Raw genomic sequence first — 72,089 nt, 5'->3', positions numbered from 1 at the left:
GTTTGCAAATAAAAGCTTGCTAAACATGCAAAAAATATATGCCCTTCTACGGTATACATGAAAAGACTCAGAGACAGGGCGATTGAAACATAAATTTGCAAGTTTTTCTGAGTCTACCTCATTGCCACACACAATTCTATTTAAATTTGGATCTGTTAGATTAAGATGGCGTTTAAAGTCTTGGTAATAATACTCACTAGGGTAGGCATGGCAATAAGATTTCTAGCAGGAAATCCAAAGATAGCACCGAATTCCTCCGGCAGGGGACAAATTTCATCGTAATCAAATTTAAAACAATGTGTTTCTGGACTCCAATAGTCTAATGATGCCCTAAGAAAATCATGTTCAATCGCTACATGTCTCAGGGCTAGTAAACCCCTGACATGAAAAAATTCCAATTCTCTTTTGTCAGCATTGGTCAAAGAATAAGACCAGTCGCGTAATGTATTATCAAAATTCTAAGACATTATTATTGAAATATGAAATTCTAATTATTTTGTGTTTCATAATTATGCATATCACGAATATACTAGTCCTATTTTATAGCAAAAACACTTGGAACTACTCAGAATTTATCTTTCTATACGCATAAACCTCACCGTTGAAGAATACGCACCCCGTGACACGGGAATTCCCACCGTGTCACGGGAATTTTTGCCGCGACACGGCAGATTTTGCCGTGACACGGTGTACAGTGTTGTAAACACCCATTTGTGTCCCCCCAAAACCAAACCCAGTGGTGAGTACCTTTCATGTCGAATCATAATCGAATGAAGTGAAAATGTGGAAAGTTTAGTGTTGTGGATAGTTTTAATTTCTTTTCTCTTCTCTCTATTTTTTAATAACAATTTTATGAAAATAGCCAATCCAGTTTGGTTGGTCCATGATATGGGTCCAATAGTAGTGTAGTTGGATAGGGCTTGAAAGGAGCTTTCCAACAATATATTATAAGCCCAATTCCGATGGATATTGAGGAAGTTATGGCCAAATTACTAAACTGGGCCTAGTTTGAGTCTTATATGCGGCCCAATGATCTAGAGGAGGGCCTAATATAGATTTAGAATGGTTTTAATCTTCTAGATTCTTTTAGAAGGTTCTTTTCATTCCTAATTCAATTAGCATTGATAAATTGACTTTTGTTGACTTTTTAGAGTTTTAATCAGAATAAAAGAACGTTTTTGAGGAAAATACGATTTTATCCTCCTGTACGACAATTTCTATCTGATTTTAGAAACCGCGTCAATATTTTAGTCAGCACCCAACGCCAGCATTAGCGCCTGACGCTAAGCTTGGCGCTTGGCGCTAATGTCAGCGTCTGGTGCTAACCTGGATTTACACGTCAGAACTCTGTTTTTATTTTTTATCTTTTTGGCTGATTTTCTCTATAAATAGCCTTCTAAAAACTTCGTTTTCATTCACCAACTCTCATCAAGATCTCTTGATTACTCTCTCTCTCTCTCTCTTTTCTAAACTAGCCTTTTCTCAAATACAAAATTCCGCATTCGCAAGACTTAGACACACCTAGCCATATTCGAAGTTGCCTTTGCCCTGGACGTGAAAGGTTTAATTTCTGAGGGTTTGGTCCCAAATCTCTCTTTCAATTATTTAATTTAATTGTTTGTTTATTATTTTTCTTGAAGTTACTAACGTGTGTATTTTGTTATTAGAAAGAGGTACGAGGCATCCAAGTAAGTACTTTAATGGTTTTTATTGATGTTATGATGTAGAAATCATGCTTAGATTGTTATTATGATTCCTAGTATCATGTCTAGGGTAACTTTAATACCAAGTATGATTAAAAGTATGATGCTTCCTATGTTCTTCCTAATATTTATGATTGTTATCATGTTAGGGTTAAAGCTTTGATTTTTTATTGTTTAGTGACATGCTAAGGTTTTTGTTATTAATCTTGTTAGTATCATGCCTAGGATCTTGCTATTATTATGCTTTAACAAGATTATTATTTTTATAATTTATGATTATTATGTTGCTTGATTATATTTATTTTTATTGCTTAATCACGCTTTGTATGCATGTTTAAAGGGAATTTGTACTTGTAATCGCGCTTAATAAGATAATTAATAATCTTGTTTAGGGTTATTTTGATTATAATTCAAGCGCTCACCAATAATAGTTTATTTGTGCATTAATATTCAACCAACATAGATAAACAGGGTTAGGGTTAAACCTATTGATTGCATGTTAGTTAGAAAGCGCACAATAAAGTAGAGGCCTATTATTAGGGCAGGTTCAATCTCTTTTAGGTTAGATTTGTACCTTCCTCCCCGAACTACCAGTGATGGTTCAAGACCTATTGGAGTTGATGATCTCTTGGATCATTAAGGGGTGTAACCTTCACCTCGTGAACGGTTTACAAGTTCCTACAAAAAACTTGTTGGCGACTCTTTTGCTCTATCTTTTTTCCCTTTGGACGCCACCGTACTTTACTGTATGATCACAGTGCGATTCAAGCTAGGGATTAACTCTTGAAATATTCCCTACAGTTTTTGGCGACTCCACTGGGGAGGATTTCTATTTTAATTCTTGAAGTTTATTTTGGCAATGATTTAGAATGAGTGGATGAGACTCGAAACGTTCTAAGTATTTCATGTGCGTAATTTTGATTAACATTATTGTCATATGCATAAAAAAGATCTCATTGGAAAGACTATCTGTAATGAGTTAAATTATAGGATTTTTACACGTAGGAAATTTGAGAAATATCTTTCACAACTAGGACCGAAATAATACTGCGAGAAACTGAAAAATTTTATCGAGTACAAAAAGGTGATGAGGCATGTAGGAATTAGCGTCAGTGAACAAAAGTTGGCGCTAGTATTTTAGCTTTAGCACCAGACGACAGCTTTGTCGCCAGGCGCTAAAGCCAAAAGTTGGCGCCAACCTCTGTTAGCTGGCGCCAAATTCTTCCAATATCGAGCCAGAAATATGCGTTCAAATTTTGACCAGTTTTTAGCATTGTTCGCTCGATCCTACTTCCTGATTGAGTTTTTCTCACTTTTTTGAAACCCATATGTGTTCTACATATGGACATAACCCCTTGGGAATTCATGCTCCATCTACCTGATTGAACGCGCTGAGCAACAAAGGGTACATCCGAGAATGTTGAATTCACCAAACCATGGAAGCGAGTTTTTTCTAAAACTCGCGGTGTCCCATCAACTCGCGCCAACCTTTCACGGTTAGGCTTCCGCGCGATGCATCCGGCCAATTAACCATGGACCCTCTTTGACTAACCCATATCCCGAACTTTAGAGAACTAGAGCCATGGTTAGGTTGCAAACTCATTGCATCATATTGTGCCTACTTGACTAATTGCGCATTATTTGTTGTGCATATGGTATATGTTTTTACTAACTGTTTGTTTGACTTTTGCTTAGATTAAATAAATTAATGACTAAAAGAACTTTGCCTAATTAATTAATTAATTTGAGTAAATAAAGTCTAATATTTTAACCAGAATTGACCTAGTACGACTTTAGGCATACCCCTGTTGATTAATAATACCGAAAACAGTCTCAGATCGAAGCTCCAGCAATGGCGCAAAAGTTTGAACTGTAGCACCACTCTGTGGAGTGTGGCGCCTGGCGAAAATGGTGTCGTCTGGCGCTACACTGCAAAGAGAGGCGCCAGTCCTGTCATTTTGACGACAGTTCGGATTATTGATCGAGTCATCACTTTGTGTCTAATTAACCAGTTTGCTAAGTATTTCGGTTAAATTTTACTTTTAATAATACCTTGTTAAGTAATTAAATAAGTCTAGGCACCAAGTCGCATGGTCTTACACAAAAGTCCAAGTATGTCACTTACACTCAACACACACACCAACACACATACTTTGACCATGTCTAAGAGAGTCTTGTATGCGCGTTTTTTCCGTCATTTTTTATAGGGGGGTAAGTCGGATATTAATCCTCCAATTTAAATACCATACTTGGTTCTTAAAAAATTATATACATTATTTTTGCCAAAATATGCACCTATTTTTTTTTCCTCTTTAAATCCGTAAAGTCAAGGTCGATTTGAGTCAAGTAATTAAAACAAAAATGGTTTAAATTACAGCGCGTGGTCAAGAAAGGAAGGGCGGTTAATCAAAGACAATCTTTTCGTACAAGACCAACTTTTCGACAAACCCATTGCTCGTAAGAGGAAAGCTAGGACAGTAATGGCAACGCAAGAAGAAGTCAATGAGCTCAGGAACCAACTGGTTACCGTGACTGAGGCACTAAAGACCCTAACCCTTAAGATCGATGATCCCGTGAAACAACAACAGATGGACCTCATGCAAGAGAGTCTAAGCAAGCTATCTAGCGATTACAAGTTTCAAGGGATTAGTTCACAAGGGGTCTCGGTGGACAAAGATCTTCTTCCGCAGAAGTTCAATGCCAACGACATCCAAAAATTCAAAGCAACCAATAACCCTTATTTTCATTTAAGAGCCTTTGAAAAAATAATTAGTATTAAGAGTATCGACAAGAAGGTGTTCCCCTCTCTGTTCTCATTATCTCTCGAGACCGTTTTCCAGCAATGGTTTTTTTCTCTCGAGAAAGAAAAAACCTCCACCTGGGAGTCCATAGCAAACGCTTTCGCTGATAGATACAAATGCAACATTCAAGTTGAGACTGACCATAGGGAACTTGAAATCACTGGTAGAAAAAGGCTCCTTTGCGTCGCTCATTTATAGTGTATTTGCATCGCTTCTATGAGCGACGCAACTGCTCGCGACGCAAATGATTTAAAAGTCATTTGCGTCGCTCCTAGGCGCGACGCAAATAAGGGTCATTTGCGTGGCTCCTTTATAAAAGAGTGACGCAAATAAGAGTCATTTGCGTCGCTCCTTTATAAAGGAGTGACGCAAATGACTCTTATTTGCGTCGCTCTTTTATTAAGGAGAGACGCAAATGACTCTTCTGATAATTTTCTTGTTTGTTATTTGCGTCACTTGTTTATATAGGAGTGACGCAAATGACTGACTACACAATACAAAATTGCTTTATTTGCGTCATTTGTTTGTTTAATGAGTGACGCAAATGAGGTGAAATTTTTTTTTAATTATAATAATCGCCTTGTATATGTTTGTAGTACCTGTTTTCCTTGCTAGTGGTATAAAGTAATATGCTAACGCTAATATAATTGAAACCAAAATGCAATATTATTGAATAATGCAAATGTAAATTTCGGCGGAGTCTCCTTTGTATTTTGGCCTACCCATAAAATTGGGAATGACAGCATTATATTAACAACCTGTCCAATAATTTACATCTCAATATCATAGACATTATACTCATCATCCCAACACCAATTAACAAAAATCATTCATGTCATACTAAAATTTAGGGTAAGAAATTAAGGTAACTTGTCCCAAATGCCATGTCAATTTACTTCCCCTAGATTGTCCACTTAATGCCTTGAAACTTCAAAAAGCACTACACATTTGAAACAAATAACATATATATTATCCTTACACACATAAAATCATGACATTAATAACAAACTAGACTTACTTTGTCATTGCAAACTTAATTGCTAAATTTCGCTTCTGCCTCAAAGAATCAAAGATGAGGACTTCACGCTTAGCCATGCATAAGACCAAAAGAACCCAATGATTCCTACATAATAAATTAGACACACATTTGTAAAAGAGAAAAATAATATCAACAATTTGCAAAGTTCAAATAAATACAAGTTCAAAGTTTATAATTTTCATGGTATGGGCATAAGATGAACTGCTTAGATTTTTGTTTTTCCATCACATGTGTCACGTATAGTAGGATACGATCTGCATCACTATGCAAATAGGTTTCCGAAATCATTTCCGGACACATGAATCCAATGGAAGCCACATCCATCGTATCGAGTAAGTCACTCAAGGCCCTACATATATATCATGTAATAACATTATAAATGGTAATAAATAAGTATATATGGGAAGAGTGAAAATTGAATATCTTACATCATAAAAACTTGCAAAATTGAAATATTCAGCCAAGCTCCCGTGAGAAGTTGATTGACATCTTCACATCTGATAAAGATGTCCTTACTATCTTCATAACTAAAGGTCCAAGCATCAACCTTTACCTTAATAGTTTCACCTTTGGGTAATGCAGATAACAAACTATTCAAAGACCCACACTTCTGAGACAAGTTTTCCAAAGCATAATCAATAAGAAAAACTTTTTTTGGATTGGTGTTGGACTCTTTTGTTTTGTGACCACTTTCAACTACTTTCAGTTTGTCTTGCAAACTATATGAATTCCTAATCAATAGTAAAGCAAATCTATTCAACAATTTGCTATATTTTGTATAGCAAACTATATGTAAATTGTTACAAAAATAATTTACCTTGTCATGCATGAGTGAAACCAAGTCTTTCGGCCATTGGGTAAATGTACCGTGAGCATGCTTAAGTTTCTTGATGACTAAAGAAGGAACTGGAACAGAGAATTCTTTGAACTCGTCAAAAAAATCATCAACACTTACCCTCACGTGATCTGGAAGAAGGTTATTATGATGATCAAGGATTAACTCCGGATGATATGTACCTTCAGCGACAATGACTTTCTCAGAGTCATTTTTCAACAATGATAGCCGACATGGAACCGGTTCCTTACAAAGATAGAAAAAAATCATTATTAAAAAAAAAAACTAAGTTACAAAGTTAAAAGTATGTCGCAGTCATAATCATTACAAAAAAAAGATAAAAAATATAAAATAACAAAGTTTTGGATACTTGTATGTTTGAAAATGTATCATCACCCACTGATTGGCAACTACTAGGATTTTTTTGAGTTGTCCGGCCTATGTTATTCATTTCCATCAATTTAGTTGGAATTTGAATACCAATCTGTTTAGCAAATAACATAAACTTCTCTGTTTTTTGAAAACTTATTTTAAGAAAATAGTCAATCCAGTTTGGTTGGTCCATGATAAGGATCCAATAATGGTGTAGTTGGATGGGGTTTGAAAAGATATTTCCAACGATATATTATAAGCCCAATTCCGATGAATATCGAGGAAGTTATAGCCAAAATACTAAACTGGGCCCGATTTGGTTTTTATATGCGGCCCAATGATCTAGAGGAGGGCCTATTATTAATTATCATTCCTAAAGATATTAGGATTGATTAGAGTCTTTTAGAATACTCTAGGAGGTTCTTTTAAATCCTAATGGAGTTATGATTGTTAATTATGTTTTAAAGAGTTTGAAATTGAATAAAACTACTCCTTTTAAGAATCCTTGTTTTGTACGAAGTGGAATATATTCAGATTCAATTTTACCTCATAATATTTATCTAAATTTTATATGGTTGGATAGATCTTGAAATTATCTTTCCAATGATATATTATAAAATTAAATCCGAGCTATAACGAAAAAGATATGAGTGAGACATGAAACTCTATCCAAAACTGACACCCTTCTACTATTTCGGCCATATCTTTTTATCTAGAAAAGATTTTAATGTGATTCAAATTAGGTTGAAATTAGACTTCAAGAGCTTTCTAACTAAATATTATATGCCTTATTTGGACTTCCGAATCAAAAGATATGATAAAAACAAAAACGCGTGAAACTGATTATTAGCGTCTGACGCTAAGCATTAGAGCTTGGCGCTAAGGCTTGGCGCCTGGCGCTAACCTGGCGCTAAATGCCACCGTCGACGCTAATCAAGTTTTATGTGCGTCAGAACTCTGCTTTGGACTTTTTATCTTTTTGGCTTAGTTTTTTTTTTTAGAGAATTAAATCAACATAGTTTTTTTTTAGGGAAAGATAGCAAATATTATTCAACTTAATCTCTCCTCAAAGGGGAAATTCCCTGTTTCTCAACATGAGAAATAGAGTTTGTTTCTCATAAGGGCAATAACGGAAATTTACTCAGTATAAGTGATGTGCTAGAGTTTCCCATGTATTACTTGGATTGCCAGCTGTACTACTGGGCTACATATCACTTATGATGGCGTTAAACTACAACGTTTATACATTCTTAATTTTTTTTTTTAAAAAAAAATTAGAGGAATTGGGTTTTGAAGGTTGAAGGTTGAACATTCAACTTGATTTCTGGGCGAAACTCAGGTCGGAAGGTCCAACTGAATTTCTCAAGGTAAAAACATGCAACTCGAAGAAGTTAATTAAACTGAATTTATAGCGGGGGTTTGTGATTTGAACTTGAACAAACGGAGGTCTGCAATTCACCCCAAGAACACTACAGCAGTTCGTTCAAACAGAGGTAAGTGAGTTCTTTGGGAGCCATTAATCATTGTCATAGGTCGTATTGGTATGAATTCCTAGTAATATAACCAATTTTCAAAAATTAACAAAAATCAATCAACACATTTTCAGAGAACAAAACTGCAAACAATTTTCAAAAATTATAAATTGCATTTTAAACTGAATGAATGAGCCATTCCCTCAAAAAAATAAACTAAATGAATGAGCCATTTTCAGCAACCTCAAACCCATTTTTATAGAGGCATTCTAATAATCCCATTACAAACAAAAGTATTCAGGCTTCTATCGCAATTATGACTTCAATTTCATGAAATGTTTTCACATTACAGAAAAACAAATCAAAAATAAAAAACCCTAGAACAGAACTTACGAATTGGATGGAAAAAAAAAGACAACTTCACTAAATACAAGCAATCTTACCTTAGGTGAAATAAACTTCACAAATTCAACAATGTCGAGCCTAAATGCAGTAATATGAGCGGGGCGAACACTGGTTGAACTGCTACACTAATCAAACTTCAATTATTGTTGTTGTAATTTGCTAGAACTTCCTCGGTTTTTTTGGGGGCGAAATTAATCGATTTTCCAGTCGAAAATTTCATCATTGCTCGAATATTAGGCCAGGATTTTTGATTTAATTTTTTGGGGTTTCTAGGGTTCAAATTCCTATGGTTTTGAGTAGATTTTTTGCTTGAAATGGGGGAATTTTGGTCGGAAATGCTCAATTTTTCTGGGGTTTCTGGGTTCGGATTTCTTAGGGTTTTTTGTCCAAATTTTTGCTCGAAATTGCTCAATTTGCTGCCGATTATAGGTCTTCAACTTGACTGCGATTTTTGATGTTGAATTTGCTGAGAAATTGGTGTTTATTTGGCCGAATTTGTTGGATTTAAGGGTCAAATTTGTGGGTGTTTTGGCTGTAGAAATTCACTGGAGTAGCAACTTGTTTTTTTCTCTTTGTTTAGTCGTGAAAGGTAGGCGTGCAAAAGCTGAGGTCAAAATTCTGAAATAACCTAAATGCAAAAGCTAGATTTGCGTCATTTTATTATTAAAATGCGACGCAAATAACATAAAACATAATGTTGTACATTTTTCATATGCGTCGCTCATTTATTAAAAGAGTGACGCAATTTATTCACTCACTCATTTGCGTCACTTGTCAATAAATGAGTGACGCAAATAAGATTATTATATACGTCGCTTCAATAAATAAGAGCGACACAAATATTAAAAATCTGCAATACAATTGACTTTTGCGTCGCTTCTTGATAAATATGCGACGCAAATAACTTTTCAGGATGCTAAAATTAAACATTTTCTTCGTTCTTTCTAATAAGTGACGCAAATATGGCGATGCAAATGTACGTTTTTCTACTAGTGATAAATCCTCAAGCAGAAGGAGAACGAAGGCTTCACTTTCTTCTTTAACAAATGGAGACAAACCTCAGCTAAGATGATTGAGGTGCCAAGTAAAAAAGAGTCTATAAGGTTATTTATCAAAAACCTTCAAGAAAAATACTCTAAGCATCTCAAGTATCAGAATAATCTTTATACCTTCAAGGCCGTCTATGACATTGGAATCAATATTGAAGACGACCTGGCTAAGTTGAAAGCTGCCAACAATAACTCTAACAGTGGCTGGAAAGGCAAGAAGAACGACAATCCTTCTTCTTCCAAAACCACCCACTCAAACAATGTTAGCACTTTTAACCTAGGTGAAGTCCTTGCTATGAATAATCAAGGACAAAAGAAACCATTTAGGAGGAAATTTACTCCTATTGGCATGAGTTATGACACCGCATTTGACCGACTAGATGCAAAAGGTCTTATAACTCCTATTGGACCGTTTGGGGACCCACCAGTCGAAAAGAGGTCGGCTAACTGGAACCCCAATGCACATTGCAAGTATCACCAAGGTACGGGCCATCTCACCGAGAACTATTAGAAGGTTAAAGAAGCTATCCAAGACTTAATCGACAACAACAAGCTGCCATTTCCCCCTGCCAGTAAGAAGCCAAGTATTGATAAAGCGCCCCTCGCTCTTTCCTTGGCTATTTCTGATGAGGAAAACGAGGTTGACCCCTCGTCTCTCATCAAACCTGTTAAAGAAATCCATGCCATCGAAGAAGAGAAGGAGATCTTTTTTGACGCCATGGATAACCTTCCAGAACTAGCAAGTAAAGAGGACATACAATCGCTCACACTGTCTATGATGGAAGGATCGCACTTGCTACGTGAAATTGTCAAGGCTATAACGGAACTTCAGAAGAAATATAACGAGGTTCCACTTCCGAAAAATGAACCTAAGAGAGAGTTCACACCCATGGGAACGACTTACGAGGCGAAACATTTTCCTTTACAAGTCACCGAAAAACCCAAGAAGAGTAATAGACTCTACACTCCAATTGGGATCCCATATATACAAATATTCGAAATGCTCTCCGAGAGTGGGGAGATCAAACCTCTCGAACCAAGACCATTTGAATCATTGAAAAGGACAGATAGATATTACTGTCAATATCATCAATCAGGAGGTCACACTATCGAAAACTATTTTAAATTCAAGGATTTAATCCAGAAAATGATTGATGAAAAGAAGCTAGTCCAAGTTCCACAAGAAGAGGATGCAAGTATTTATGGAGTTTGGGACAGTGATGAAGAAGACGTCTACTTAAAAGACATAATAGGACCTCCACCTTCGGTGTCATATGCCATGGATGACTTTTAGGTTGAAGAAGATTCAAAAATAGACGTCCTCACAAGATCTGGGAGAATGCAACCTCCCGTTTCGACACAACCCATGCCAACAACACAGCAAGTTCCCATACCTATCGTTGAAGATAATGACATCGTCAAACAATTCAAGAAGACAAAAGTTGAAATGAACGTATGGAAACTTTTGGCGACATCTCGAGAACATAGGTTGGTTGTAATGAATGCCTTGGAAAAAATAGGGATAGATTCTGACACCACTCATGAGGGGTTTGCTAACTTCCTCACGAGTGACCTACCTAGTCCTATCAATTTGATCACCTTTTCTGACAAGGATTTACCCCCAAAAGGTGACAAACACAATAAGGCATTAAATCTCACAGTAGTTTGCAAGAGAATGAACGTCCCTATGACTCTTGTAGACAATGGATAAGTCGTTAACATCTGTCCACTTAGAACTGAAAGGATGCTAGGCATAAGGGATGAAGACTTAACCCCGTCAACACAAGGAATAAGAGCCTACGACAACACTCGTCGTCAAGCTCTCGGTAAAATTACCATGAATATAACGGCGGGAGCGATAGAACATGCTACTACTTTCCAAGTAGTAGATATCAAAGCTTCATTCAATTTATTGTTGGGAAGCCCTTGGCTTCATGACCTAAAGGTCATCCCCTCATCTCTCCACCAACAAGTAAGAGCCATAGTTGGGGGAATTCCTATCACCATCGATGCTTCACCTATGAGAATCAAGTCTATAGAAAATCCAATAATTAACGTGGAGCACGATGAGGATGATAAAGACTTATGGGGCTTTAACGAAGAGGTCTCTTTGATCCAGGAGGATGTAAGGACCCCTCTCTGCCATGACCCCCATTCTAACATGATCGTGAATGCTATTCTAAAGAAACAAGGACATTTTCCTGGGATGACCTTAGGAAAGAAAAAGGGAATAGAAAAACCGCTGGAGTCACCTGGCCTCTCTAAATTAGATACTTTCGGACTTGGTTTCGAACCGACTTAGAAAGATTTAAGCGAGCCCAAGAAAAATCAAAGGCACGTAGGAACGCTCGCATTAAAAAGAAAGCAATCCCAATGGATCAGTACCCTCTTACCCTTAATGGTCAATTCATAAAAGAAGGAGAGGACTATCCATGCCACGAATTTCCTGAACCATTTGTCGTAAACGGCATAAGGCAACCGGGATTTGAAAATATCTTGGACTGCTATTTCACAGATGAAATCCCAACTCCTGTCCATAAGGAGAAAACACCCCCATGCTTTGACTTTAACGTCATGGGACTATTATTTGGGCGAGAAAAGGATGAGCCCACATACAAAGAGGATAACTCCTCGCTCATTCAAACAGTCCTACAAAGTGAAAACTTTGATCCCTCGAAGCTAATCACTCTAGCGGAAGGATCACTACAAGGGTAGCGCAAGACCGTCAAATTGACTACTCCAAGTAGAAGAATGATATCTATCACGACAAGGCAAGGACCGATGTTCGAAGAGTCGTCAGAGTCTCTCCCTATAGCGTCATCTAGGTATTTAGTAGTAGCACCTTCCCCTTCTATCTCTTCTTCTAGAATAGTTAGTGATCAAGTCCCTGAGGACATATCACTCTTTGATTTAATGATCTAAAAGTATAATAATATAATTTCTTCTCCTTACTTCTTGTGTTCTTCTTTGACTCAAGATGACGAGCATTGCTTAACTAACAATGAAAAAGATAAAGAACTTATTAAAGCAATGGAAACACTTGAAAAGAAAACACCGATAATTGAAGAAACTGAGACGGTTGATATCTCAAATGATTCAACCAATAAAAGAGAAGTTAAAATCGGACTAACACTTAATGAACAAGAAAGAACCGATTTAATTAACTTACTTAAAGAATTCATCGATGTATTTGCTTGGTCATACGAAGATATGTCAGGCATTAATAGAGAAATACCTCAACACACTATACCACTAATTCCGTGAATGAAACCTGTAAAGCAAAAGTTACGTCGAATGAAACCCGACGTAGCTCTTAAAATAAAAGAAGAAGTCCAAAAACAAATAATTACAGGTTTCATCAAGGTATTTAAATACCCTGAATGGGTCGCCAACGTCGTCCCAGTTCCAAAAAAAGACGGAAGGGTAAGAATGTGTGTCGACTACCAAGATCTGATTAAGGCAAGTCCAAAGAATGACTTCCCTTTACCACACATCGATATTCTGGTGGATAACACAGCAAATCACGCACTTCTCTCGTTCATGGATGGATACGCAGGTTATAATCAGATTCTCATGGCAGTAGAAGACATGGAGAAAACAACCTTCATAACACTATGGGGCACTTACTGCTACACGGTAATGCCATTCGGGTTGAAAAACGCGGGTGCTACTTACCAACATGCAGCGACTGCCTTACTCCATGACATGATGCATAAAGAAGTCGAAGTTTATGTGGACGACATGATTGTAAAATCAAAAGACCGCCCAGGCCATCAAGTAGCCTTAAGAAATTTTTTCGAAAGGCTAAGAAAATACAATATGAGGTTAAACCCATCTAAGTGTGCTTTTGGAGTCACCTCAGGCAAGCTTTTGGGTTATGTCATAAGCTCTAGAGGGATAGAGATAGACCCAACCAAAATCAAAGCAATCATGTCAATGCCACCGCCCAAAACCGAGAAGCAGATTCGAGGATTTATTGGCCGGTAGCAATACATAAGTAGGTTCATATCAAAATTGACGACGATATGTGAACCAATCTTTAAAAAGCTTAAGAAAAATGTACTAGTAATATGGGATGAAGAGTGTCAAAAAGCCTTTGAAAAGATCAAAGCCTATCTCGCAAATCCTCCCGTATTAGCACCAGCACTTCCCGGAATACCTCTTAGGTTGTACTTAACAGTTAGCAAAGAGACAATGGGAGCTATGCTAGCACAAGAAGTAGAAGGAAAAGAAAACGCAATCTACTATTTAAGCAAGAAAATGCTCGAATATGAAGCACGTTATACGCCACTTGAGAAATTGTGCCTCGCCTTGGTGTTAGTGCATACCGTATTTTTAATCTCCCGATTAGATCCACTCAAGTATCTATTCAAGAAATCTACGCTCAATGGACGCATATCGAGATGGATAGTCAATTTATCCCAGTTTGATGTAAGGTTTATGCCGCAAAAAGCTATCAAGGGATCTGTGGTGTCAGACTTTCTAGCTGACTTTCTAATAGAAGACTCGACGCCAATACAAGACAATGAGTTTCCAGATGAAGACTTAATGGTCACTGAAGATGATACTTAGACCTTATACTTCGACGGAGCCTCAAACCAAAATGGATGTGGCGTTGGAGTACTACTAGTATCACCTAAAGAAGAGCATGTTCCAATCTCCATAAAGCTTGATTTCGACGTCACCAACAACGCTGCTGAATACGAAGCATGCGTAGTAGGCCTTGAAACATCCTTGGCATTGGGAGTAAAAAAGTTACGGATATTCGGAGTCTCTTCATTAATAATCAATCAAATATCCCAAAAGGTGGAAAGTAAGGAGCGAAAGTCTGGCCCCTTACCAAACCTATCTGGAAACCCTTAATAATCAGTTAGAGAAGGTAGAATACACATATCTACCTAGAGAAGAAAATCAATTTGCTGATGCCTTGGCAAGACTAGCCTCGATGGTTAGTTTTTCGGGGTTTTTTATGTGTCCTGCGGGAGAGTTACAACACCTAGACTGACCTCTAGCTGCCTGTACCTGCAAAACAACGGAAACTCCCAGGGGTGGGAGTTCCGCCTCCAACGATCAAGTTAGAACGTGTTTGAGGAGTTTAAGTGCGGAATGTAAAGGGGATCAGGCTCCTCTTTGGAGAGGAGTGATCATCTGGCTGCCTGAGACAGCCTCAATATCTGAGTGTTTCACTCTCTGATTTGAGGGTAGGAGGAGTATTCATCATGAATCTAATGTGAATGAATCTCTCTCTAAAGATATTTTTTTTTCCTCTCTTGCAACTGATGCAAATGGTTTGTATTTATAGAGTTTTTTTTGGAGAGGAGCTTGATGGGCTTAGGGACACGTGTCGCCTTAGCATTGGCCCAATTTAGGGGTATTTTTACCCCTAAACATTAGCCCCTCGAAAGGAGTAGCCTCTCTACTTCAGAGAGGTTATACCTTTCGAATATGAGGTTCCTTGAGCCCTTTTAGCCCCATTATGCTGATAGCCCCAGACCAGGTGTCTGTCGACCATCGAGTGGGCAGGCGGTCAGTACCATCCGGCCGTTGGCCTCAATTTGCTTGAGCAATGTACCACCCGAATGGGAGATGCTCTCTTCGACGATTTCAACCAAATGAAAGTCGCCGGATGCCTGCTGTTTTTACAGCAGACGGTTTAAAATAGTTGGGCAAATTATGCGCTTGCCCCTGTAGGGCTTTTCCTTGAAAGCCGGCTACTTTTGGGGCTTCAAGATTTTAGACACCGTCTGTATTACCTTTGGGTAATAGGCGTATGTATCTTGAATTCCATGGATCATTCAACTGGCGTTGGGTTATGATCGCTAGAACAATGTGCCACCCGGAAGGGAGATGTTCTCTTCGACGATTGAAGCCAAATTCAAGTCGTCGGATGTCTGCCTTTTTGGACAGACGGTTAATTTTAATAAGTTCATCCGGCCATTGGCCTTCGCCTGATCATCCGGCCATTGGCCTCATTTTGATCATCCGGCCATTGGCCTTCGCTTGATCATTCCGGCCATTGGCCTCATTTTGATCATCCGGCCATTGGCCTTCACTTGATCATTCCGGCCATTGGCCTCATTTTGATCATCCGGCCATTGGCCTTCGCTTGATCATTCCGGCCATTGGCCTCATTTTGATCATCCGGCCATTGGCCTTCGCTTGATCATTCCGGCCATTGGCCTCATTTTGATCATCCGGCCATTGGCCTTCGCTTGATCATTCCGGCCATTGGCCTCATTTTGATCATCCGGCCATTGGCCTTCGCTTGATCATTCCGGCCATTGGCCTCAATCTAAGTATTACTTAGATGGGTGCCCGGATGCATATTACGCATGGGACTTATATATAAATTTATGATCGGATGGGTATCCGGCTGTGCTTTGCACAATTGAAAACGTCGGTCCAAATGTATGTTTCATACAGGGGACTTAGACACAATAGATATAAAACACCGTCTGCTTTTTAATAGCAACCGGCTGCCCGGCTGTGCATTGCACAGATGGGACTTTGCTGTTATTTCCAATATAATTTATGTAAAACAAATTGCCCGGCCGGGACATTGCAAATTATAATGGAAATAGAGCATTTAGCTTCTACCTCATAAGGCAACTTTGAAAATCAAATAATAAGGATGGTACCTTCTGATGGAGGATTTTCGTTAATATGTTGGACGATATTGAGATGCCTCTCGCTGATTTATGATACCGAGCCCCTGAGAGCGTTAGACGGCCATGGGATGCCGAGCAACTGAGCTCAAGAAACTTTTTTGATCTCAGATGATACAGACAGGTCTCAAGTCCATCTGCTTGCTAGGTAACCAGGCGGCACCCTGAAGCCTTGCTTGATGATACCCCAGACGGCTGATTCAGTCGGCGAGGCCATAATCCAATTTTGCTCGGCTCCAGCTCATATACATACAGTCGGCTTTTATGGGATGCCTTCTGCTAACCGGGCGACACCAGGCGGAAGTCATCAAGGTGCTTGCTAGATACCCAGGCGGCACCCTGAAACTTTGCTTGATGACACCCCAGACGGAAGTCACCTCAGCTGCTTGCTAGATACCCAGGCGGCACCCTGAAGCTTTGCTTGATGACACCCCAGGCGGCTGACTCAGCCGGTACTTTTTTTTTTTTTTTTTTTTTTTTTTTTTTTTAAATGATTTTGATAAATCATTATTATAATCAAACCATTATATCAATCAATAACAATGATTTGATAAATCATTATTTTCATTATAATCATTATCAAATCCTCATTTTAATTATAATAATGATTTCATAAATCATTATTTTAATTAAATCCTCATTTCAATTATAATAATGATTTAATTAATCATTATTTTAATCAAATCATTATTTTAACAACAATTATGATTCTCAAGATTATGTTACCTCATGCATATACAACCGGCTTTCATGGCTTTTCTCATGCATGCACAACCGGCTTTCGATATAATCCTAAACACCTGCTGCCCCCCTTGATAGCCATCATATGAAGGCTCGCTTCTCATGGCTGTTTTACATTCCTACAACCGGTTCTTGAGGCTGCCCTCACTAAATGCCGGTTGTCCTGGTGGCTGGGATATGGCCGCCTGCTGCCTGGCTAGATGCTAGGTGGCTGCGGCTGTGTTGTTAGACACCCCATAATCACGCACTTCACAGCCGGCTTAATGCTGGCTCTTTAATCGTTGCCAACCGAGCCACACACGCTTGCTGCGTATACAGGCGGTCTCTTCTACAAGTAGCACAACCGGCTACCTCATGCGTGGTAGTGCCGCTTGCCTAGGTGAAGCTGGCCAGGCGCTTGCCTTGCTCGGAGTGTCATATTGCCTATACTCACGGCCCCATGCGTCTACTATGCTGGCTGTGATGTTGCTAGCTGGGCATCACATTAATACCCACTCATTCTCCATAAGCACAGCAAAGCGCAATGCAGCTGCTATGAGTACAACCAGCCAACAACCGGTTTCGAAAGCATTACACGAGTACCCCTCATCCGGCTACAACTGGAACTTACAAGACTGCTTGGTAATGGCGCACCACAGCCGGTTTCAACATATATATGACCAACTTAGCAAAGATGAACACACACCCGGAGATGACTAGAATCCCTTGGCGTAGCCCCATGCGGCCTTTGTTGTTTCATGCGCTTGTTGAGACTTTAATCACGAGGCTTTGCTCAGGCACATATAGCCGTTTATTCATGGCTTTTTCTCGTGTAGGTACAACCGGTTGGGGGTGTAATCCTCGAACACCGGATGTCCCCCTAGAGAACCATTACAGCAAAGACCTCTTGCTCGAATCTTCTACTCAAACCACCACGCAGCCGGCTTAGCAAAGACACACACAGCCGGCTTCAATGGCCGTCTCCTCCATGCGTCATATTGCCGCTTGAGGTATAGCTAAAAGTGGCCATAATGCCGGATGCATGGTGATGGCTGGACACGTCAGAGGTGATGCATGATGATGGCCGCATGTACAACCGGGTGCTTGCAACAATCATAGCGCTTGATCATTGATGCCTACCCATGCCGCTTGGCTATCCACAAAGTGAGTTAGCTTGTTCAACCATATGGTCATCCGGCCATTTGTCGCTTGTCATTCAAACTCGCGTATGATAACGTCGATTATATGTAGCTTATCCCATGCATACACAGCCGGTGAGATTGGTGTGAGCCATGCGCCACTCACTCGGTTATCTCAAGGCTCTCCTCGCATATATACAGCCGGTCATCGCCTCCTGGCCGGATGCATGGTGGTCGGGCTAGAACCGGCTGTGGCTATTGATAGCAACATCATTAGAACCGTGGTGCTCATGTATGATAATTCCAGCCACGTTGCTTATCCCGCATGCACTCAGCCGGATAAACTCAATCATGAGGGGTGCTGCCTGCTTTGGAAGCTCACAAAGCCTGCGTAGCAAAGACACACACGCAGCCGGCTTGCTCGAATATAAACCGGATGCAAGGTGGTCGGGATGGTGCCGCTTGTATCATCTTTGTGTTACATTTACTCCTTACGGCTGCCATCCCCTTTCATCAAATAATAATGCAAATGGCCATGCAAAAGCCATGCATTTAGGCGGCACTTTTACTTTCTTTCTTTCTTTTTTTTTTTAAATATTATAATAACGATGTTTAATCATTGGTAATGACTTTTAATAACAATAATGATTATTAAATCATAAATAATGATTTTTAATCACATGATAAAAAGTGGCTTGCAAGCTTCACCGTCTGACTCTTGGCATTCGGGTCTAGGACGCCTGGTTAGTCGCTTTGAGGCAGGAGTCTTGCCGGGTGATTTAACCATACGGCTGGCACCTATCCAAGAAGACTAGCACACAAGCATCCTTATTATGCCGCCTGATTATATAAGTAGTACTGCTCTGTGGCGGGAACAAGGCCGGATGTACTACTTGAGTACAAGGCCGGCTGTACTACTTGAGTACAAGGCCGGTTGTACTACTTTGAGTACAAGGCCGGCTGTACTATTTGAAGTACAAGGCCGGTTGTACTACTTTGAGTACAAGGCCGGATGTACCACTTAGAGTACAAGGCCGGCTGTACTACTTGAGTACAAGGCCGGTTGTACTACTTTGAGTACAAGGCCGGCTGTACTATTTGAAGTACAAGGTCGGTTGTACTACTTTGAGTACAAGGCCGGATGTACCACTTAGAGTACAAGGCCGGCTGTACTACTTGAGTACAAGGCCGGTTGTACTACTTTGAGTACAAGGCCGGCTGTACTATTTGAAGTACAAGGCCGGTTGTACTTCTTTGAGTACAAGGCCGGATGTACCACTTGAGTACAAGGCCGATTGTACTACTTTGAGTACAAGGCCGGCTGTACTATTTAAAGTACAAGGCCGGTTGTACTTCTTTGAGTACAAGGCCGGATGTACCACTTAGAGTACAAGGCCGGATGTACCACTTGAGTACAAGGCCGGTTGTACTACTTTGAGTACAAGGCCGGCTGTACTATTTGAAGTACAAGGCCGGTTGTACTTCTTTGAGTACAAGGCCGGATGTACCACTTAGAGTACAAGGCCGGCTGTACTACTTGATTCTTATTATTTGCTCAAGAGTAGCTACCATCAAGCGTGTTAAGGGGCGGCTGCCCTTCAACGGAAGATGCCGGATGCCCTCCTTAGGGAGGAGCCGGGTGTATTGTCTGCTTGTAAAGGAGCTTGTGGATGACTGCATATTAAGCAGCCCCTGCTCACAAACATGGAAAGGCCCTTTGGACTTTAGCATTGAGGCCGTCTGCGTATAGCAGGGCTCGAAAGTATTCGAACTTCCTTAAGTGAGCTTAGCCACCTCTTGTATTCCAACAGGCTTGAGAATGCCGGCTGACTGAGAGACTGCTTGGTGGTATGATGCCGCTTGTATAATTATGGGGCAAGATTGACCTCATGACGGCTGTAGCCCCGGACCTTAAGCCTCATGGCACCTGTTGTACTTGTCAGCAGGCTCAATGTCGCCTGTCACTTGGCCGACTAGTGCTTTCGCACCAGAAGGTTACTTCCTTGGAGATCACGAGAGTTGTTCAACAAGTTTTCGCCAACAAAGCTACCGACACTCTATGCCACCTGTCCTTCGAGGAGGGCCGGCTGCATACATAGCGCTTCAAGAGGCAGGGCTGCGGAGGCACATACAATGCCGGATGGATAATCTGAGCCACTACGTGCAGTCATGCCGCATGGCTGACTCTCTCGGTTTGTTTCCGAATACTTCATTGAAGTATTGCGGGAACTGTCTGGATTAATCGACATAATGGCCGACCCAGACATTTAGTGACCTCTTCTCCAGGATGAAAATCTGGTAGTTAGAGTAGTTTGCCGGATGGCCTTCCTTTGCCCTGATTCAGGGAAACGAAGTCTTGGTCCGTGTGGACCTCGGTCTCAGCCATAGGCTGTTTGCCTTCAGTAGGCGGTACAGAGCTAGAAGTCATCTAGGAAGTACTCTCCCCACAGACGGCGCCAAATGTTTCGGGGTTTTTTATGTGTCCTGCGGGAGAGTTACAACACCTAGACTGACCTCCAGCTGCCTGTACCTGCAAAACAACGGAAACTCCCAGGGGTGGGAGTTCCGCCTCCAACGATCAAGTTAGAACGTGTTTGAGGAGTTTAAGTGCGGAATGTAAAGGGGATCAGGCTCCTCTTTGGAGAGGAGTGATCATCTGGCTGCCTGAGACAGCCTCAATATCTGAGTGTTTCACTCTCTGATTTGAGGGTAGGAGGAGTATTCATCATGAATCTAATGTGAATGAATCTCTCTCTAAAGATATTTTTTTTCCTCTCTTGCAACTGATGCAAATGGTTTGTATTTATAGAGTTTTTTTTGGAGAGGAGCTTGATGGGCTTAGGGACACGTGTCGCCTTAGCATTGGCCCATCTGTCAGGGGTATTTTTACCCCTAAACAGTTAGGATTCCCACGGAAATCGAGCAAATGCCTCTAACTATAGAAAAAAGGCACAAACCATCATATATTCAAGCTATAGAAGATGATGAAGCAGTCCAAGACGAAGAAGAAGAAGAAGAACCGTGGTACACAGATCTACTCAACTACGTCACCAAAACAGAATACCCTCCCCATGTTGACAAAAGAGCAAAACGAGAATTAAGACTCTTGGCTTCCCAATATGTACTCATAGACAACGAGCTACATAAAAGGGTACCTAAGGGTCGAGCTCTCTTGTGTGTAGGAAAAAAGGATGCCCAAAAAGCAATGAGGATAGTCCACGAAGGAATTTGTGGAACTCACATAAATGGCAAAATGTTAGTCCAAACGATAATGCGAGAAGGATACTATTGGATTATAATGAATAGGGATTGCCATCAATACGTAAAAAGATGCCCTAAGTGCCAAATCTATGCCAATTTACAACATGTTCCTCCATCCTTGCTCTACACCTACACGTCGCCATGACCGTTCTCTACATAGGGAATTGACATCATCGGCAAAATCACTCCCCCAGGAACAGGAGGCCACGAATATATCCTAGTGGCAATTGATTACTTCACAAAGTGGGTCGAAACGAAATCATGCGCTAAACTCACTACAAAACATGTAGCACTCTTTATCGAGAGAAATATTATTTGTCGATACGGAGTCCCACATGAAATGATAAGTGACAATGGAACTCACTTTCAATCCGAATGTGAAGAATTTCTACAAAAATATGGCATTCAACATCATCATTCTTCCCCTTATAGGCCTCAAGCAAATGGAGCAGTCGAGGCAGCTAATAAAAATCTAAAGACTATCATCGAGAAAATGACGGAAAATTATAAGGATTGGCCTGACAAACTTCACTTCGCATTGTGGGTTATCGCACGTCAATTTGCACATCAACAGGAAATACGCCATTTTCCTTGGTTTATGGAATGGATGTCGTACAACCTGTCGAACTAGAGATTCCATCTCTACGCATCGCGTTAGAAAGTAAACTCGATGAAGTTGAATGGACTAGAGCAAGATATAAAGAGATAATTTTACTCGATGAAAAAGGACTAGAAGCTCTACATCACACTCAGTGTTACCAAACTCGTATGGCTAGGAATTTTAATAAGAAGGTCAAGACAAGAAACATCAACGTAGGAGACTTGGTGTTAAAAGCATTAAGGAAAAATGTTTTAGATCCAAGGGGAAAATTTAGACCTAATTGGTCTGGACCCTACATTGTCAAAACAATCCTGTCAGGAGGTGCAACAAAATTTATCTGATATGGATGGCAATGAGTTCTCAAACATGACAAATCTTAACCAACTTAAGAAATACCACCCATAATTACTTGAGTAGGATACTCAAGAGAGCTACATTTGGCCTGATTCCTTAAGAAAGGATACGTAGGCAACCCTTTACGGGTGCAGCCACTTTATTTTTTCTTAAATCTCGCATCCCAGAATTAATAAAAAATTCGACAGAAGATCGACGAAACATCGGCATCACGGAAAAATTTCTAACGCCAGCCGATGAACATTGGCGCCAGACGACGGCATCCGTCGCCTGATGCCAGACTGCCGCAGCCGGCGCCAGTCGCAAAATTGTGGCGCCAATTCACAGTTAAAGTCTGGGAACATTTCAGTGTTTTTCGGAAAATTTTCAACTTCCGTACTCGAAAAAATTTCTGGAAAATTAATTTTTGTTTTTAATTGCTTTAATAAAATAAATTTAAAGTAAATAATTTAATTAAAAAGCTGGAATTTCATTGATAAAATAAATTACATTATTGAAGGAATTTAAATAAGGCTTAAATAAATTAACTTTAAATTCAAAAAAAAACTAATTCTAATAATTGGAAATTATGCAATGTTCTTAATCTTCTTTCTCTTTCTTAGCTGTTTTCCAATTTTTGTCTGCTTCTTCTTCCTCATCCATAACCTTAGCTAGTAGGCATACTTTAGAGGACCTACATTCAATCTTGGAGTAAATAGTTTCCCCCTCAGCTAGGACTCCATGCTTCTTTTCTACCCAAGCTTTCTTTTCTATGGTGCCAGCTTTCCTTTTTCCCTTATCTTTCGCAGTACTCTTCTTCCTAGGCATTATAGGTGTTTTGAACTCAATTCTTTCACCTATGAGTTCCTTAACAGGAATCACCTTGTCACCTAGACGGCTCTTCACATCAGTTTTACTCTGATTTTTCTTCACGTCCTTTGAAGGTTTCTTCATAAGCCACTTTTTCACATCATTAGGCAAATAAGGGGGAACCTTTTGGGTAATTACCTCCCATAAAGGTCTAGCACTCCAATAAGAATCAAATTTGTCTACTTCCTGGGAGACACGGAACTCGTAGGGACGACGAAGATCACCGGAAGGAATAGTCTGAAGTAGGTCGTATTGTCTTTTTACCCTGCAGGGATAATAAAAAGTCATACGGGACAAGCTTGGAAGACGGCAGAAAGGTTTCTTGTTGACACCAACCATCTTTTCTATTTTCCACCAAGGGATGACCCACTTGATGGCAAAATTACAAGACTCGAAGTCCTTCTTTCTTTCATGGCGCCCCATTTTAAAGAAGCGTTTCTTCCTTCTCACGAAGCAATTTGGAGTATACTTCTCATTGTTGTCCGGAGGCTAATTAATTCTAGTCTTTCCATTAGCCATATCTGTAAAAATTGCAATGCAAATATATTATTATTACTATACAAAAATATATTTTTGATTTCTGTAATTAAAAATATTTTTTTTCTACCTGTAATAAAATTGGAGAGCCCAGAAAAAGGTGCTTTTGAATTTCTCTTTAATTCATCAAGACTAAGCATGGTCTATCCAACTATTAAAGGAATTGGATTTCTCCCTGATTCAATTTTTTCTAAAACAGGAGATATAACGTGTTCATACATGTTTAAACTTGATTAATAACGGACCCAAATAGTCAAATGCAATGATTGGATCCAATGAAACCTACATTGTTGAAAAACGGAGTCAAATAGGTTAACCAAACATAAAATTCCAATGCAAGTACCTTAAAAAAGGATAGCCCTTTCAAAGAGCTTTCCAACGGTATATTATAAGCCCAATTTCGAGCCAAAACGAAAAAGTTATGATCAAAACACTAAACAAAGCCCAAAACCGACACCCTTGTACTCCAACTATCATAACTTTTGATCCATAACATATTGGTATTGGAAATTAGACATTCAGAGATTTCCAATGGTATTGGAAATTAGACATTAAGAGATTTCCAATGATATCTCACACGCCTTCATCCGACTCCTTAATCAAATGTTATGGAAGTTTTAAAACCGCGTTTTCGTATAAGGCAAACCGCAAACCAGCGAAACTTAATCAGTTGACTCAATGAGATGCGCGCGGCACCCGGCGCCACTCAGAGAGTTGCGCGCGCCACCTGTCGGCGTGGCCCTAAAACCTAAACCTAGATCCTTACACCTATAAACAGGGGTCTTCGTTCAGCCTTACGGGGACCGGGAAAATCAAAATTAAAACCCGAGTATTCTCAAAACCCTAATCTCTCAACTTCTCTTACTATCATAATATTGTTCTTCTCTCTTCTCAAATACTTTCCAACCCTATTTTAATCAATTGAAGTCCTTGGAGGTAAGAAGAAGAAAGAAATTCCATAAACAAATGAAACGGGTATTTAACATAAAAGAAGAACGGTTAGTTTCCTGAGCACTTAGATAAATCACTTTTCTTTTATTGTTTAAATAACTTTAATTGATTTATTAGTGTTGTTTGATCACTTTAAACAAACTTTTAAGAAATTAATTCAAATAGTATTCTTTCATTAATCAAGACTAGAATTTAAATAATTAATTGTTGTTTTATCACTTAAGACAAGGTGAATATTGTTCATTTATTGTTCTTTCACGAATATTGATTAAATAAGAATAACGACTTTTGCAATGTAATTACTACGTGATTAATGCTTGTAAATAAAATCAACTAACTTAGTCTTTAGGTATCAAGTTGCATATATTGTTTGGTAATGAAATTGTGAAAAAGGAAGGTCTAGTATAGGCCGTATTAGGGCTAGAATAGCGTTTCCTCCCTAGAAGCAACGTTATTTTAGTACCCTCGCTCCCGAACTCATTTCTGGTTTATGAAGACCGATTTAGGCATGGGTAAACTTATGATTCGTGCTAATTATTTCATCAACTTCACATGGAATAAAGGCATGAATGAGGTTTATGAGTTTTCCTAAAACTCATTGGCGACTCCTACTTGTTTCTTACAAAAAAGCGTGATGAGAGTATCAATTCTAATTCAAGGTCTCCCAAACAGTCAGGAAGTCAAATCCTAATACACCCAATAAGTGTAAAGTCCTAGGCTTTTAAGCGGCCAAGGGCATTTAAGGAGAGTACCCCTTACGATGGGATCACCCTCCTTACAGGTAGTCAGAGTCCGGCTGCAATGATTCCCAAGCCATCCGCAAGATGGATTCATTGTCCTCCATCATTTGTTTAACTAGGGCCTTTTTCTATTCCTCATCCAAGGACTTGTACTTAGGCTTGCGCTAGGTTTCTTGGTTTTGCAGCCCGCTTCTGAGTTTATTAACCCACCCATGCAGGCGGTCAGCTTTCTTGTCCGCTTCCTTGAGGGGCTCCAGTTTGTCCTTGAGGGTCTGAACCTCCTTCGAAAGTTCGATAATCCGCCCCCTCGCTGCATCCAAGTCATTCCTAACCTGAAGATTGGCCGACGCTTGGGAATACATCATATCAAGTGTTATTAGTTCATTTTGGGTAATCTCAAACTGAGTTGTATCTATGAAGGAGGCAACCCGAGCTTTAGCAGCCTTTACCTCTATGGACTTGTCGTTGAGTGGCATTCTAAGCCCACTCACGTGCACCATAGCCTGTTTTTGGCCAACATTGAGAATGATTATTATCAAGCGGCCATAAGAATCATTCAAGGTTAAAATTACAAGCATCTTACCTCACAAAGAAACCCAAAGATGGAGTCAAGGTCAAGGGTGCCGACTCCTTTCAAGGACTCCTTTTCCTCATAATTAAGCACCCTGAGCATTTGCTTGGCCATCTGAAGGAAAGTCAGCCTTTGTAGAATTTCTGCCAAATTAAACAATATAAGTTAAACAATTTTTCTAAATGATACAATGCCCTTTTGCGACAGTTACCTAATCCAATCACATAAGGAAATAGCCCAAGAAATTGTACCTTCCTCCTCCTCCCCCTGGGAGGTTTTGCTTCCACTTGCTGCTGAGCCGACTGTAGCATTGAATGACTTGCCACTCTTTGATACCCTCTTGGGGGCATCCGGTTTCAGGGTCATATCGACGGGTGTGGAGCCGACATGAACCTTATTAGGCTTATGGGCGATGTGCTTCCTGGGATTCCCAGAAGTGCCAACATCACCACTCGACTTCTTTTGAAGCTTCGAGTCCGGCTGTTTTGTGGGTGAAAGTTGGTCGAGCCACCCTGCATGGAATACAAAGTTAGTATACTTGTGATCTCAAGAAATATCAATCCAAGTAGTGGGAAAGCATCTCTCCTTTGGAGTTCCGCTTGTCGGCTGCTCCTCGTTAGACTGTTTGCCCAAGATGGACGAATGGTAGAAGGCTGCAAAATGTGCAGCCGGCTTCCTTTTGCCCGAGGGATTCTCCATAGATTTTCTTGCACAAAAGTAAGAGTTAGAAACTCAAGAAAGAATCAAGATCAGCAAAGCAAAATCAATCCAAGCGGCCTACTACCTCTCAGCCTCTCAAAACTAAGACCGCAAGCGGCCAGATACGTCCCGTCATATAGCGACTCATGACGGGGAATGTAGCTTTGTTGGGTGACCTCCTTCTCCCCTGTCTCTTCATTAGTTTGAATAGCCACAGTAAAAAGGCCTTGATCTAATATTTTCACTTGCGCCTGCCTTGGGACACGCGATAGGGCATTCTTTCCAGCTAAGAGAGGAGGGTCCTGGTTCCACCAGTTGTACCGCTTATTGCGTAGGCGGTCAAGGGAGGATACTATGTAGAACATTTTTTCTCCGGTCTTTTCATTTTTTCTCCTTCCCCACTATTATCATAAAACACTTGTGGCTATTAAGGGTGAACCATCCGGCCCCGCTTGATTGGGGGGTCTTACTCAAATAATGCATATGAGCGAATGCCTCAAAGCTAGGGTCCACCTCTAGCATTTTACAGGCGGCAACGTAGCCTAAGATATTGATCCAAGAGTTAGGTGCTAGTTGCAAGATACCCAGTTGGTATCCCTCAAGAATTCTCTCCAATGTCGGATGGAGATGCAAGTGTGTAGGCCTCGTTTAAAGTGCGCCTACATTAAAGCATGTTGTGAATATGCATGGCACTCATAGGAAGTAGGAATTGACATAATACGATTAGGGACAAGGAAATTAAGGAGCGCCAACAAGTTTTTAAGGAACTTTAAACCGTTCACGGACCATAAAAGGCAACCACGATTAAGGGACAACGAAAAGCAACAACGATTGACCCGTGATGGTTACACCTCATTCATAATCCATGAGATTACTAAATCCATATGGTTCAGAACCACGATAGGAGGATCGGGGATGATGGTACGAAGTGAGTCATGGAGTTAAAGTAGCCCGTATTGGCCTCTACTCGATTTTTATAGTGAAAAGTGATTTCTGCGATCTCAAAGGCATACGAACAAAATATTCAATTTGCTCCAAACTATTATTAAGCTAAATTTGTTTAATATTAATGGAATACATAATTCTAAAATATTTGTGATCAATTGAATTATCAACAAGATTAAAAAGGACGCAACAAGCCGCAGCAGCTAGCACGCAATGCGCACCAGCCGCAGCAACTAGCAGCAGCATGGATGGGCCATTGCTCGCATGCTAGCATGCTGGGCCTTCTTGCAGCCGCGCATGGCAGCCCACCTTGGGTGCCTGGGTTCCCGAGCATGGTGCCATGTGGCGTAATTTGAGAGGAGGTTTGAGGGGTGTGTTGGCCAGTTTTTGGAGAGGGAGTGGGGAGCACGTTTGGTCCCCCCCCTTCTAAATGGTCCTCACCTAACCTCTCTAATGAGCTTTCCACTTGTTGATTTGTTACTAGTTTGATTATTAATTTTATTTTAGCTTTAAAATAAAATGGAAAAATCAAATTTTTTCACATTGATGGGAGAGATTTTTCACTCTCTTGTTTTCCCTATAAATACCCAATTTGGGGTATTGGGAAAATCACTTGAGTGAGAGTTGAAAAAGGCATTACCATTGTGAAAACCTTTGAACTCATTTAATCACTTGGGTTTTGGTCGGACCTTGCTAACTCCAAGGTAGCGGACCTAAAAAGTCAGTGTTCGTCCTTTGTGGGTGGATACCATTGGAGGCTCGGTATTTTCGGAGCTAAAGCTTTCAAGTAAGAGCCCATTAGGTCGGGCGAATCACGCGTCAAAGGTAAATTCCGATTTTATCCTGTTATGTTTATTTGTTATGCTTTATGGTTTTATTAATTGTGAGTTGTTCTTTGTTTCGGGGTCGTTTTCGCGGTAAGTTGGACTTACCAAACCCAACAGCGGTATCGAAGCCAAGCTCGTTTATTTTTTAAAATCATAATATTTTTCAAGGTGGTTTTTGTTTCGGGGTTTTCTGATGTCCTGCGGGAGAGTTACAATTCCGAGACTGGAACCGGACGCCTGTACCTGCAAAATAACGGAGACTCCTGAGAGCTCCGCCTCCAACGGTCAAGTTAGTACCTGATTAAGGAGTAATTAATACAGAAATTAAAGTAATAAGGTCTCTCTAGGTGAGAGTATTTAATGTAGGTAATCTGCTTTGCTAGCGAGATCAGCCGGTTATTAGTGTGTTCTGTAAATTATTCGGTCCCCCGATTAATGAGGATTAATCGAGTATTTATAGCCTTGGGAAGCGTGCAACTCTCTAGGTTTAAGGTAAACCTAGGGCCGATCGGGCTTCTAGACTGAAATGGGCCTTGATGGCCGGTTGTCCCATTTGGCATGGGTGGACACGTGGCGTGTCTTAAGTGGTCCATGGAGGACGCGTGGCGGAACCTGGTTGGTCCACTTGTCAAAGGTGCTTGGTGGATAAAAATCCCCTAATCATTTGCCCCTCACAGGTGGCACGCGACTGGTCACGTGTCGCCTGTGACAGGCGTCGCACGGTGACAGGCGACGGCCCGTTACAGGTGTCACCTTGCAGACGGCCGGGAGATTCTCCCGCCCAAATTTGAATTCGGAAGCGACCCTTCGCCTTCTCATTTTGCCTATAAAAGGAAGTGCTGACTTCGGTCATTTTCACATTTGAGAATTTTTGCGAGAACATTCGGACCCCTGAACTTGCTCTGACATTTTCGGACTTTTTCTGCCTACCGCCTGTTCTGACAAGCCGACTGACCCGAACTTTCAGGACTTCATCAACTGTCATCCATTCAGGTAACTCAGTTCTCTTACTCTTAATTTTCTTTTTATTTTTTGAAATGGCACCATGGAAGCACACGACACGCCCTAAGTTAGTGATCAGCCGGTCACCGGGGACGGCTGAATCTAGGACTAGGAGTGCCGCCTGCCCTTTTCTGGACCCATCTTTGCCCTTTATACAAAGTCCGACTGAATCTGTGTCTATGCAGAACGTGATGGCCAGAACAAAAAAGACTGCTAGAATATCAAACTCAGACGGCTCCTCCCAAAGGGTACTCCTTAGCGAAACATCTGACCAGGCGCCAGATGTGGAACGAGGCGACTGTCAAGCTGACAGTTCTGAGAGAGGGACCAAGGTGTTCCCTTCTCATCTAACCGTGGACATGTCCAATTTACCTTCTGCTCCTTCTAAGGGAGAGGAGGCGGGCCCCTCTAGGAGAGGGGAGGAGTCGTCCTCTTCGGACTCGTCAGGGGACGAGTCCGATTCCAGCTCTTCTGACCATAGTTCTTCTGACTCAGAAGAAAAACATAACCGCCTACAAGAGGCGAGAAGTTCCCATGCAGTGGAGAAGGGGGATAATTGGGCAGAGCCGTCCGCCTCTTACAGAGAGGAAAACACCCCCTACTACTGCAGGGTGCCCCGGGGCCGGATCGCAACCATGCGAGACAACGTGGCGAGCTTTATTGCTAACCACAAAATGGGCCCGGAGTATTTACTGTTTGTGCCGGATCCAGAAGATACTGTCGTCTGGCCGGCTGGTACCAGCTATGGTGACGGCTGTTTTGGCTGCTATGTGGCGGCCATCAAAGCTGGTCTGCGCTTCCCATTACATCCGGCTGTTCAGCGGATTTTAGATGGGTATGATCTGGGGTTATGGCAGTTAGCCCCCAACTCTTGGGTAAACGTACTCGGCTATGTGGCCGGGTGCGAACTGAACGGGGTGGAGCCAAGTTTTGAGGCTTTCGCCCACATGAACTATCTCAGCCGGACCCCTAAGTCGGGAGGTACCGGCTGGTATCAACTAACAAGCCACAGGGGTTACCTCATGACGAGAGGTAAGGCAAACAAATGGAAGGATTGGCGGAACACCTTCCTTATTATCGAGAGTTCAGACACGGAGCTGAACAAACGATTTAACAAGTGGAACAGGGATCCGCCTCTTCTTGCAGGCGGCCGCAGCATGCCGCCTGTTCCCCCAAAGGCTAAAAGAGAGATCCTAGACAAAGGACTCTTCAAAGTAGAGACTAGGGTGAACTCTACTTCAGGGTACGAGAGCAAGTACCCCTACACTGCGTCCCGAGCTTCAAGTGGCTCTATGATGAGTACTTCTTGGCCGCCTGTGGCCTCGGCAGTCGGTGCTCTAGAGGTAGCCGGCCTGACGAATACTCTGTTTTTTCACGCCTTGTTTACTTGGGATTTTTACTAACTTTGCTGTTTAATTCTTTCAGCCGACGCCATGAGTAAAATAACAGCGTCTAAAACTGCGGCGGCCATGCTGCGGGTCTCGCTAATGAAGCAGTCGTATGCCGACTCCCCCAGCAAGGAGGCACCCTTGGTAAGCCTTGAAAACTCTTCTCCTTTTAGTTGTATTATGCATATACTAACTCTTTTTGTTTTCAGTCTGGCACTCCAAGGGCTTCTTCCTCGCAACAGCCGGACCCCAAGGCCCGGAGGACGACTGTTGCAAGCTCTCCTGGGTCTTCCAGGAAAACAGTGGCGGCTGAGAAGCAGCCGGCCACTTCTTCAAAAACCCAGGCGGGGCCGCCTAGATGTATGGACACTTGCTTGTAAAAACTCACTCTTGCTTCCTTCTTGATTAGGTCTAACTTGTTTTTCCTTTTGCTTAATGCAGCCGGCCCCCAGGGACTTGACTTGGTTGAGGTAGCCAAGTCAATGGTTAAAGTAGTTCCTCCCTCTGACAGGGAGGCGGTCAAGGGTGCCGGCACCCTTGACCTCGATGGAATTTCGGGGATCCTAGCTGAGGTATACCCTTTTGAAGTTCCAGGACGCCTGTTAACCCTTATGATTGGAAACTGACGCCTGTTTTTCTTTGTACTTAGGCCCTGCTCCGAGTCAACAGCCTTCGCAAGCCGATTGATCGGAAAAACAAAGAGGTAAAGGCCGCAAAGGCTATGGCCGCCTCCAGCTGTGATAAAGCAATGTTTCAAATTGCCCAAAATGAAGTACTGACCATTGATCTTCTTTATTATCAGGCGCAGGCGACCGCCGCTGTTCGGGCTCAGCTAGAGGCGGCCCAAAAGAAGGTTGACGAGCTGGAGGGGACCGTCACCAAACTTAAAGCCGAGCTGAAGCCCCTTCGTCAGAAAATGCACTCTTACGAAGCCATGGAGAAATCTTTGGCTAACGTAAAAGAACGCCTGGTGAACCAGGAGAAGAGTCTTACCCAAGAGCTCTCGGACAAGGCCGAGCAAGAGAAACAAGAGCTCGTCCGGGAGATGGTGGAAGACTCCGCCCAAATCCAACGCATGACCTGGGAACGACTGTTCCCCAGTGCCGACTTTGCCTCATGGGAAAGAACGTACCGCCAGTGTTCGGAAATATATAATCAACAGATCCTGGCGGCTGCTGAAGAAGAGGCGATGGACGTTGCGTTGGAGGAGGAAGAGGCTGTTGTGGCGCTTGTGCCACTTGGGGGTAAGGCATCAAAAGATGATGCAGCTAAGGCCGAGTCCAGCAAGAAGAGTGCTGACCAGGCGGCTGCTGCTGATACTGAACTGCCCCCTTCTTAAGCTTTAAGTATATTTTTTTCTTTTCACGGCCTGCGTGCCGTTTGCTTTGTAATTACCCGGCCAGGGGGCCGGGGTTTTGAATATTCTGCTGGTCTTTTATGGCCGGCTCATTTTAATCAAATTTTTTGTTTTTGTTCAAATTTGTCTAAGTATTTGAAATTTGCTCACTAGACAGACTGTTGTGTATGGCCGAACGTTAAGACAGGTACAAATAGTAAGTATGCCGCCTATGCCCCTGGACGACTGGTTGTCTGTTTCCAGGATAGATAATCAGTCGGCCATTTAATCAATCGGTATTCGAACTCTTTATTCAATTTGACCAAGTAAATAGAATTACCAAGTAGCCAAGGAATTTAAGTAGGAAAACAAGCGGCGGGTACCGGTTGTTTCCCTTTATTGCCAATGTTGGCCTCTAATTTGTTATTTGTTAACCTAGCAAGAGTATTGGTTGAGAGCCTTTGTTTATAAAAACAAGTGGACGACTCGTACCTTTTAGGCTCAGTACTAAGTTTGAGTGACTATTAAGTTAACATAGGAGTTACTTAGTCTTCGTCACAATCTTGATTGAGTAGTAAAGGTATCAGGCGGCGTAGGCCGGCTAGACCCCTTGATTTACCAATGTTTGTTGGCTATTTACTCAATAGGTTATCCAGTAGGAATAGGGGTTCGAGTGCCCTTGTTTGTATAAAACAGGCGGACGACTCAAACTTTTTAGGTTCCATACCAAATTTTGAAGGAGTGACTATGAGTTAACTTTGGAGTTACTCAGTCGCCGTCACTTTTGTTTGAGAAGTAGAGGTACCAGGCGGCGTAGGCCGGCTAGACCCCTTTATTCGCCAATGTTTGTTGGCTATTATCTCAATAGGTACCCCCTGCATTTATCCCAAGTAATACAGGCGGTCATCTGACTCAGATGTCAACTGCTACCACTGGTTTGGTTAGTGATAGAGTTATCCTTGTCTCAAAAACGGCTACGTGGTTGCCCTTTGGGACAGTCGTATAGGTGCCGTGTAATTAGTTTATAGAACAATGTTCCACCCAAAAGGGAGCTGCTCTCTGCGACGAATTTCATCCGAATGGATGCCGCCGGACGCCTGCTATAATGTTGGGACAGGTCGGATTAGTTTTTAAAAGTTAGATCAGTTGACTAGGCGCCTGGTCTGATCATTCGGCCGGTGGCCTTGGTAAGTTCTTGGTGAACGTAGGTGCTAAGTCAAAGAAGGGTAGCCGCCTGTTAGGCACAGGGTCGGCCAGGCCCTAATCTTTTTAGCTAAGTATTGTGAGTAAAATACTCAATGGAGAGTAGCCGACTGTAAAGGTACAGACGGCATGCCCTCTGATGATAGAGTGAAAAAACTCAATGGAGAGTAGCCGACTGTAAAGGAACAGACGGCATGCCCCTCTGAAGATAGAGTGAAAAAACTCAATGGAGAGTAGCCGACTGTAAAGGTACAGACGGCATGCCCCTCTGAAGATAGAGTGAAAAAACTCAATGGAGAGTAGCCGACTGTAAAGGTACAGACGGCATGCCCTCGTAATACAAAATTGAATAGTAAGTGCCAACTTTATTAAGTAGCTCTTTACTTTACATCATTCAAAAGAAATATTTCTTAAGGTTATCTACATTCCAAGTTCGAGGCAACGGTTGTCCGTCTGGTGTTTCCAGACGGTAGGTACCGTCCCTGACTTCCGCATAGATTCGGTAGGGTCCTTCCCAGTTGGGAGTTAGTTTGCCAGACTCGTTAGCCCTACCAACTGCTTCCATTTTTCTAAGTACAAAGTCCCCTACTTTGAGTGGACGCCTGTGCACTTTCTTGTTGTATGATCTAGTCATTCTCAGGCGGTAGATTTCATGGCGCAAAACAGCATTGCCCCTCTTTTCAGGAAGTGAATCTAATGCCAGGCGCATAGCTTCCCAGTTTGCCTCTTCGTCATATAGCATTACTCGAAGAGTCGGCTCGTAGTGTTCTATTGGAAGAACAGCTTCTGCACCATAAGTTAGGAGGAATGGAGTTTCTCCAGTCGCCCCTTTTTCAGTCGTCCTAATGGCCCAAAGAACATGTGGTAGTTCATCTGCCCATAGGCCGCCTGCTCGTTCAATTTTTTTCTTGAGACCGTCTGAGATGATTTTATTAAAGGCTTCTACCTGGCCGTTTGCTTGTGGACGGCCGACAGATGCAAAGTAATGTCCAATTCCTTGGTCTCCCAACCAGCTTTTGAGAACAGGCGTCTCAAATTGGGGACCATTATCAAAAACCATAGACATGGGAACCCCGAACCGAGTGATGACGTTTTTCCAAATGAATGAAATTACATCTTTCGTCTTGATTCCCTTTACAGCCTCCGCCTCTACCCATTTAGTGAAGTAGTCAACGGCAACAAGTATATACCTTCTGCCGCCTGTAGCAGGCGTATATGGACCCAGAATGTCCATGCCCCACTTAGCAAACGGTAGTGGGCTGTGAATGGTAGTGAGGTCAGTAGCCGGACGGTGAATTAATTTGCCAAACCTTTGGCACTTGTCACATTTTTTCACCATCTCCATTGCATCTGCTTCCAAAGTAGGCCAAAAGTAGCCCTGCCGCCTTGCCCTTTGAGCAAGCATCCTACCACCTATATGGGAAGCACAGAAACCAGAGTGAAGATCATCTAGTATCTCTCGTCCCTTTTCAGGAGTAACACACTTTAAGAAAGGTTGAAGGTGCCCCCTCTTGTGCAGTTCCCCCTGTATCATTTCAAAACAGGAGGCTCGTTTTTTCAGTGATGCCGCCTGTTGAGGATCATCCGGCAGTGTACCGTTTGTCAGATATGCCCTGATTGAATCCATCCAGGTTGAGCTTCTGTCTAGAATTCCAATAGGATTTTCCTCGATGCTTCTCTTCTCCATTACTTCCCAAAACACAGTTCGAGGAGTATCGGAGGAGGCGGATGATGCTAATTTCGAGAGTGCATCTGCCTGGTTGTTTTCTGATCTCGGTACTTGGATCAGATGGAAATCCTCAAGGGAGCCGACTGCTTGTCGGACCGCCTGTAAATATTTGATCATGGCCGGATGTGTTGCTTCGTATTCGCCATTGTACTGACTCACTATCAGTTGTGAATCAGAACAGGCGTCTATTTTCCTTGCCCCGGCCGCCTTACACATGCGGATCCCGGCTAGTAAAGCTTCATATTCTGCCTCATTGTTTGAAGCCTGGAAACTGAAGCGTAGAGCATACTCGAACCTGTCGCCCTCTGGAGATTGACATACGACGCCTGCTCCACAACCGTTTGAAGTAGAGCTTCCGTCCACATATACCTTCCAGACTTGGTCTGGAACTTGAGAGTCAGGAGGACGAGTCATCTCTACAATAAAGTCAGCAAAGGCTTGCCCCTTCACTGCTTTTCTAGGCTCGAAAGTAACTTCGAGACTCTGCATTTCTATGGCCCATTTGATCATTCGTCCGGAGGACTCCATGGTGGTAAGGGGCCGTTTGATCGGTTGGTCGGTATACACGACGACTGCATGTGCCAGAAAGTAGGGCTTCAATTTTTTAACAGCCATGAAGAGTGCAAGACCAAATTTCTCCACTAGGGGATACCTCAACTCGGCATTTTTCAGTACGTGACTGACAAAGTAGACCGGAAGTTGTCAGCCGTCCCTTTCAGCAAGGAGCACCGCGCTTAACGCATGATCAGAGACGGCCAGGTACATGTAGAGATTTTCTTTGGGCAAAGGGCTGACCAGCCTTGGCAAGGAATGCAAGTGAACCTTTAATTTCTGGAAGGCGGCCTCAGCATCCGGCCCCCATTCAAACCTTGCCTTTTTCTTAATTGCCTGGAAAAAGTATAGGCATTTGTCGCCTGATCGGCTTAGAAATCTTCCCAAGGCCGCCAGACAACCTGTTAACTTCTGAACCTCTCGGACGGTACGAGGCGACTGCATGTCAATGACCGCCTGTACCTTCTCAGGGTTCGCCTCTATTCCTCTCTGGTTGATAAGGAATCCGAGAAATTTCCCAGACTCAACTCCAAATACACATTTCTTGGGATTGAGCATGACATGGTGCCGCCTGAGTGTGGCGAAAGTTTCTCGGAGGTCCGTCAGATGATCTTTCTGAAGTTTAGTCTTAACAATCATATCATCAATGTATGCCTCGACGTTTCTCCCAATCTGATCAAAGAACACTGTGTTTATCATTCGTTGGAATGTAGCCGGGGCATTCTTAAGACCAAACGGCATGACCGTATAACAGTATAATCCCTGATCAGTGACGAAGGCCGTCTTCTCCTGATCTTTCTTCCACAAAGGAATTTGATGAAAACCAGAATAGGCGTCCATAAAACTCATCAAGGCATGGCCGGCTGTTGAGTCGACCAGGTTATCAATTTTGGGCAGAGGGTAACTGTCTTTGGGGCACGCCTTGTTCAAGTCTGTGTAGTCTACACACATTCGCCAGGTGCCATTCGGCTTTTTAACAAGTACCACATTTGCAACCCAATCTGGGAAGTAACATTGCCGAATGAACCCTGCATCAAGTAATTTTTTGACTTCGGCGGCGGCCGCCTGACCTCTTTCTTCACCATGGTTCCGCTTCTTTTGCCGTACCGGCTTCTTTTTCGGATCCACAGCGAGTTTGTGTACTGCCAGATCAGGACTAATGCCTGGCATTTCATGGACTTCAAATGCAAAGATGTCCTTGTATTCTTTCAACAGGTTGTGAAAGTCATCACCAAGGTTTCTCAGAGCAGTCGTCCCAACTTTGACTGTTCGGTCAGGGCGGGAGTCGTCTAATATCAGGTCCGTATGCTCACCAGCCGGCTGAGGGCGGAACTCATCCGGCCGGTCCTCTGCCAATGATTGCTATTTTCTTGCCTTTCTGGCGGACTCTGTCTGGGACGCCTTTCTTTTTCTGTCGCCTGTTTCTTGAACAGGCGCACTTTCCTTGACATTGTCAAGGTCTGTTTTTTCTCCACTTGACCCAGTGGCCTTAGCAGTGGGTTTGACATCCGAGAGATAGCACTCTCGGGCCATCCTCTGATCTCCCCTTAGGGAGCCGACTGTTCCATTGTCCCTTTCAAACTTAAGCAGCATAAGTGACGGGATTATAACAGCCTTGGCACTATTCAGGGTTGGGCGACCCAGAATCATGTTGTAGGCAGAGAGTTCCTCTACAACTAGGAATCGGACTACCATGTGTCGTCCTTCCCCTTTTTCGCCCAGGCGGACGGGTAGATCAACTCGTCCCAGTGGGTGGACGACTCCTCCTCCAAACCCTATTAAAGGGTGGGAGGCCGGATGTATGCAGTCCGTCTGATATTTCAGTTTTGACAGACATTTGCTGCTGATGAGATCTGAAGAGCTCCCAGTATCTATGAGGATTCGACCAACTCTCTGGTTGGCCACTTTACATTCAATAACGAGAGGGTCGTCATGCGGCCCCCTTATTCCTCCTAGATCCTCTTCAGTGATGACAATCTCAGGAAATGTATATTTGGACGGTCGTTCTTGGTGAACGGAATTTACATCTAACCGCCTTATATTATCTTTGTTGCCCCTAATAGTGGGCCGCCTCCTGAGAAGCCGCCTGCAATGGTGTAGACGACTGCATCATCTGTATCGGAACTGTCGGCCTGTTGATTCTTTTTGGCCGACTGCTTTTTTGAGGAAGTATTCCCCGTAGATTTCTTGACATAAGTGTCAAGATCACCTTGATCAGCCAAGCGGTCTAGGTACCGCATGAGACTAATGCAGTCGTTGGTGTGATGACCAATGTCATCATGATAAGCACAGATTTTGTCTTGGTTCCGGTTGCTCGCAGAACCCTTCATGGGGAGCGGTTTCTCAATTGAGAGCCGTCCCTTTATTTCTTTTAGGATAAACTGGTTATCCTTGTTAAACACATACTTTGGGGAGTATGGTTTGAATTCCTTTTTCTTCTTGGCCGGCTGTTTAGAGGAATCAGCCGCCCAGACCCCTTTTCTTTTTTCATCTTTGTTGGACGACTGTTTCTGTCGTCCTTCTCTATTGTCGAACCTCTTCCCGTCCGACTGTTTCATTGTACACAGATCAGTCGCCTGTATATAGGCTTCTGCTTCAATCAAGGCCTCTTGAAGAGTCGCCACCCTTTTTCGAACTAAATCAAATTTGAAGGTAGACCCGTCTTTGAGACCTCTAAAAAAGTCAGTATAAGCTACCTCATCCGGTAACCCTTGAATCTGTATTCTCATCAGGTTGAACCGCCTGATGTAGGAACGAAGCCCCTCCTTTTCACCCTGCTGAATTGTTCCCAAATCAAGGGTCGTTTTCTTCGCAGGGATGTTCATTGCAAAGTTGGAGGCAAATAAGTAAGCAAGCGTCCTGAAACTGTTTACACAACCAGTCGGCAGGTTGCCGAACCATTGCTGTGCAATTCCCTTGAGAGTTGCTGGGAAACACTTGCACCAAGTGGGATCATCCAACCCTTGAAGGTACATCAGGTTGGTGAATGCCATCAGATGGTCTTCCGGGTTAGTAGTGCCATCATAGGCGCCTACTAAAACATTTTTTACTTTGGCTGGCTGAGCGGCTTCAGTAATTTCCTTGGAGAAGGCCGACGGCTGTTCACCAAGTCTAAGCAGCCGTAGCTGCCAGTCCATAGGTTGGACGTTTTTTGCTGCAGGTCCACCAAATGGAGGTGGCTGCATAAAATATTGTTGTTGCGGCACAAATGGCAAATTTGGTACCGCCTGCGCACTATGAAAGCCAGACTGACGGGAGGTGCCGCCTGACTGACTCTCATGGTACGACTGAGTTGGCCTCATCGAGGCATTTCGCAAACTGTCCTGAAAATTTGAAGTAGAAGCCGACTCTGATAATCGGTCACTCTTCTTCTGCTCTAGCAGGTGCCGAGCATCTGTGAACGTTTGCTTTGACCCGTCCGCCTGAATATGACGAACCGGTTTCCTATTTCCCGTAGGATAACGGAGTTTTGTGAAATCAAGAGCAGACGGCTCCCGCTTCTTAGATTTAGGATGGGGAGTCGCCTCTCGCCCTTGAACTGGCTTCCTCTTCAGTGAAGTGGAAGGTTTTTTGGCCGCCTGCTCTTTGACTGAAGCAGGCGGTTTTTTGTTGATCAACTCTTGGATCTCTCCCTTGAATCCCCTCATGAAGGTCATGAGTTCGTTCCTTGTGATCGGAGCAGACCCATCAGTCGGCTGTTGCCGAGCAAGCGGTGCGCCTGCTGGCTCGCTTCCTGTTTGAAGATACTCCCGTTCCCTTATTTCAGTATGACGGGTACGGCGGGCCCTTAGGGTCCCGTCTGGAGCTGTATGAGTTTCAACTTCAAATTCACTTTCGGTATCATGGTCCGACTGAACTTGAGGGTCGTCTAGGGGACGCCTCTCTTCTGGGGTCGGTACAGACTTGGATGCCATCTCTGAAGTACTCTCCCCACAGACGGCGCCAAATGTTTTGGGGTTTTCTGATGTCCTGCGGGAGAGCTACAATTCCGAGACTGGAACCGGACGCCTGTACCTGCAAAATAACGGAGACTCCTGAGAGCTCCGCCTCCAACGGTCAAGTTAGTACCTGATTAAGGAGTAATTAATACAGAAATTAAAGTAATAAGGTCTCTCTAGGTGAGAGTATTTAATGTAGGTAATCTGCTTTGCTAGCGAGATCAGCCGGTTATTAGTGTGTTCCGTAATGTTTCTCCTCCGTTCCGTTAATTATTCGGTCCCTTGATTAATGAGGATTAATCGAGTATTTATAGCCTTGGGAAGCGTGCAACTCTCTAGGTTTAAGGTAAACCTAGGGCCGATCGGGCTTCTAGACTGAAATGGGCCTTGATGGCCGGTTGTCCCATTTGGCATGGGTGGACACGTGGCGTGTCTTAAGTGGTCCGTGGAGGACGCGTGGCGGAACCTGGTTGGTCCACTTGTCAAACGGCGCTTGGTGGATAAAAATCCCCTAATCACTAATAATGCTGCATCAAAAACAAATGCAAATACAGCAACCAACCTTCAAATATGTTCCTCTGGTTCAGCACGTGCTGAACATTTGTCCACAACCTATTGTGCAAATGCAGGTTCTTCTTGGAACCAGCAAGAAGCGAGAGGTTTGATGATTTCAGACATACACAAAGCGGATTCACATTCTAGTGGCAGCAATAATGCTCACGGTCTTTCATCAACATACCTATCATTTTCTGGTGCAAATGAAGACAGAAACAACTATGGTCAGGGAGGAATGAAGGTGAATGGGGCTGTTTCTGTTAAGTAGGATCCACTTTATGCTTGAAGGGACGGCTGCCTCCTTATTGTCTGGTACTTACTTTATACTAAAACTAATGTTTTCCCATTTCATAGTCCTTCAAATATTTGTCTGACTGACTTTACATAACAACTTTTCCTGGGAAACTAAATTTTGATTGGTTTTGACATGTGAATAGTCGCAGTTTCAATTTGTTGGCTTGTTTATTTATAGGGAACAATTGTTTCTGCTTCTGAGCTCGGTAGTTGTGGGCACTTGAGGATGAAACCCTTGGAACAGTTATGTTTTGTTTGACTTGATATCTGTCTCAATGCAGGTAATGCAAGCATAATTGGGCCGATTCAATCACGGAGAACAGTCTAGTAACCCTTCAAGTATGTGGAGTCCCAGGCAACTCATTCTTGGCTTTGGTTTATGTGGTTTACCCGGGTCGGGATGGAGGAGGAAATACAGGGTAGTAGGACTATGTAGAATTATAAAGGATTGGCTTTCAAATTATGCGTGGATCTCTTGTTTAAACTATGAAGGATTCGATGTGGATAATGCCTCTCTTGTAGGCTTTCTGGATGTGTTACTTTGTTGGAGTTAGTATAGTACTGTGTTTATAGTTAAATGGAGCATGGACAAGGAAGATAATCACGGTCTAGGAGGTGTTTTAAAAGTTTTTAGTGATCATATTCATGTTAGTGATCCTCCCTATTTCTTGGTCATTTATTTATGAATTTTAGTGGTGTATATTTCGACTGACTTGGTCCATATTTCACTGAAACTCAACAAAGGAGGAATTTCACAACGCAAAATGTACAGAATTATTGAAAGGTAAAGTTGTAAAATCAAAGTAATTTCTTAAGATAGACATTGAGATTTCCGTTTGTTGGATTTCTAAGGATTTGCTCTTTTCATGTATCTCAACTTGTATGATTTTATTGGTCAATAAAATTTAGTAGTTTCAGTAATTTTGGTAGGCACAAACCAAATAAAGCATAAACTTAGATATTTATTAAAGCGTAGTTGATTCAAATTAACTTGTAAAAGTTTATCTAACTTCATTCGTTGCTCTTATTGAGGGGTTGTGTTTTTTTTTTTTTTTTTTTTTTTTTTTTTTTTTTTTTTTTTTTGTGTGAGACATTATTGAGGTGTTTCAATTTACTTGTTTTATACGAAGTGTTTTTTTGGATATATTGAAATTTCTCTTCTACACATTCTTTGAATTGTGTCCTATGCCAATTCACATGTGATACAAAATCTTAGGTTCCACAACACTCTAAGAGGTTACTTGGGTCATTGGGTGGTTAAAATTGTTCACTCTGCTTTTAAATAATAATTTTAGGATTTTTAGCTGTTTATATACACAACTCCCTTGATTGACTCAAGGTTGCCATGTGTATTTATGTGACTAACTAGTGACCGTGTATACAACATTATGCAACCTCGAGATGTATTTCTGATTTCTCTATCATATTAAAAGTTTTTGACACCAAAAGCGTGAATATAATGTTTGAAAACTTATAAAATACGGAGTAGAGATTTATCGCTGAAATAAATACTCGTGACCTTTTCAGAGCCCCAACGATTTAGCGATTTGTTGCTCAAAGTAATAAATTACTACGTAAAAAAGATAAGAAATCTTGTTAGGGCTCATGCATTTTTCCCCCCTTTGGAGCTTTATAACGTGTAAGCTGCGCCGCAGCAGTGCTGCAACTTCTCCCTCTCTCTTTCTCTCAATATCCTCCATTGAAGCTTACTCTGATTCTCTGAATTCTCCATTGAAGCGACTTGCGGCTTTCTCTCCTCCATTGTAGCGGCTTCTGAGGTAAGATGTTTATCATAATTATCGAATATCAATTTCACAAATCTAGGGTTTAGTTCCAAACTTAATTACCGGAAATCCCAATGATGATAATATTTAGTAATCTGAACAAATTAAAAAGGGTTGGGCAAATGGTATTTGGTAGTGCATTGAAGAAATCCAGATGAAGCTCCCATTTTCATTTCTGCTAATGGTTTTTGAGGTACTCTGTTTTTCTTGCATTGCCTTCTTCCATCCAATCTCATGTGGAAAATAGGCATTTCTGAGGGATTTTTATTTTTATTTTTTAAAAAATATTTATGCCAGTAATCTATCAAATTCATTTACTCTGAAACTATTTACCTTTTTTTTTGTTTTTTGAAATTATTATGCAGGTTAATTATGAAGAGTGCAGAATCAAAATGCATTTGCCAATGAATGTTGCAGAGGGAGCTTGTGATGTTTCATAATTGTAAATAATATTGTAATTTGTAATCTTAGCGTTGATTCATTTAGACAATTGTATATTTGTATTAATGATTTGTTACATATGAATATACTCAAGCTTACAATATACAATAATTTTACAACAACATTGTACCAATTACAAAGTTACTTAGTATTATTCATTTATTCTACATATGTTTCCCCTTGCACCCGATTTTCGCCTTTGGATTCATTGACTGCAGCAATAGCTCCAACTAAAATGCAACCTGTTCTTTAAGTTGTTCCTGTGGACATAATACAAGCACCCAGCTGTCAAAAAAAATTCTGTACACTATCTGTCGGGTTGAATGAGAAATCATATGTACAACTTCTGACAATTAAAATTTCCTAACTCCATGTTTTTGTAACACCATTGGTAGTGATTGATGAATGATAATGGCAATGGATGAAGAAAGTTCGCAATTGTCGACTAATTCGGAAACTTGGTGGCTCCTTTACATATAACTTAAGAATTATCTTACTACTTGACATATTAATTCCCAACTCATATTATGATCTTGGATTAGAAATTGCCCTGTATTGGGTATTATAAGATCAACTATGGAACCAGATTAGTGTGTGTTGCCAGACATCATATCAAGCATGAGTAAATAGTATTCTCTAGTTTGAAGGCTCCAAGCAGCAAACATGTTACAATCTTCCTCAAGAAGCTGACAAGACCCAAAACTTCTACAAAGCCTTAATGAACCTACATCATCAAACTTCATCAAGTATATTTATCTCATTATATATTTATATGGCACTGGAAAGACCATACAACCGAAACCAGCAAACTACAACCTCAATAACAATGGATACTTGGCTCACGAGGATTTTAAACATGATCATATATAATAAGATGTTATGACATGAGAAAAGCTTGCACCCACTTTTGAAGGATGACTGACTTCACTTACATTAACAATACAATTAAAATGATGGTCAAATATTGGCTGCTTTCTTGCAAAGTAAAATTACTAACCTCAGTCACGAAGAAAGCATGAAACCCATAGGGAACTCTTGAAGGTAATTCAACAACTGCAACAGGATCAGCTGACATTGTTTTTGCATCAATTACATTCACAAACGATTTCCTGCAAATCAAACGTATAAACCATTAATTGTCACTAAACCCTTGTGACCATACCAGATCCATTCGATTAGGTATTATCGAAAGAGTAGTCGGGAACTCTTGCTCCCAGTGAACCATTTGTAGCAAGTGTTCAGGTCTAATAATAAAAAGAAGAGTGATGTAACATAAGATAGCACATATCATACTGGTCAGACAAGAACCTCACTAAAAATCAGACAATATAGGAAAGACCACAAAGAATCTTCCTTTTTTTCTGACAATAATTGGGTTACAAATTTCAAAGAACAAAATGCAGGTTTAAAAAATTACCCAGTGTTTTCGTCATGCACAAAGAAGATAAGATATCCATCATCCTCTTCACTGGTGGTACCTGGTTCACGAGGAACAAAGATGGCCTCTGATCCAAATCTTCCAGGACCAAGGTCAAAGATACCTTGCACAGTTCCTCCAACTTCAAGCTTTGTTTTGCTGGAATCTGGTTCAGCATGCAAGTCAAATTTGACTATTCCTTGTACTTTCGCAATGCTGCCCAATATGGTACCATACACATATCTCTGTTTCCTGTGCTTGGTACAAGAATAACATAAGTATAATGATGATGCACTAATTATCTCCCCCCAGCCTGGCCACCCCCACCAGTTAGCCAATATGCAACATATAATGAATTCCACCCAACTAACAGAGGAGATTATAAAAAAATTTACTTATGGAACTGTGAGATCCAAGTACCTGCCAGTGTAGTACTCATTAACTCTAGGGAAATCCACGGCAGGTGCTGATAGTTCTTTTTGAGACGCAAGACCAGTTTTCATATTAAATCTCATCTCGTACCTGGTATCAAGAGTTTTTATCAAAAAAAGATGATTGAAAAGATATTAGACTCTGTCCAACCATTGAAGTTTTCTTACAGCTGATTTGAAAAATCTTCAACCCGATTTTCAGCAGCTCCACTGACCATCTCCAAATCTGGATTCTCAATGCGACAAGTGATTAAAACAACCTCATCTCCTTCTTCCCACGCATTGGCTGTCAACATAAGCAATCATGATTAAATGCACTGAAATATGCATTTACTTTTTATATTTTTATTTTATACATATGTATATAGATTTTAAGATAAAAGTTAACATCTGCTGAAGCAGTAAATGATCATGCAATAGTCAAATCAACATCACAAATCGACAAATGTTCTCTATATATATGATAAAAATGCTTAGAATCTATGACTAATGAAAAATGGAAAAAGGTAGCTAGGACACACCATTATGGAATATGAAACAATTTGGCAGCTCAAACCATTTGATTAAGCTCTCATTCTTAGCATATCGTGGTAGTACACCAAAGCGAGCCTTTAATGTTGGGTCAAAAGTGAAAATTAGTTTTTTTTCCTTCACCATATCCTGGAAATTCAAGAATATAAGATCAGCATATTAAAAACAGAAGCACTAGTGGGGGAAGGGGGACAAAAAGGAGAATTAAATGGAAAACAATATGGCAGCATCAAGTGTCAAAATCCTAAAAAGATTTATGCCATCAACTGTAGTACCACAAACAGATAAGCCCTGTTTCCAACAGAATCTAAAATATACCCTGCTAACAAGCATGTTTGAACACCCCCCTCCCCAACCTCTATCAATAATGCTGCATGAAAGATAATTTTGAAGAAGTGAACAAAAAGCCGACCCCAAATCATTTTGGGACTAAGGCTTTGTTGTTGTTGTTGTTGAACAAAAAGCTGGTATTTTCTTTTGGTGTTAAAGTTACCATACCTTAGGTCTAAAGTGTAAAGGAAGATCCATGATAATAGCATAGTTCTCAGTGATCGCAAAATCATGCATCATGATAGGCGCAGGGATAGTTATTGGTACAGGGTCATGCATGTATCCATCCTTTGAAATTACTCTGTATGTGATATATGGTGGTTCATGAGAGTAGCCAAAAGTAAACATCTCCCCTACACCAAGAGTTTGAATTTGATCAGTGAGACTACAAAAAATAAATTTCAGATTAATGTGTGCTTTTAATGAAAGAGAGAGAGAGAGAGAGTTAATAAATCTCACCTGTGGAAGGATCAACCTTTGGATGAGCTGTAATGGAGTGGGTCAACCTTTTATCATAGTCAAGCATTCCAAGGGTTTGAAGATCCCCGTCTTCCAAAACACGAATAACATCTGGATAAAACAGTAAAGTAGAGCACTTAGTGTCACATACAACTGGTACTAGCAAGAGCTATCACAAGCATCTGGATATAAGTCCACCATGTCCTTTTTTTGGGCATATGACATTCAAAGTCAACATCAAGTTAAACAAGAAACACTCAATTTGGTACCTCAAAATGAAAATAAATAACAGAATATCACAACTCACATGGCTTATCTGCCTCTGAAAGTGCCAGAAGCTTCCCATGGTGATATATAAGAGCGGTATTAGCTGTATAAAGATGGAAAATTCACATATATGAGTAATATGATCCAAATTTAATCAAAATGACAAGTAAACATAAAGTGATAAAACCATAGATAGAGTAAAATTTCCTTCAAACCAATGAAGCATTGATTTAGCTAGCAAAAGCACAGTGAACAAGATACTTATTGCAAGTAGCCAAATGAGATTTATTTTCCTTTTAGCCTTTTGGCCAAACTCTAAGGATTGATATAGTATAAGTAGAAGAAAAAACCTGTCCCATTTTCATACGACATATCTAGTACTTTCAGCTTGGCCCTGAGCATTTGCAAGTTGACTGTAAGTAATCCAAAAAGGCCCTTAAGATCTCCAATCTGCAAAGATTTGAGAAGTTAACACATGTAAGGCCTACAATAAGAAACCCTGTTTATCCATTTAGAAAACAAAAAATCCATCAGGTCATCTCACTCAGAGTCTATCAAATGGATTCCATTCATTTTGCTTTCTAGGAGATATTATTTAGTTACTTCTGCAGTCTTATTCACTAGTCTCAGGGCACTATTAACCTGCAATAGTACACTTACGCGTAACTTGAAGCACCAAATGTAGGATATGTGACTATTTTGTCCAATTTCAAAAATAACTAAATGTAAACAAAATTTATACAATAATCAGCAATAAACGAATTTTACACAAAATTTGAAAATTCAGTGACTAAACTACTACTGTAAGCACATTGTTATGTGACATTTGATATCAAATGTGATCATTTTAATGAGATCTTTGATTCAGAAGCATAAGTGGAAAAAAATAAAGGATTTTTTAACGCAAATAGACCAACCTTTGGCCAGTTCTCCCAAAATGGACAAACCTATAAATCAGCCCATATTGGACAGAAGTTTGCCATTTTTCGCCTATAATGGACCAAGCAGGTCACCCTAACCTGTTATAACAGGTAAAAGTCCACTTGTCATTAAATCATTGGTCAAGTTTTTTTTTTTTTTTCCCTTTCCTCCTTATCCCTTTTCCCTTTCCCTTTCCTTCCTCCCTCCATTAATTCTGACCAAGCTGCCACCCCCTCCACCACCATCTCCTCCCCTAGAACCGGCTACCCTCACCTACGACCAGTCACCCCGCCCACAACCAGCCACCCCCAACCTTCAATGGCAACTCCACCATGATCACCACCACCAGACCTCAACCCAAAACCCCAACCCCACCATACCTCCTCCTCAAACTCCCAACCATACCCTCTCTCACCTGACATGAAACCCCCTAAACCCCTAAAATCGACCACCTTGAAACCCTAGACTACCCACGAAACCCCTCTGAACCCGACCACACCCCCTAAACTCGAAACCCAGCCACCCATGAAATCCTCCCCCTGCTGTGTTTCCCCTCTCGCGTCACCCTCCCCTGCTCTGCTTCCCCTCTCGCGTCACCCTTTTTTTCGTAGCCTGAAATTTGCTAATGAAATTGAGTGAATTGCTGCTAAAATTGATACTTTTGGTGTCGATTTGGGCTGCTATGTTAGGCGCGTATTTGGTGGTGTTCGGTTTGGTTATTGTTGCGTGACGGTGGCAAGCAAGGGATTGACATGGTTGGCGGGGTAGGTGGCTGGGGGACAGAGGAGGTAGTTGAGGTGTCTGGTGGCTAGTTTCAGGTGGTGGATTTTTTGCTGGTTTCGGGTGGTGTATTTTCAAGGGCTAGTGGTTGGTTTTGGGTGTTGAATTTTCAGGGGGTGTGCTGGTTTTGTGGTGGTGCCTGGTTTCGTTTGAACGTGGGTATGGTGGTTTGAGTGGTGGGTATTTTCGAGGGTGGTGAGGGTCAGCTTAGGTTGATTTTTTTTTTTTAAATTTTTTTTTTTTTTATTACCTTGTATAACCGGTTGCCTGTAAACTCATTCCATTATGGGCAAAAAAATGGCTGTCCAATATGGGCAGATTTATAGGTTTGTCCATTTGGGAGAACCGGCCAAAGGTTAGTCTATTTACGTTAAAAATTCCAAAAATAAATAAAAATAGTGACATCCATGAAAAAATGGTAATAAACATTTTTTATAGCACTTTTATGGTGAAAGGTGTATGTAAGCATTGTCTTCAGACTGATTATTAATGCTATGAGTTGTATAGACCATAAAAGCATAGACATGGGGAACAACTCATTTTTTATTTTACATCAAAATTAGTTGCACAAATCATTTCTTGTTTCAGTCCCCAATTGCTTACCTTCATAAATTTTGCCCCTCCAAAGAACTCTTCTTGTTTCAGCCTTGATGTCTTAACGTAGCGGGAGACATAGGTTGCTTTCCCATCTTTAATGTGCAATCCATGAATCATGCTGTAAAGGAAGGCAAAACATATATACTTTTGTTGTTGCAAAAAGTAATCTGAAACTTAATATGACTGCAAACAACAGATCATACATCTTTACTGCATCTATTAATTGGATAATTATACATAATGGAAGTAAAAAAGTATTCAGAGAAGGAAGATGATTAATGAACAAGAGACATATAAGTAATTTACTTATGGATCATATAATATAGAGTAAATGAGTAATTTACTTATGGATCATATAATATAGAGCTTGTACTACGTAGGTTTGAAGCTACATATTCAGAGAAGGAAGATGATCCATGAACAGGAGACATATAATAGGCCTTGAACGTCAATGATATTTCTGGGTTTTTGGCCCTTATATAGGCACTATAGTCATTTCTCCACATGCTTAACTATGTTGAAATATTGAATAATCCAAAGCAGTCATAAGAGAAAATTATGTAATTAACATACCCATCTCCATCAAACCTGCAAAAAAAATAATTACAATAATTAGCTCAATGTATAGGTAACACCTTTTTAAATGTGAATCACAACAAACTAGTTTATAACTTACCAGTGATATCCAGCCACAGGAGCAAACTTTGGATTTGGTCCGACCCTGACAAACTCCCCATTCAAGCATTCCTGTAATTGATGATGTGCTAATTAATAATTATGTATGAAACACCAAGTGAACTTAACCATTTTATTTCTGCCAAATAAAAGGAAAGGAACTATTTTAGAATTCTGGCATAGTATTTCAGAGAATTGGATTGAACCAAACAGAAAAGGTTGCATGTATACTGCTTAGCTAGCTGACAGCATTTAATTTTTTCATACTAAATTCTAGTTTATTATTTCGATTGTCTTCCTTCCAGAACATAGAGAATCACGTATAGTAAATTTAACCATCACTTGCAAGTTTTAGTTGCTTCATAAACCATTATGCTGATGACTAGCATTTGCACCCCGAACTAAATGTTTCTCGTTTGTTCACCCTTCTAGATTACAAAATGCAAATTCACCATACTGGCCTCTAGTAATCAGTTCAATTAAAATATAGATTTCCATTACAAAGTGTATACAATCGGCCAATTGACTCATATCAAACTTTTTCAAACTTACAAGTATTAATACTAAAATAAGCACCACAAACAAAGGATATATTTAAAAAAAACTAGCAACTAATCCTCTACTAAAACCGCACCTAACTTATTCTAAAAATATACATGTGTGTGTGTATTAATCAAAAATAATAATTGGGGATGTTCCAAGAACATACGTAATTAGGCTAAACGTGGAAGCCATGCTTATTCGTTCTCTAGTTCGAAATTGATCACATTGCAACTACACTTGAGCAATATCCACCAAAAGTTTCAAAAGGACAAAATGTATGAAGTTAATTTCACAAAACCTACTCCATATGTTGATTTATTCTTGATTAAGACCACCACTTCACCAGCAATGTAACCATCATCATCATTTACCAAAACTCATAAGAAACATATAGTCCCACTGACCCACCACAAAAATTGCACAACACATACACCACTACTACATACCAATGCAACAATTAAAAAATAATATATGAAAACCCAATTGACTACTGAAACCCTCCTTAATTGGGTTGTCGTTATAAAACGGGTGTGCAATGAGCACTAATGCACTATGCACTCGGGTGTATAAACCAAACAAGGGCTAATCATATCTATGGGAGTAATGGGACTATGCCCATTTAGTAAAAAGTAATTCATTATCAAACCAGTAACACAAAATTAAACCCAGAAAGTTAATTACTTTCGAAATCATAATTAGGCAAACCAAACATAAACCCAGAAAGTTAAATACTTGAAAATCATAATTAGGGAAACCAAACAGCAGGAAGAAACATACAGTATAAATAAAATTAAAAAATGGAGAAAAAGAAATGAAAAGGGTACTTACAGGGAGATGACCATGAAACAGGTAAATCTTTGGCAGGAGGAGTTTCTTGAAGAACAGGAGCAAAATTGCCATAAAGATAATGAAGTGGTTTAGTAGAATCATACATCAATTTGACAATCAATTTTTCCAACAAATCAATAGCTTTGGAAGTGAACCCTTTGCTGGGTTTTTGGGTCAACTTGAACAACTCCATGTTTTTCTTCTCTTTGCTTCTTCCCTTGCTCTCCTTCACCCATATTTTCTCAAATTTCTCAATATCTGGTGATTGGCAGTTTTCAGACTTTCAGTGGTAAGACTCTTGTAGTCTGTCTGATGACTAGTGACTGTCGATAACACAAATAATGTGGCCTTCAGAAAGTTTTTAATTTCTCAACAGGTCATTCTTGTGACACGTACTCACTAAATAAGGCATGTGGAAATTTTCAGGATGTTTAGCAAAGCTGGCTACAAATTGAGCCAATTCAATTTGTTGAGTGTTAGGCCCATTACAGTCCATAGTTGTAGGCGTGGTGTTTGGTTTCATTAAGTTGGAAATGATTGGTAATGGAATCTCATACTAGATAGGTATGAATTCTAAAACTCATACTAGTTTAAAGTTGTTTGGTTTTATTATTGAAATAAATTCTATCTTTCATTAATAGAATGGATTGTGAATTTTAGGGAAAGGGGTGGGTATGAGATTCCATCGATATGGGGATTAGAACCCCTTGGGTATAAGATTCCATTATTAAAAATCTCAACCAAACAAAAAACCCCCTTAGTATATGGAGTAAAATGAGTATTTTTTTTTTTAATTTTTTTTTTTAGGAATTTTTTTTTGGATATTAGAGTAAGGTTTTAATTTAGTCTACCTTGAACCTTTTTTCCGGTATTATAATTGGTTTAAATAAAATATCAAATACTTTACATAAGTAATACAAATATACAAAACGGAGTACTTTATAGTATTTTGAAATTATTAAAAGCCTAAAATTAAAGTTTTTTTTTTTTCGGCATATTCGATATAACCGTATAATGTAAATTTTCAAAAACACAGTAAAGGTCACTAACTTCACAATTTCATATGATAACGATTTTTAACAAGTACCTACATAGCTATATTTACTATGTACAATACACAAACGGAGGCAAGGTGGGAGATTTTTTTGTTTGCGCAAAAAAAAAAAAAAAAAAAAGGAAAAAAACATTATTGGTCGTAGTTGTTATCATCGAAGGGAGGGTGGTGTGTACCTTAAGAACAAGAAAGAGAAAAGTGTATAATAGACGGCAATCAATCACGGCACATAGCAGCACCTCAAAGTTCAAAATCTATGGGGTTTGGCCATTCATGACGCAATAACAGAATTAGCTTGTATATAGCTTCTATGACCACGCAAATGACATTCACATTATCTAATTTACCCAAATCTTCAATCATCTCCCATCCCTTCTTCTCCTTCTTTTCTTGCTAGGAACTCCTAATTTTTTACCTACAATTTTTGCTAAAACTTCAATTCCCTAAACTTAACTTTTTATCTAACCCTTTTTCAATTTATCCTTATCTCTCATCTCATTGTGCGCGTTGTTGCTCTTACAATAATACATGCTAAATTATAGACTTGCTTAAACATTATGTGACAGACTACATTATGTGACAGACTAATGATAGTTTTGTATCGCGAAACCTTAAATTAGCTTCCTTATTGTAATTTTTCGCCTTTTCTTATTATGTTTTCAATTTAAAATTAATAATTAACTAGGTTAAGTCTCATGCATTGCACGGTTATAATTAAATTTTACAACAAATAATTATAAATAATGGTGTTAATTTCAACAATAATTTATCTAAAATAATTATTTGTAACAAAATAACTTGAATTTTAGTTTTATACCAATACCAAAATACGTAAAGGTTTTTGAATTGGATTGTATAAAATAATATAATAATAGAAATTTTCCAAAATTATGTCGTGTTTTGCCATCCATTTTTATTATCACATTCAAGTCTTAAATTTCTTTTTATGTAAAAACGAAGAAACTAATTCTATTTTTCATTTTCTTTCCTATTTACTACGTCGCTCCCGGGAACAGATCCAGTGGAGGCGGGGTGGGGCCTGTAGCTCAGAGGATTAGAGCACGTGGCTACGAACCACGGTGTCGGGGGTTCGAATCCCTCCTCGCCCCGAAAACCTAAGGGTTCCTCCGCAAGGTTCGTCCCCCATTTTAATCCCATAAGGTTTAAATAAAAAATTCGATTGACCTTTTGAAAAAATTGCTATGCTTAGTGTGTGACTCGTTGGTTTTAGAAGCTATAAGGTTTTATATATAAGAAAATTAAAAATATTAACTTAGGTTAGTACCCATATACGAGCTCATATTCATTTATCCTTAAATTGTTGACACAACTTTGATCGACATAATATGAAAATTTAGGAATTTAATTTTACTTTAGAATAATTAGTATTAACGTAATCAATTTTTTTAAATATATTTTTAGTGAGTAGTAGGGGTTTTCATTTTTTAAATAATCAAATCAATATTTAGAGTAATTAGATTAAATTTTCCAATATAAACGTTATATTTCTTTTTTAATTAAAGTAAATTTTATTATCAAATGAAGTTGGAGAAAAAAAATTGACATTGATAATATTATAATAATCTTGGAAAATAATGTATTACAATACCTTATTTTTAATCTATGTTAGTATTTTTGTAACTAAAAGTTTCCTAGTATATAAAATATATGTTAAAAAAAAAATTGAGTATAATTGGATTAAATATGTTAATGGAAATAACTATTATTGTAGGTAATAAAATGAATGTCATTAAAATATGGCAAAAAAAAAAAAGGAAAAAAAAGGCAGTATTTTTTTTAACTAGAAAATGATAAGTGTCATTCCAGATTTCGCCTGTAGTATGTAGTTATTGATTATTAATGATTAATAAAAGTTGTGTATATACAAATGTAAGACTGGTAAGAGCACACAATATAATTTTTTAAATTTAACAACTCTTATTGATCAAGAGGGATGGGCTGGGCTGGGCTTTGGTCTTAAATACATTCAACCAGCAAATATTCAGTTTTCTTCATCTTTATGGAATTAAAAGGGTGTGGTTGTAATTTTCAGACCACAAACATTATTGTCGCAACAAATGGGGATAGTTTCAGGCAAAGCAATCTTCTATCATGTTCCCTAGCTTGCGGAAGATGATCACAAAGCGCTAGAAGATCGTTTCAGGCGAAGCAATCTTCAATGGGGTTCTCTTGATTGTAGAATTCTATCACGGCAGAATTAGAGGCAGTTGCAGGCGTAGCAGTCTTCAAGCGGTATTCTCTAGCTTGCGGAAGATCGTCAAAACAAACATCAAATGTAGCAACAAATTGGTTACCTTCAGAGACGTGTGCTTGACGGTGCAAGATACGCGTTTCTTAACTCTCTTATCTGTTTAACTAACGCTAGTTTGCAGGTATCGGCGTTACACGAATAGGATCGCAGAACATTCTGAATCATTCTCCGTCCCTATCGATACTTTAACTTTTGTTTTTGAAATTTGCGTTTCTCGAAAATCAGTCAAAGTGGGGGCTTCAATAGACACCCATTTGTGTCTCCCCAAAACCAAACCTAGTTATGAGTACCTTTCATGTCGAATCATAATCGAATGAAGTGAAAGTGTGGAAAGTCTAGTGTTGCGGTTAGTTTTTAATTCTTTTCTTTCTCTTTGTTTTTAAAAACCTATTTTAAGAAAACAGCCAATCCAATTTGGTTTGGCCCATGGCAAGGGTCTAATAATGGTGTAGCTGGTTCGAGTTCGAAAAGATCTTTCCAACGATATATTATAAGCCCAATTTCGATGAATAATAAGGAAGTTATGGACAAATTACTAAACTAGGCCCGGTTTGATCTTTACATGCGGCACAATGATCTAGAGGAGTGCCTTTTATGATTAATCATTCCTAATGTGATTAAGATTGATTATAGTCTTCTAGAATCTATTAGAAGGTTCTTTTCATTCCTAATTTAATTAGCGTTGATAAATTGACTTTAATTGACTTTTTAGAGTTTTAATTTTTTTTTTTTTGAAAGAACTTTTTAGAGTTTTAATTAGAATAAAAGAAGTGTTTTTAAGGAAAATACGATTTTACCCTCTCATACGCTTAAATTTTATCAAAAAAAGAAAACGCGTGGAAAATTATTTCTAACTCCATACGACGCACAGCGTTTGGCGACAGATCTGTTGTCTGGCAACAAGTGCGTGTTTGGCGGTGCAGTCGTGTTTTATTCTTTTTGAAACTCTGATTCGTTGTCTATCGTATCCGGCTGATTTTCTCCATAAATAGCCTCCTAAAACCTCCGTTTTCAATCATCAATTCTTATGAATTCTCTCTAATTCTCTCTATCACCAACTCTCATCAAGAATTTCTTGATTACTCTTCTCTCTCTCTTAGCTAAACTAGCCTTTTGCATACAAATTCCGCATTCACAAGATCTAGACACACCTAGCCAAGTTCGATGTTGCCTCCTCCCTAGACGTGAAAGGTTTTAATTTCTGAGAGTTTGGTCCCAAATCTCTATTTCAATTATTTAATTTAATTGTTTGATTATATATTTTCCTTGAAGTTACTAACGTCTGTATTTTGTTATTAGAAAGAGATATGAGGCATCCAGTAAGTACTTTAACTATTTAATTGATATTTTGATATAGAAATCATGCTTAGATTGTCATTTTGATTCCCAGTATCATTTAAGGATGTTTTATTGCTTCCTAGTATCATGTTTAGGGAAATAATTAAGTTTCTAATATCAAATATGCTTATTGTGATTTCTATGATGCTCCCTATTTTCTTTCCTAATATTCATGTTAATATCATGTTAGGACTAAAGGTTGAATTTTTATTGTTTAGTGACATGCTAGGGCTTGTTAATAATCTTGTTAGTATCATGCCTAGAATCTTGCTATTATTATTATGCTTTATTCTTAACATGATTATTTTAATTGTGATTATTATAACTATGATTATTATCATATTATGTTGCTTGATTGTAATTATTGTTATTGCTTGATCACGCCTTTTATGCATGTTTAAAGGGAATTGGTACTTGTAATCACGCTTAATAAAAATTAATAATTTTGTTTAGGGATAATATGATTATAATTCAAGTGTTCGCCAATAATAGATTTATTTGTGCATTAATATTCAACCAACATAAGTAAACATGTTTAGGGTTAATCCTATCTATTGCATGTTAGTCAGAAAGCGCACATGTATACGATCATAATAAAGTAGAGGCATATTATTAGGGCAGGTTCAATCTCTTTTTAGGTTGGATTTGTACCTTCATCCCCGAACTTCCAGTCATGGTTCTAGACCTATTGGAGTTAACGATTTCCTGGATCGTTAAGGGGTGTAACCTTCACCATGTGAACGGTTTACAAGTTTCTAAAACTTGTTGGTGACTCTTTTGCTCTAGCTTCCTTCCCTTTGGACGCCACCATGCTTAACTGAATGATCATAGTGGGGTTCAAGCTAGGGATAATGCTTGAAATATTCCCTACAAACATAATACCACGCGCAACACATTCTGTTGCGATGCGTATAGCAGCGCAACCGAATCACTTGCGCTGGTCAGTGTAGACACCTAAAAATGTCTCCCAAAAACCAAACCCGATGATGAACGATCTTTCACCGCCACTCTTTGTCGGGTTTAGTATTTAATCCCGAGAGTGCTTAAAATATCGTATTTAATTAAATTCAATTTTGGAATAGTCCATGGACCAGTCTTTATATTTGGTCAAAGCATAGTTTTAATTTCAGCCCAAACTTATTATTTAATTTTAGCCCAAACCTTTTTTATTTTATTGTTTTATTATTTATTTTGGCCTAAACTTTTTTATTTATTTTAGCCCAAATAATAATAAAATCAGAAAATGGCCGGAAATTATCAATCGGCACTTTAAATGCTGAACGAAATTAGGGTCAAAAATGAATTTAGATGGAAAAGCGGACTGAAAATTCCCGCGTCACGGCAACAGTCCATCGTGTCACGGGAAACTTTCCCGTCGGACTGTGGGGTTCCCCGTGACACGGGACACCTGTTGTGACACGAGGATTTTCGTGTCCTTTCCGCGTAAACCCTTAACGCGTTTTCTCTCCCGTTCAGCATATATTTCCCGCGTCACACAAAAGTACACCGTGACACGGGAATGTTTCCCGTCTGACGGTGGGATTTCCCGTGTCACGGCACACTTTGCCGTGTCGCGGTATACTTTTATAGGGTTTTTTTTTATCATTTTAGGGTTCCGTGTGTTCCCTCAGCACATTTTATCTATAAATACCCCCTCATTTCTGATGTATTGGGCATCAATTAATTCTCTAGTTTTTTCTCTCTTCTATGCTCTAGCCTAAACACTAGCCTACCCTTATTATTTCAAAATTCCTTCTTCAAGCACTCCTAGGAGTCCATACTTTACTCGTGGTTCTGTCCTTAAGCCAAGGCGTGAAAGGTAGAACTGTTTGAGGGTTTGGCCCCAAATCAACTCTACTTAACTTAATTTAATTTAATTATTATTTATTATTATTTCCTTGAAGTTAATAACTCGTTTATTATTTTGTAGTTGCAAGCAAACATAATCAAAGTAAGAATTATGTTCCTTTTATTTCTATTATTTTTCTAACGATTTTATATTGTTAGAATTATTATTAAATTGCTTCCAATATTAATGTTTATTCTATTATTATTTATGATCACCACATTGCATGTTTAAAGGGAATATATAATTGAAAATCACGCCTAATAAGATAATTTGGACGACCGGTTTAGGTTGCTTTTTAATCTTGTTGTTAAATCAAGTGATCACAAATATTTTAGAATTATGTGTTGCATTAATATTAAACCAATTTAGCATAATAATAGTTTGGAGCGAATTGAATATTTTGTTTGTATGTCTTTGAGATCACCGGAATCACTTTTCACTATAAGAATCGAGTAGAGGCCAATACGGAGGAGTGCGACTCCATGACTCACTTTGTACCATCATCCCCGATCCTCCTTTTGTGGTTCCAAACCATATGGAGTTAGTAATCTCATGGATTATGAATGGGGTGCAACCTTCACGGGTCAATCGTTGTTGCCTTCATTGTCCCTTTATCGTGGTTGCCTTTTTATGATTAGTGAACGGTTTACAAGTTTCTCAAAAACTTGTTGGCGGCTCCCTACTTTATTTGTCCCTAAGCGTATTATTTCAATTCCCAATTCCTATGAGTGCCAAGAATATATATTCACACATGCTTTAACGTAGGCGCACTTCAAGAGACGCCTACAATTTGGCGACTCCATTGGGGAGGATTCTTGGTTATTTATCGATTTGAGTGATCGGTATTAATTAAGATGAGTGGATGAGACTTGAAAGATTCTTGAAAACTATTCTTGTGATTAATTTGGTATTTTTGCATAATCGTAGACGTTTTGACGTTGCGTTTAGGTCTATCCCGTAGGAAAAATTGAATAACTTGAGTGCGTACGAAGGAAAACAGGGCACCAGTCAGATTTTCTGACTGCCGTACCACGGCAGAATCTGCCGTCTCACGGTGTAGTACACCGTATGACAGTGTACAGTACCGTGGCACAGGAATATCTACCGTGTCACGGCAGTCCTAAAATCACTCTGGTGGCTTATTTTCTCTTCTCACAGTCAACTTCCTTCGATTTTACTAAAAAAACGTGTGTGTTCTACATGCGTCTTAGCCCCGGGGTATTTAAGCTCTATCAACCCAAAAACGCTCATGGAAATAAGGGTTTATCCGAGTTATTAAATCCACCCAAACCATGGAGTCGAGTTCGATTTCATCACGAACTCGCGAAGCCGCCCGTTGTCATACACCCTCAAGGGAGGCTGCCTTGCTAACGCTTCCAAACTCTTAACCATGGTACCCTTTTGACACCCAAAGCTTGACCAATAATTGAACATAGATCTTGACCCTAGGTTGCGAACTTTTTTTACATCATCGTGACTAAATGTTACATGGTTTGATTGGTGCTAACCTTCATGTGTTTACTCTTTTTTGTTTAACCCATGACCGAGGATTTTTATTTCCTCATAGTAATTAGTACGGACCTAAAATTGACTAAAATCTGGAAAAACTCACAAAAAAAAGACCTGGAACTAAGCACCGTGTCACGGCATGTCCTGCCGCTCCACGGTGAACAGTGTTGTGACACGGCGTTTTCTACCGTCTAACGGTAGACTGCACCGTGTCACGACAGTCAGTACCGTGACACGGTGCCCAGCGGAACTGTCTTGTCAGTTTTTTTGGTTTTTTGTGCGTACGGTCATAACACGCGTCCATAACCTCACTCACATGTCGTGTTCACACACTTTATTTCGTTAGTCGTGCACTATTTCATGACCGTATTTTAGAATAGTCTTTTGCGTCATTTTTTTCGGAGTAAGTCGGATAGTACCTCCCAAATGTTTTTTTAAAAAAAAATAAAAAATAAATAAATAGAATTTCAAAATTATAGTTTTTTAAAATTCAATTTTTTTTTAATTTTTTCCGGAAGGGTTAAGGTTAAGTTTGGTCATTAAAGGTGTGTTTGTTTCAGCGTCACAGCACTTGGTCAAGAAGCAAGGGTAGATTGTTACGGTTCGAGTCAATACCTCAACAACCTCTTATACCAAAGAGGCGTACAAGGAAACCACCACAATCGTCTCCACAAGATCCATCTCCAGTCTACTTTCAACCAATGGCTACTAAGGAAGATATCGAGAACATCAACAAGACAATTGAAATGTTGTCTAACATGATGCAAAAACTCACCACTAGAGTCAACACGGTAGAGCAAGACAATCAAAACAATGTCACTGTCGCTGCAATGGACAAGATTAAGGAACAGATGAGTAAGATTTCTGAAGAATTCACTTATGTGGAGCAACTTGTCGCCTCTTCGTCCATAAGGGACAAGCTTCCTGAGAAGTTTTCCACTGCTGACATTCCCAAGTTCAAGCCTACTTATAATCCGCTTTTCTATTTGAAGGCTTTTTCTGCAACCATGGCTCTTAAGGGAGTAGATGTGACACTCTTCCCTACGGTGTTCCCTCTTTCCTTAGAGCACGCCTGTCAACAATGATTCTACTCTCTGGAATCCAAACATGTTGCGACCTGGGAGGATGTTGCAGAAAGCTTCATGAATCGTTACAAGTGTAACATTCAGGCCAAGACTTCTGAACGTGAACTCTCCCTTCTCAAACAGAAAGAGAATGAAGGCTTCACCACTTACTTAAGAAGGTGGAGGGAAACAGCTACGCTCTTGGTGGATCCCCCCAAGGAAAAAGAGATGGTTCGCTTGTTCATTGCCAATTTGACACATATACTTCTCCATGGCCTTTTTCTACTTGGGGCATCGAAATTATTGGAAAGATAACTCCACCAGGACAAGGGGGGCATGAATTCATCCTCGTAGCAATCGACTATTTCACCAAATGGGCGAAGCTGCCTCATATGCTAAGCTAACGACGAAACACGTAGCTCAATTCATCGAGAAAAATATCATATGCCGCTATGGGGTACCTCATGATATGATCAGTGATAATGGAACACATTTCCAAGCCAAATGCGCTGAATTATTACAGAAATATCATATCAAGCATCACAGATCATCACCTTACAGACCACAAACAAATGGTGCGGTCGAATTGGACAACAAAAATGTGAAAACTATCATCGAAAAGAAGACAGAAAATTACAAAGATTGGCTAAGTAAGCTACATTTCGCCCTTTGGGGTTATCAAACCTCTGTTCGTACATCAACGGGGGCTACCCCTTTCTCTTTGGTCTATAGAGTTGAAGTTGTACAACCAATAGAGCTCGAAATCCCTTCTCCCCGAATCGCGTTAGAAAGCCAGCTAGATGAAGTCGACTGGATTAGAGCAAGATATGATGAACTAGTCTTACTTGATGAAAAACGCTTGGCAGCTTTGCATCATGTCCAAACCTACCAACAGCGTATGGAGGGACATTTCAATAAAAAAGTCAAGACTAGGAACATCAAAAAAGGTGACCTGGTGCTTAAGGCCTTCGCAAAAATGTGTTGGATCCAAGAGGAAAATTTAGACCAAATTGGTCAGGCCCGTACATTGTTAAAGCCATCTTGTCCGGCGGAGCGGCACAATTGGTAGACATGGACGGTAACGGTTTCCACAATTTAACCAACTTGGATCAACTCAAGAAATTCTATGCCTAGTTGCATGGGTTCATGACCCAATAGAGCTACGTTTGGCCATATTCCTTTTCAAGGATACATAGGAAACCCCTCAAAGGGGGCCCGACCACTGTAAAAAATAAAATCCTTCCTCCGTCGATCAAGCATACGCGCCAGTTTAGCATTGCGTCACGACAAAATGGAGCCCAAAAAAAAAGGAGTTTGCCACGCCACGGGAAAATCTACCGTGTTACGGAAAATTTCCACCGTGACACGGTGGATCTACAGCAAAAAAAAAAACAAAAAAAAAAGAGTTTTCCACAACATGGGAAAATCTACCGTGTCACGGCAAATTTCCACCGTGGCACGGTGGACCTGCAAAAAAAAAAGGAGTTTGCCGCGCCACGGGAAAATCTACCGTGTTACGACAAATTTCCACTGTGACACGGTGGACCTGCAGCAAAAAAAAAAATGATTTTGCCGCGCCATGGGAATTTCCACCGTGTCACGGCAAGCTCCACCATGGCACGGTGGAATTCAGACTTTCCGATTTTTTTTTTTAGTGACGCCGTCTTCGCGAATTATTTGTTCAATATTTTTTTTATTTTCATTCTTCCATTGCGTCCGACTTCTAGATTTTTATTAAAATAAATGTCATTTTAATTTTTATTTAAGGCGAAAATAAATATGCTATTATTATTAAAATAAATGTGACTATAATTATTGGCATCATGCGCCTTATTTAAAAATTATAAATCATATAAGCAAAGCAATATTGATCTAATCCCTCTTCACTTTAGGAATCTCCTTCTCTTTTTCAATTAGGTCAGCCTTCACCATTAATGTGTCTTTTGTAGCTCGAACCGTCACACCCCTAGTCGAACTTCCACTCCTTTCACCGTTCTTAGAATTCTTTGGTTGCTTCTCTCTATAAACCATCTTCTCTTTACCCTTCCCTTTCACATAGTTCTTCCTTTTAGGAATTATAGGAGTCTTAAACTCAATCCCTTGTGTTCTTGGACCTAGACGATCTTTAGGAGGCGCTTTCTTATTTCCAAGACGGCTCTTCACATCGAAGTTGCGCGATCCGACGCGATCCCTTCTACTTCTAGGATTCAACCATGCCTTGTATACACTAGATAAGGGAGGAGGAGCTTGGTTACTTGCAGAAACGGTCCACATAGGTCTTTCAATCTAATAAGCCTCGTACTTGTGAACGTTACTTTCATGTAACGATACTTCACGAGGACTATCGTTATAGCGTGGAACTACTTGTTCAAGTCCATACTGTCGAATCAGTCAAGAAGGACAGTAAAAAGTCAGTCTTGAGATACTAGGAACACGGCAATACAGAGTATCATTCGTACCATCCATCCTAGTTAGCCTCCACCAAGGCACCACCCAACGAATGGAAAATTCTCTTTTTGCAAAGAAATTCTTCCAATCTTCATACGACATGTTCACATAATAATTCTTCTTCCTGCGGACTAGATCATTGGGACCATATTTTTCAATATCATTGGGGGCTTCAAAAAGTTCTAAACGCTCCATCAACCAAATCTGCATAACAAAAAAAAATCAGTCAAAAAAATTATAAATTGCAGATTCCACCGTGTCACTGTAGAAGGCCGCCGTGACATAGTACCTATTTTGTGTCACGGGGGTTACTCGGAGCGTGTTTTTTTACCTGCAGCAGTACTAGAGAGCCCTTCCTGACGACTTTCCTGTCAGCTTTTGCTTCGTCAAGGCCGCGTAAAGTTTCTCCAAGGCACGTAGGCATAGGAGACCTCCCAGATTCAACATGTTCAAGCACAGAGGCTAGACAAGCATGCCCTATCCTACCGTTTGCAAATAAAAGCTTGCTAAACATGCAAAAAATATATGCCCTTCTACGGTATACATGACAAGACTCAGAGATAGGGCGATTGAAATATAAATTTGCAAGTTTTTCTAAGTCTACCTCATTGCCACACACAATTCTATTGAAATCTGGATCTGTTAGATTAAGATGGCGTTTAAATTCTTGGTAATAATACTCACGTAGGGTAGGCATGGCAATAAGATTTCTAGCAGGAAATCCAAAGATAGCACTGAATTCCTCCGGCAGGGGACAGATTTCATCGTAATCAAATTTAAAAAAATGTGTTTCTGGACTCCAATAGTCTAATGATTCCCTAAGAAAATCATGTTCAATCGCTACACGTCTCAGGGCTAGTAAACCCCTGACATGAAACAATTCCAATTCTCTTTTGTCAGCATTGGTCAAAGAATAAGACCAGTCGCGCAATGTATTATCAAAATTCTGAGACATTATTATTGAAATATGAAATTCTAATTATTTTGTGTTTCGTAATTATGCATATCACGAACATATTAGTCCTATTTTATAGCAAAAACACTTGGAACTACTCAGAATTTATCTTTCTATACGCATAAACCTCACCATTGAAGAATACGCACCCCGTGACACGGGAATTCCCCCCAAAACCAAACCCAGTGGTGAGTACCTTTCATGTCGAATCATAATCGAATGAAATGAAAGTGTGGAAAGTTTAGTGTTGTGGATAGTTTTAATTTCTTTTCTCTTCTCTCTATTTTTGAATAACAATTTTAAGAAAATAGTCAATCCAGTTTGGTTGGTCAATGATATGGGTCCAATAGTAGTGTAGTTGGATAGGGCTTGAAAGGAGCTTTCCAACGATATATTATAAGCCCAATTCCGATGGATATTGAGGAAGTTATGGCCAAATTACTAAACTGGGCCTAGTTTGAGCCTTATATGCGGCCCAATGACCTAGAGGAGGGCCTAATATAGATTTAGAATGGTTTTAATCTTCTAGATTCTTTTAGAAGGTTCTTTTCATTCCTAATTCAATTAGCATTGATAAATTGACTTTTGTTGACTTTTTAGAGTTTAAATCAGAATAAAAGAACGTTTTTGAGGAAAATACGATTTTATCCTCCTGTACGGCAATTTCTATCTGATTTTAGAAAATGCGTCAATATTTTAGTCAGCGCCAAACACCATCATTAGTGCCTGACGCTAACCTGGTTTTACGCGTCAGAACTCTGTTTTGATTTTTTTATCTTTTTGGCTGATTTTCTCTATAAATAGCCTTCTAAAAACTCCGTTTTCATTCACCAACTCTCATCAAGATCTCTTGATTACTCTCTCTCTCTCTCTCTCTCTCTCTCTCTCTTTTCTAAACTAGCCTTTTCTCAAATACTAAATTCCGCATTCGCAAGACTTAGACACACCTAGCCATATTCGAAGTTGCCTTCGCCCTGGACGTGAAAGGTTTAATTTCTGAGGGTTTGGTCCCAAATCTCTCTTTCAATTATTTAATTAATTGTTTGTTTATTATTTTCCTTGAAGTTACTAACGTGTGTATTTTGTTATTAGAAAGAGGTACGAGGCATCCTAGTAAGTACTTTAATGGTTTTTATTGATGTTATGATGTAGAAATCATGCTTAGATTGTTATTATGATTCCTAGTATCATGTCTAGGGTAACTTTAATACCAAGTATGATTAAAAGTATGATGCTTCCTATGTTCTTCCTAATATTTATGATTATTATCATGTTAGGGTTAAAGCTTTGATTTTTTATTGTTTAGTGACATGCTAGGGTTTTTGTTATTAATCTTGTTAGTATCATGCCTAGGATCTTGCTATTATTATGCTTTAACATGATTATTATTTTTATAATTTATGATTATTATGTTGCTTGATTATATTTATTTTTATTGCTTGATCACGCTTTTTATGCATGTTTAAAGGGAATTTGTACTTGTAATCACGCTTAATAAGATAATTAATAATCTTGTTTAGGGTTAATATGATTATAAATTCAAGTGATTGCCAATAATAGTTTATTTGTGCATTATATTCAACCAACATAGATAAACAGGTTTAGGGTTAATCCTATTGATGACATGTTAATTAAAAAGCGCACATGAATACGATCACAATAAAGTAGAGGCCTATTATTAGGGAAGGTTCAATCTCTTTTAGGTTAGATTTGTACCTTCATCCCCAATCTACCAGTCATGGTTCAAGACCTATTGGAGTTGAGGATCTCTTGGATCATTAAGGGGTGTAACCTTCACCTCGTGAACGGTTTACAAGTTCCTAAAAAAAACTTGTTGGCGACTCTTTTGCTCTATCTTTATTCCCTTTGGACGCCACCGTACTTTACTGTATGATCACAGTGGGGTTCAAGCTAGGGATTAACGCTTGAAATATTCCCTACAGTTTTTGGCGACTCCACTGGGGAGGATTTCTATTTTAATTCCTGAAGTTTATTTCGGCAATGATTTAGAATGAGTGGATGAGACTCGAAACGTTCTAAGTATTTCATGTGCGTAATTGTGATTAACATTATTGTCATATGCATAAAAAAGATCTCATTGGAAAGACCATCTGTAATGAGTTAAATTATAGAATTTTTACACGTAGGAAATTTGAGAAATATCTTTCACAACTAGGACCGAAATAATACTGTGAGAAACTGGAAAATTTTATCGAGTACAGAAAGCTGATGAGGCATGTAGGAATTAGCGTCAGCGAACAAAAGTTAGCGCCAGTATTTTGGCTTTAGCGCCAGACGACAGCTTTGTCGCCAGGCACTAAAGCCAAAAGTTGGCGCCTACCTCTGTTTGCTGGCGCCAAATTCTTCCAATACCGAGCCAGAAATATGTGTTCAAATTTTGACCAGTTTTTAGCATTGTTCGCTCGATCCTACTTCCTGATTGAGTTTTTCTCACTTTTCTGAAACCCATATGTGTTCTACATATGGACATAACCCCCTGGGAATTCATGCTCCATCTACCTGATTGAACGCTCTGAGCAACAAAGGGTACATCCGAGAATGTTGAATTCACCAAACCATGGAAGCGAGTTTTTTCTAAAACTCGCGGTGTCCCATCCACTCGCGCCAACCTTTCACAGTTAGGCTTCCGCGCGGTGCATCCGGAGAATTAACCATGGACCCTCTTTGACTAACCCATATCCCGAACTTTAGAAAACTAGAGTCATGGTTAGGTTGCAAACTCATTGCATCATATTGTGCCTACTTGACTAATTGCGCATTATTTGTTGTGCATATGGTATATGTTTTTACTAACTGTTTGTTTGACTTGTGCTAAGATTAAATAAATTAATGACTAAAAGAACTTTGCCTAATTAATTAATTAATTTGAGTAAATAAAATCTAATTTTTAAACCAGAATTGACCTAGTACGACTTTAGGCATACCCCTGTTGATTAATAATACCGAAAACAGTCTCAGATCGAAGCTCCAGCAATGGCGCCAAAGTTTGAACTGTAGCACCACTCTGTGGAGTGTGGCGCCTGGCGACAATGGTGTCGTCTGGCGCTACACTGCAAAGAGAGGCGCCAGTCCTGTCATTTTGACGACAGTTCGGATTATTGATCGAGTCATCACTTTGTGTCTAATTAACCAGTTTGCTAAGTATTTCGGTTAAATTTTACTATTAATAATACCTTATTAAGTCATTAACTAAGTCTAGGCACCAAGTCGCATGGTCTTACACAAAAGTCCAAGTATGTCACTTACACTCAACGCACACACCAACACACATACTTTGACCATGTCTAAGAGAGTCTTGTATGCGCGTTTTTTCCGTCATTTTTTTAGGGGGGTAAGTCGGATATTAATCCTCCAATTTAAATACCATACTTGGTTCTTAAAAAAATATATACATTATTTTTGCCAAAATATGCACCTAATTTTTTTTTTCCTCTTTAAATCCGTAAAGTCAAGGTCGATTTGATTCAAGTAATTAAAACAAAAATGTTTTAAATTACAGCGCGTGGTCAAGAAAGGAAGGGCGGTTATCAAAGACAATCTTTTCGTACAAGTCCAACTTTTCGACAAACCCATTGCTCATAAGAGGAAAGCTAGGACAGTAATGGCAACGCAAGAAGAAGTCAATGAGCTCTGGAACCAACTGGTTGCCGTGACTGAGGCACTAAAGACCCTAACCCTTAAGATCGATGATCCCGTGAAACAACAATAGATGGACCTCATGCAAGAGAGTCTAAACAAGCTATCTAGCGATTACAAGTTTCAAGGGATTAGTTCACAAGGGGTCTCGGTGGACAAAGATCTTCTTCCGCAGAAGTTCTATGCCAACGACATCCCGAAATTCGAAGCAACCAATAACCCTTATTTTCATTTAAGAGCCTTCGAAAAAATAATGAGTATTAAGGGTATCGACAAGAAGGTGTTCCCCTCTCTGTTCTCATTATCTCTCGAGACCGTTTCCCAGCAATGGTTTTTTTCTCTCGAGAAAGAAAAAACCTCCACCTGGGAGTCCATAGAAAACGCTTTCGCTGATAGATACAAATGCAACATTCAAGTTAAGGCTGACCATAGGGAACTTGAAATCACTGGTAGAAAAAGGCTCATTTGCGTCGCTCATTTATAGTGTATTTGCATCGCTTCTATGAGCGACGCAAATGATTTAAAAGTCATTTACGTCGCTCCTAGGCGCGACGCAAATAAGGGTCATTTGCATTGCTCCTTTATAAAAGCAAATAAGAGTTATTTGCGTCGCTCCTTTATAAAGGAGTGACGCAAATGACTCTTATTTGCGTCGCTCTTTTATTAAGGAGCGACGCAAATGACTCTTCTGATAAACTTCTTGTTTGTTATTTGCGTCACTTGTTTATATAGGAGTGACGCAAATGACTGACTACACAATACAAAATTGCTTTATTTGCGTCACTTGTTTGTTTAATGAGTGATGCAAATGAGGTGAATTTTTTTTTTAATTATAATAATTGCCTTGTATATGTTTGTAGTACCTGTTTTCCTTGCTAGTGGTATAAAGTAATATGCTAACGCTAATATAATTGAAACCAAAATGCAATATTATTGAATAATGCAAATGTAAATTTCGGCAGAGTCTCCTTTGTATTTTGGCCTACCCATAAAATTGGGAATGACGGCATTATATTAACAACCTGTCCAATAATTTACATCTCAATATCATAGACATTATACTCATCATCCCAACACCAATTAACAAAAATCATTCATGTCATACTAAAAGTTAGGGTAAGAAATTAAGGTAACATGTCCCAAATGCCATGTCAATTTACTTCCCCTAGATTGTCCACTTAATGCCTTGAAATTTCGAAAAGCACTACACATTTGAAACAAATAACATATATATTATCCTTACACACATAAAATCATGACATTAATAACAAACTAGACTTACTTTGTCATTGCAAACTTAATTGCTAAATTTCGCTTACGCTTAGCCATGCATAAGACCAAAAGAACCCAATGATTCCTACATAATAAATTAGACACACATTTGTAAAAGAGTATAATAATATCAACAATTTGCAAAGTTCAAATAAATACAAGTTCAAAGTTTATACTTTTCATGGTATGGGCATAAGATGAACTGCTTAGATTTTTGTTTTTCCATCACATGTGTCATGTATAGTAGGATACGATCTGCATCACTATGCAAATAGGTTTTCGAAATCATTTCTGGACACATGAATCCAATGGAAGCCACATCCATCGTATCGAGTAAGTCACTCAAGGCCCAACATATATATCATGTAATAACATTATAAATGGTAATAAATAAGTATATATGGGAAGAGTGAAAATTGAATATCTTACATCATAAAAACTTGCAAAATTGAAATATTCAGCCAAGCTCCCGTGAGAAGTTGATTGACATCTTCACGTCTGATAATGATGTCCTTACTATCTTCATAAATAAAGGTCCAAGCATCAACCTTTACCTTAATAGTTTCACCTTCGGGTAATGAAGATAACAAACTATTCAAAGACCCACACTTCTGAGACAAGTTTTCCAAAGCATAATCCATAAGAAAAACTTTTTTTGGATTGGTGTTGGACTCTTTTGTTTCGTGACCACTTTCAACTACTTTTAGTTTGTCTTGCATGTTTTCTTTGTCCGCTTTGTTGTTATCATCGTTCTTATTTGATATGAATTCCGAATCAATAGTAAAGCAAATCTATTCAACAATTTGCTATATTTTGTATGGCAAACTATATGTAAATTGTTACAAAAATAATTTACCTTGTCATGCATGAGTGAAACCAAGTCTTTCGGCCATTGGGTAAATGTACCGTGAGCATGCTTAAGTTTCTTGATGACTGAAGAAGGAACTGGAACAGAGAATTCTTTGAACTCGTCAAAAAAATCATCAACACTTACCCTCACGTGATCTGGAAGGAGGTTATTATGATGATCAAGGATTAACTCCGGATGATATGTACCTTCAGCGACAATGACTTTCTCAGAGTCATTTTTCAACAATGATAGCCGACATGGAACCGGTTCCTTACAAAGATAGAAAAAAAAAAAAAAAAAAAAAAAAAAAAAAAAAACTGAGTTACAAAGTTAAAAGTATGTCGCAGTCATAAATCATTACAAAAAAAAAGATAAAAAATATAAAATAACAAAGTTTTGGATACTTGTATGTTTGAAAATGTATCATCACCCACTGATTGGCAACTACTAGTATTTCGTTGAGTCGTCCGGCCTATGTTATTCATTTCCATCAATTCAGTTGGAATTTGAATACCAATCTGTTTAGCAAATAACATAAACTTCTCTTGAACCATGGAATCCATTTAAGAATCCATCTCCTGCATAGTCTCCTCTCCTACCCTCCGGGCTACTCTTGCCTCTAATTCTTCCAGCTCAGCATCTCCAAATTCCCTACCCCGTCGGCCACTACGCCTCTCTCCGGATCCCCATACAACTTTAATGCCAATTCCACTGCCAAATGCTATTGCCCAACCATTACGATATTTTTTCCCAAGGGCACGAGATAAGATATCATCATGCCTATTGGGAACAAATTTTCCATAAGCTTGTTGCTTTCTCCAATTATCCTACACAAAGACTTCAAGTTATAAAACTTTGGTTGCAATACATAAACTTAACAAAATATATTCAAAATTGAAATAAAGACTTATATATACTTACAATGGATTCTTTCACCTCTCTTGTTTTCTCATCCGGCAAATAAGGATTTCCCTTATCATCTTCTATTGATCTTGCTAGAAGCCAAGCATATGTCCTATTCGGCAAACAAGACACAACCGAAGAACAAGATGAAGTACTGGATGCTGAAGATGCTGTGGGAATATACCCTTTTCTACGCCATACAATATTCATTTCACCATATGATTTGGCTCCTAAATGGTGAGGGTATTTGTTGAAAGACTGGCTTTGTCTTGCCTTCTCACTAATTTCCTATTATCACGAGCATAAATGAAGATTAGTACATATGAATCTGTTAACAAAGTATTAATAACCTGCATGATCATTGATATTAATACACACAAACCTTAAAATCATCTAACTATGCTCCTCCACAAATGTTTTCCACATATCTTCATATATGAAATCATAGAGTACATACGACATTCTTTTCTCCTTTGGCATATTCCTGGTACATGTGATCCAACCACTGACCAATTTTGTTTTAAAATCTCTCCAAGTTTTATCACAAGTGCGTTGGACCTTTTTTTTCTTGTCTTCATCTTCTTCGTTTTGAAACTCTCTCTACAAAAAGAATTAAAAAAATAAAAAAAAGTTAGTATATAATTTCATCATATTCAAATAAATTGTTTTCATCATATTCAAATAATGTCAAAATGATCATATAATAGTATAACATTTATCATTTAATAGTGCATATTACCTTAACATCTTCCCACAAAGTGTATTCTATTCCTTGTGGAACTTGATGTAGGGAATAATTTAAAGCGTTAAACCCCTAGCTTGAACCCCACTGTGATCATACACTAAAGTACGGTGGCATCCAAAAGGGAAGAAGATAGAGCAAAAGAGTCGCCAAAACGTTTTAGGAACTTGTAAACCGTTCACAGGGTGAAGGTTACACCCCTTAACGATCCAAGAGATCGTCAACTCCATAACTTCTACAACCAAATAAGGGTTCGGGGATGAAGGTACAAATCCAACCTAAAAGAGATTGAACCTGCCCTAATAATAGGTGTAGACACCCATTTGTGTCTCCCCAAAACCGAACCCGGTGATGAGTACCTTTCACGTCGAATCATAATCGAATGAAGTGAAAGTGTGGAAAGTTTAGTGTTGCGGATAGTTTTAATTCTTTTCTCTTCTCTCTGTTTTTGAAAACTTGTTTTAAAAATATAGTTAATCTAGTTTGGTTGGTCCATGATAAGGATCCAAAAATGGTGTATTTGGATTGGTTTTGAAAAGACCTTTCCAACGATATATTATAAGCCCAATTCCGATGAATATCGAGGAAGTTATGGCCAAAATACTAAACTGGGCCCGATTTGGTTTTTATATGCGGCCCAATGATCTAGAGGAGGGCCTATTATTAATTATCATTCCTAAAGCTATTAGGATTGATTATAGTCTTTTAGAATACTCTAGGAGGTTCTTTTAAATCCTAATGGAGTTATGATTGATAATTATGTTTTAAAGAGTTTGAAATTGAATAAAACTATTCCTTTTAAGAATCCTTGTTTTGTACGAAAGGGAATATATTCAGATTTAATTTTGTGCCTCATAATATTTATCCAAATTTTATATGGATGGATAGATCTTGAAATTATCTTTCCAATGATATATTATAATATTAAATCCGAGCTATAACGAAAAAGATATGAGTGAGACATGAAACTCTATCCAAAACAGACACCCTTTCACCATTTCGGCCATATCTTTTGTCTACAAAAGATTTTAATGTGATTCAAATTGGGTCGAAAGTAAACTTCAAGAGCTTTCCAACGACATATTATATGCCTTATTTGGACTTCCGGATCAAAAGATATGATAAAAACAAAAACGCGTGAAACTGATTATTAGCGCCTGACGCTAAGCATTAGCGCCTGGCACTAAGGCTTGGCGCCTGGCGCTAAATTCCAGCGTCGACCCTAATCAAGTTTTATGCGCGTCAGAACTATGTTTTGGACTTTTTATCTTTTTGGCTGATTTTCTCTATAAATAGCTTTCTAAAAACCCCGTTTTCATTAACCAATTCTCATCAAGAATCTCTTAATTTCTCTCTCTCTCTCTCTTTTCTAAACTATCCTTTTTACAAACAAAATTCCTCTTACATTAGACTTAGATACACCTAACCATATTCAAAGTTGCCTTCACCCTAGACGTGAAAGGTTTAATTTCTGAGGGTTTGATCCCAAATCTTTATTTCAATTATTTAATTTAATTGTTTTTTATTATTTTCCTTGAAGATACTAACATGTGTATTTTGTTATTAGAATGAGTTACGAGACATCTAAGTAAGTGCTTTAATTGTTTGCATTGATATTATGATATAGAAATCATGTTTAG

At 39.6% G+C, this 72,089-nt stretch overlaps 1 protein-coding gene, 1 long non-coding RNA gene and 1 other non-coding gene across 3 annotated transcripts; 2 read left to right on the top strand and 1 right to left on the bottom strand.

Moving 5' to 3' along the window:
* The first annotated feature begins 40,202 nt into the window (after positions 1 to 40,202).
* Positions 40,203 to 41,453, top strand: LOC110724174. The gene is made up of 2 exons (XR_002511881.1): positions 40,203 to 40,550; positions 40,814 to 41,453. It is a non-coding gene; the product is annotated as an uncharacterized LOC110724174 (long non-coding RNA).
* A 1,340-nt stretch (positions 41,454 to 42,793) lies between these two features.
* On the bottom strand, positions 42,794 to 50,805 carry LOC110724173 (carotenoid 9,10(9',10')-cleavage dioxygenase 1-like). The gene is given in 15 exon segments (XM_021903574.1): positions 42,794 to 43,017; positions 43,755 to 43,866; positions 44,175 to 44,426; positions 44,595 to 44,696; positions 44,774 to 44,891; positions 45,127 to 45,265; positions 45,635 to 45,819; positions 45,926 to 46,036; positions 46,233 to 46,295; positions 46,543 to 46,642; positions 48,497 to 48,608; positions 49,064 to 49,078; positions 49,167 to 49,237; positions 50,537 to 50,551; positions 50,553 to 50,805. Coding segments are annotated over 15 exon segments (1,602 nt in total). The 5' UTR covers positions 50,730 to 50,805; the 3' UTR covers positions 42,794 to 42,987.
* A 1,820-nt stretch (positions 50,806 to 52,625) lies between these two features.
* On the top strand, positions 52,626 to 52,699 carry TRNAR-ACG. The gene has a single exon. It is a non-coding gene; the product is annotated as a tRNA-Arg (tRNA).
* The last annotated feature ends 19,390 nt before the right edge of the window (positions 52,700 to 72,089 follow it).

The sequence above is a fragment of the Chenopodium quinoa genome, unplaced genomic scaffold, assembly GCF_001683475.1.
Source record: "Chenopodium quinoa cultivar QQ74 unplaced genomic scaffold, ASM168347v1, whole genome shotgun sequence".
In the NCBI taxonomy this organism is placed as follows: Eukaryota; Viridiplantae; Streptophyta; class Magnoliopsida; order Caryophyllales; family Amaranthaceae; genus Chenopodium; species Chenopodium quinoa.
The sequence above is the reverse complement of the archived record's forward strand: the minus strand, read 5'-3'. Positions and strand labels throughout refer to the sequence as shown.